Source organism: Pistacia vera, unplaced genomic scaffold, assembly GCF_008641045.1.
Source record: "Pistacia vera cultivar Batoury unplaced genomic scaffold, PisVer_v2 Contig101, whole genome shotgun sequence".
In the NCBI taxonomy this organism is placed as follows: domain Eukaryota; kingdom Viridiplantae; phylum Streptophyta; class Magnoliopsida; order Sapindales; family Anacardiaceae; genus Pistacia; species Pistacia vera.
Genome location: NW_022195039.1, coordinates 448620 through 520708, shown reverse-complemented (window position 1 = coordinate 520708; position 72089 = coordinate 448620). Strand labels below are relative to the sequence as shown.

The following is a 72089-nucleotide window of genomic DNA, read 5'->3' as shown; positions in this document are numbered from 1 at the left end:
AAGAATTTGACCAGATAGTTATAATTATATTTTCATTCACTTGTTCTAAAGTTTGACCAAATTATAAGCCCGCCCCATGGTTCAGAAAATAGGCATGAACAAATAAATTTTATGAAACTCAGGAGAGGTATTAGATGAAGTTCAAAGGACATTTATGACAGATTTAAACCTCACTGGGGATTTCTTTAACTGGAAGGGATTTCCGCCTAACCTGTTCTAGTTCTGTCAAGTTTTGTGGTTACTTATGATGTACAAATTGAAATAGTTTTTTGGGATTTTCATGTATAGACACTTAGGGTAATGATCGCTGTTGGGTTTCTGTCCACTCTGGTCTCTCTCTTTACGCCCATTAATATACTTACCTTCAATTTCATTTTTCAAAAACCAAGGGAAATTGCCAGTGATTAGGTAAATTATTACAGGTGGTCAATACAATTTTCCAACACTATTAATGATAATAACAATAATATATAAGAACCTGAGAACAAGGATCACAATCATGACAAAATAAAAAATGTATAATTACATAAAAACGAAATCAGATGATTCATATACAAGATTTTGTTCTAAGCAAATTACAGAGCAAACAAAGACAGAGATAACCACTAAGGCAGAGTTCAATATTGCCTTCAATGTTTTTGTTTCTAAAAAATAAATTTGAACATAAAAATAAGAAGTTTGTTTTCATGTCCTCAAAAATTGAAAATGCATTCGCAATCATTTTCTAATAATAGTATCTGAAAAAGGAAACAGTAAAAACACATCTGTTATCATTTATGCATGACAAATATGAAAAATAGAGAATGTAAATATAGAAAACTCTTTTTACGTTTTGCGTGTTTTCAATTTTTTCTGACAAATTCAATTCTCTGTTATTCTTATTTTTTGTTTTAAAAAATGGAAATGGTATGTGAACAAATATTACAAATTTTCCAAGATCAAATAAAAAGAAAAACAAGAAAAAAAAATTAAAATTAAAACGTTAGACAACTGACCCAAAGCATCTACCAAAACCGTAAAAACTTAAGCAAATTAAAGCGTAGACAAACAGGGAGTCAGACCCCAAAGATGTTAAACACTACAATAAATAAAGTTTGAACTAAAACTAGCATTCTGAGCATTCACTAAAGAAAAGTCTTATACAAACTTTGTGCTAACTGAAAAACCTTTACTAACAGAAAAAAGTTAATTGCATACTTCTTAAAATACAAAATTATAAAGAAAAAATGACAGAAGGGGTTCATAATGTACAATTCTAAAAGTTCAAAATATATGTGTGCATATAAGATCAAATTGCTAGAATTTATCTTCAACCCTATCTCCCACTTTTTTTTCTTTTTTCAAGAAAACAAGGATTGTAGAGACAAATAGTAATATTTATCTTAATTGGTAGAGGGTTTTGGACTAACTTTGTATAGTTTGCTTATTTAGGGAAAGGGAAGAGCAGATTATGATTAACAAATTTTTCTCACTATCTAGCAAAGAATTGTTCCACTTTTCAGATTCTTTTATCTGTGTGGATTTCTAGTCCACTACTATCCAGTATCCATACCTCAATCTCTTCTTTAATATAGTTAAACATTTACTGATAAAGTGTTATATATATATATATATAGCCATCAATGCACAATCTCCCTACATAAACCATATTTAATATTATCTATCCATTAAATATTCTGTAAAATCTTTTGACCATCTTTCAAATTAAATTTTCATTATAGATCCATTTTATTCATTAACATCTAGTTTCCTTTTCATTTATCTATTCTTTATCAAATAGTTTTATTTGTTTCATCACAATAAATTCACTGCCAATGATATATAGGATGATGTAACTACCTTATTAGAATGATTGTTTCATGCTATTTTTCTTTTGGTTGTGATCATGTGGAGATATCAGTGAAATATAGCACTTCAAAGTGTTATTCACATGTTATATTAAAAACATTACCGAGGCAAGGACACGAATTGTTCTATATTCAGACTTACTTGTTCAATCTATTAATCAATAATGACTTTCAACACCAGAATGCTTTGAAAAATGTTACCGATTTCTTCACAGTTGAAATAATATAGATCTCATACAACGAACAGTCAATATTCTTTTTACCATAAAACAATTTGTCTGTACTGAGTTGAAAAACATATCAGATATACCGTCATCACCCAGTGGATGAAAATTTTCATGTTTTCCCGTTTTAACAAAGACCATGACAGCAGTACCCCGCATAACCCTAAACCCTAAACCGAATCTGAAAAGTTATATATATATTATAGCTATCAATGCACAATCTCCTACATAAACCATATTAATATGATTATCCATTAAATATTCTGTAAAATCTTTGACCATCTTTCCATTAAATTTTCATTATAGAACCATTTTATTCATTAACATCTAGTTTCCTTTTCATTTATCTATTCTTTATCAAATAGTTTTATTTGTTTCATCACAATAAATTCACTGCCAATGATATATAGGATGATGTAACTACCTTATTAGAATGATTGTTTCATGCTATTTTTCTTTTGGTTGTGATCATGTGGAGATATTCAGTGAAATATAGCACTTCAAAGTGTTATTCACATGTTTATATTAAAAACATTACCTGAGGCAAGGACACGAATTGTTCTATATTCAGACTTATCTTGTTCTCAATCTATTAATCAATAATGATCTTTCAACACCTAGAATAGCTTTGAAAAATGTTACCGATTTCTTCACAGTTGAAATAATATAGATCTACCATACGAACAGTCACTATTTCTTTTACCATAAAACAATTTGTCTGTGTTGTCTGTACTGAGTTGAAAAACATATTCAGATATACCGTCATCACCCAGTGGATGAAAATTTTCATGTTTTCCCGTTTTAACAATAGACCATGACAGCAGTACCCCAGCATAACAAGTTACCAAGGTACAAACATGATTGCTATACCATTACATTTAACAAATTTGTATCATACTACAAAACTTCTATCACATGTATTAAAAAAGCAATCTTTATAGGACAATAAAGAAAATGAGAATTGATAGATGATGCAAAGGAAGGATATAGATACTACCAAGCGTTCTCTTTCAGAAGGTCTCCCCGCAAAGCAGCTGGCTTTGATTCTTTTTATTGCTACATCAGAACCCTTCCACTTGCCATGGAAAACAGCTCCATAGGTTCCTGAACCTAATTCGCGTATCTCCTCAAGATCATCATTTCTTATTGTCTGAAAAAAGAATAAGCATAATGTCATGACCAAAAAGCATAAAATACCCAAGCCTTGGCAAAACAAGTCAAGATTTAGATAAGATGATGCAAATAAAAGAATTCACAAAGATAAGCTAGAACTATATTAATGACAAGAATGAAAGCGAATCCGAACCTGTAACCCCCTGGCAATAGCTTCAGCCTCTGCCTTAGTTGGCTCAATTTTGGAGTTTACATTGTCAGTATCAGAATCCATCTCCAATTCCCCATGAACGTTCTGTTCGACAAACCAAGATATAAAAAGGAGAACGATTAAATAACATATTTCTGGCAAGGAATTCACTAAACACTCACTGTTAATTCTGATTCATTTGTACGCACTTCTTTTGGCACTGAATCGGGCTTTCTAGAATCAGCATCTTCGTCAACTTTAGCTTTTACCTCCTCTGCCCCTTCTAGTGCTGCTCTTTTTACAGAAGCAATCAAATCAGGCAAGAAACTCAAACGGTTAGCTGAGAGCTGTGAATCTTCTGGAGGACCGTTTTCGCCTTGCTTCACAACATTACCACTCACTTCCCCAGTCCCCAAGCTATTCAGACCACTAGATTTATCAGCAATTGGGTTCTGTTCAGGAGAAGATATGCTTAGCGCATCAGTGTTTTCAACCTTTTTTATGTGATTTGTTTCATTTTCTTGTCCAAGGTTAGCTTTGTCCTCCATCTGAACTACTTCAACCACATTTTTATTTCTCAATCCCATATTGGAAATTGAAGATATGGACGACACCAATTTATCATGAACCAAAACTGAAGAATCTGATTGCTGCACAGGGTCTGAAGATTGGTGTTCATGATTATGGTTTTGTGGATTCAACTTTAGAGCTGGGCCGTAATAATATTCTGTAGGAGTGCCTGTCCCATCAAAACCCTGCACTTTTGGTGAGGACTCAACCCAAGAGTTTTGATTATCCAACCCAACACCAAGCCTTGGATTGCCATCCACTGTACCCCTAAGAAATGTAGGATTAACGGAACCATTAACAATTGGAGTAGATGCTTCATAAGAGGGAGCACTGTGCACTGGGTTCTGAACATTTCTCCACAAAGTTTGCGTCTGCACATGTCCATGAGATGCTGGGTGAAGATTATCTGCACCATAAGGAAAATTACCATACCGCACACGTTCTTCAGGTGGAGGAACATGCATGTGGGGCGCTGCAGCCACAGCTTGATCATGAAACATTTCATTCCCCATTTCAGGTCCTCGATGGTGAACGTGATTTGGGGACATATGATGACCCTCTGCCAGATTTCCATGCACATGAGGAAAATTTATGCCCGGACTATCCACCATGTAGGGATCACTCAATCTTCCAGCTCCAGAGATATGTGTTCTTACTTCGTCAACCCGAGGATTCAACTGATGCGGCAGAACCCATCCTCTTTCATGACTCTGACTCTCATTATACAAAGGTCGAGTATCATTCTGATCTTTAGGATACAAACCATGTGGCAACTTTGCTTCGGCATTCAAAAGAAAATTGTCCCTGTTTGGACGACATTCAGCTAATGGATTTGATCCCTGGGGAAATCCATTACCCATACTGGGCTGCTCCAAGTGCAGATGATTTCTGTGAATGGTAGGCCGGCAGAGCTCACAGACTCCATTCGCATCATAAACATGATGGCCATGAAGTAAATTACCAGGGAAACCAGTCTTATCTCCAGATATAGCTACTGGCGGCATCCTTACTAGATTCTCGGAAATTTGTGGCTGGGGTTCATACGTGGGATGATGATTTACATGTTGCCGAGCATATTCATCAGGCATTCTATCCTCGCCAAATGGCATTCGGTACCAGGCAGAAGAAGGCGAAGACGGGAACTCAGGTAATGGTCTTGGATCATGATGTCCATACTGCCTAGGAGAATAATATGCAGGACTCCATGGACCTTCCATTTCATTATACCTCTGAGTAACAGGCTGCTGAAGTTGCCCCGATCCCATATGAGGAATCGTTAGGTGATGCATATTAAACTGTGGCTGATTATGTAAACCACCCTCAAGACTCATAGTGTTAAAAAACCTATCCGCCAAATGAATATCATCAACCGCACCAAGCACTGGAGAATCCGGTTGCATCTTCCTAAAATCATTACCCTCATTCATGTTATTTAACGCGTCCACGTACCTCCTCTCAGTCTCCCTATCATCCCCATCAACATAATGCCCCGAACCATCCTGGTCCGGGTACGAAAACAGAAAAATCCTCAATCTTGTAAACCCATCACCAGAACCCAACTTCTCATACTCCTCCATCATGTTAGTGACATCATCATCATTAACAACCGATACCAAAGCATCAAGATCCTCATCCGGTTGTTGATACTTCAACATCACAGCTCCCTCATAAAGCTCTCTCATCCTATTCATCAACTCCTCATAACTCACATCCCTCGGCAAGCTCACAATCCGAGTCTCCCCACCTACATATCTCAATTTCCCATCTTGGGGCCTCGGCAAAATGCTACCTAAGAAACTACACAAGAATTTTACACGTGGGGTTTCGTCATTTGAACCCGGAGTTGAACCGGTGGCAGAAGGTGAATCCATGGAAAACACTGCTTCTTGATTATCAGAGTGAACTAATAATTTGTTCAAGGATTCAATTTCTTGATAACACATGGGGGAGTCATAAAAACTCACACCGTGTAGCTCATAACTCAAAGGTCACCACTCACCACTATCTATATCTTCAAGAAAGCTAATTAATAAACCCATAAAAATAAAAAAAAAAATTAAAAAAAAAAACCCTAAAGCAAAACCAGCCTTAAAATCAAGATTCAATTTTTATAAAAGGGGAGAAAAAAAAAAAAGTACCTGAATGAGACAAACCCAATTCAATAAATCGCACACACTCTCTCTCTTTCTATACATTCTTGGGATTAAGATTGAGAAGGTGATCTAATAAGAGGGTGGTTAAAAAAATTAAAAAAAAAAGGTTAAATAATTAAAAAAAAATGGTTAAAAAAAAAAAAATGAAGAAGAAGAAGAAGGGAGGGAGTGTTTTGTGAAGGAGAGAACTGTGGATTGCAAGGGAAAGAGAGAAGCGATGGTTGAACGCCAGGTAGTGACACACGTGGCACTACCTGGTTTCTCCGTTCTCCTTAGCATCTTCCTATTTATCAACTTCGTTTTCGAATATGCCTTCCTATTCCATTACGCGTGTGCCTCACTCACTTTGCTACCGACTTTTTTTTAATTTTAATTTTAATAATAATTTTTACTTAAAAAATAAATACATCTTTAAATAAAAAATAATTATTATATTTTTAAAGATGACTCTTTCCAAAAAATAAACGAGGACAATCATAGAAAGACATTACATGTTCTCTATTAAAATCAATTAATTATCAAATTTTATAAATATTTGATTCGTCGAATATTATTAATTTTTTTGGTTTCAAGTTTTAAGATCTTTTTTTTTTTTTAATTGAAGTACATAAATAATAAGAAATTGACTACTGACAATGGATCTTATAGGCCAAAAGAAAATATACAAAATGTGTCCATAAAAGAAAAAAAAATCAATAAGCTACAATAGAAAATAGGGTAAGAACTAATGAAATTAAGTGGTTTTTTTAAGTAATTTTTTTAATATAAGATATTGTTTTAAAAACTACTATACAATGTTTCTATTAAATGTTCTTCAAATATTATATATATATTTAATGATATTTTCAAATGAATTATGGAAAAAAAAATTATGGTGATTTTTAGAATGTTTTTGAAGGTTTAAGCGTAGTTACGAAATGAATATAGTCTATTTATTAATATATGCCATTTAGGTAAATTAATTTTGATAAATACTTTATTAATATGTTTATATGGATGAATATATTCTATTTCTATCTGCCGTTAATTTTTGTTTTAAAGTTTATAATATGATACTAAAATATTTAAATAATTCAAGGAAATGAAAAGAATATATTGACCTAGTGTGAATAGTCATAGAAATATTCCTTTGATTTAATAGCTAATGTGTTTTGTCAAACTAAATTTGATTTGAAATTGATCCTATGACTTTTTCTTTAAATAAAGTTAAGTGATAATATTGATTGAATTATTTATACGGTAATTATCATTCAGTTGACATTTTTGATTAATTAACATATACTTATCTGAAAAATATATTAAAAAAATATAATTGTTAATGACAAAGTGTTATAAAATACTTTTGATTAATCAAATGTAATTTATAACATTTTTTCTTTTTTTTAAAAAAAAAAATAGTGTCATATGAAAGATAATGTCATTAGTTTCAACAAAAGAAAAAAAAGATAATGTCAAATACTTATCAACTAAATTTAAATATTGTTTTCAAAAGTAATTTATACGTGAAAACTATAAAAAATTATCTAAAATAAATTGTATTGTATTGTAAACCATCTTAATATATATTTTATATTCATAATTTTCTCCATTTTGAGTTTGCTTCAAGTTCAAGATGAAGATACCCAAATTGAAATTAAATAAAAATATATATATTGGACTATTAATTTGAAAGCGGATATTTGTGGTATATTTTTATCACGTGTAAATAGCGCGTGGATTATACTTGTCATTCAAGCAAACTGGACTGATTCTGTATAAAATTGAGACTGCGGTCTATTACGAGCCCCACGCTCAGATTTGTCTCTCGCGAGAGTTCTTTTCTCGTGAAAAATCACGTGGGCCAGGAGAATGTTCGACCAATAATGGATTGCCAAATGGCACGAGATCCAAGACGATCACTTATGATCCGAACGGTGTGTGTGCTGCCACAGAAACATTCCGATTTACTTGTCTATTGGTTGCATAATGCTATGTCTTTTTTTGGGGTTTTTTAATTTAATTTTCTTTATTTTTTATCTTTAGTCAATTGTATTAGTTGTCTTGTACGATTTAACACAAGGCAGCTAACATGGGATAGTGGGGGCTGCGCTTACCAGGCTTAGATATTTATTGGCCTAAACAATCTTTTTTATTAATGGAAGCGCCATGTTCGCGCCCAAGGTTAAGCGAGATACCAAGTTTCCACTTCTGGTTTCATAAATTATATATTTTCATCCTTAAATTAATAGAAAAATATTTAATAAAATAGTATAAGGGTAAAATAATCCTTTAACCCACACCATTCCAAACCACAACACAGTCTTCCACCCCCCTCCCTCCCTCATTTCTCTCCCAGATCCAATTAACCACCTAACATCACCCTACCACTGTTGCCTCTCCTTCTTCCTCTTCTTCTCCTTTTTTCCTCCTCTCCTTCTTCTTCTTCTCTTCCTCCTACTTTCTTTCTTCTTCCCTCTTCTTCACTCTTCTCACTTCTCGAAATAGGCTCCGTAACGACTAGATTTGGGCTTCTCAAGGCCATCACGCTGTGGTCAAATCTGGCCACAGCGTGACGGCCTTACGACAGCCAAAATCCAACAGTCTCCACTTATTACCGAGATACTTCGTCGCTGACCTTTGCCCTTTTGGCCACAGCTTGATGGCCTTATGGTAGCCAAAATCCAACAGCTCCACCTATTACCGAGATACTCCATCACTGACCTTTGCCCTTTCGGCCATTTTGCTTCACCGCAACTGACCATTTCCACAATTGCCATCGCCGTAGCTATGTTTTGAAAAATTGTTGGTTGTTGGATTTTTGTAGGAGATTGAGGACGGATTTTGATTTCTGGTTGATTTGTTGGGGTATTTGATTGTTTTTGTTGCATATTATTGGTTTTTTTTAGGTTGATTGATGGATTGAAGTGGGTATTTTTGAAGTTCCTCCAACTGTTCGAGAAAAGTCTGAGGGATTTGCCTTTTCTTTTTGAGGTGGCTGGTGAGGGAGAAGGGCTACTACGAGATTGGGTTTCACAGATGCAGTTAGCTAGTGCGAATGGATAAGAGTGGTGGTGCGACGTTGGGTGGTAATGGTGATTGCGGTTGAGTTTTGGGTAGCTTTGTGGCTGGATATTGATGGTGGTGAAAGGTGGTGATGGCTGGGTGGCTATGAAATCAAAAGTCAAGGGCAGTATAGTAATAGCACACTCTTAATTGTTTCAAATGTCAAAATTCATTAACAGTGTTAATTTAAGGGTAAGAATCCGGAATTTATGAAACCATGGGTGAGAACTTTACATTTCGCTTAACCTTGGGTGGGAACATGTCGTTTACTCTTTTTATTAATGCCAACAACTATCAGACTTTCTATTACTGAGTATTATTTTGATCTTACATCGGTTTGAGGTTTATAAAAATTCAATTAGAATATCACAACAACAAAAATGGCCTACGGTAACATGCAAAAAGTGTTACCGTAGGTAACTCGTAGCATTTGTGAGGATGTTATGACAGCCCATGTTACTAAAAAGCAGACATTCGTAACACTTTTTGCATGTTACTAATCATTTCAGTAACTGACATAAAATGTTGTTGTTAAGTATATTGTAGCACTTATTCATAGTTACGAATGATTTTTGGTAACACTGCATAAATGCTATAAATAAGTTTTTTGTAACATTCTTAACCTGTTACAGTTTAGTTTTCTGTAACATTCTCAAAATGCTATAAATAAGTTTTCTATAACATTCTTAACCTGTTACAGTTTAGTTTTCTGTAACATTCTCAAAATGCTATAAATAAGTTTTCTGTAACTTTCTTAACTGTTATAGTTTAGTTTTTGTAACATTCAAATATATAAATAAGGTTTTTGTAACATTCTTAACCAGTTACTATTTAGTTTCTGTAAAATTGTTAAAATGCTACAGAAGAGTTTTTAATAACATGTTAAAAGTGCTACCAAAGTATCATTCATGCATTTAGTAAATGTTACAAAATTATTTTCATAACATTTTGAAAGTGTTATCAATGTGTCTGTTATAACATATATAAATTGTTATAGTGTTATTTAAATATACAAATTATAAAAAACGATACACTAATTCCAAAGAACATTTCATTGATGGTGACCTTCTATACAAAAAGTTTACATATATGCCTAATAAATAGGCACCCAAAATCCTTTACATCCATAAAATCTAATATGCTTCATATATTAATCACATTTTGTAACATATAAACCTTTCTACAAAAAGTTTTTTATATGCCTAACAAATATGCACCTATCATTTTTACATATAATACCTAGATGATTGGAAAATTAACAACCAATAGTGAATACCTTCCAATCATTCAAAAAATTCTAACAGCAAAAACCATCATGCAAACCATCTCCATTCCAAATTGTGCTTTAACAAAAAAGACTCTTCCATTCCAATTTTGCATACTGTAGTTTTGCATACTGTAGTTTGCAATTTTGCATACTGCAGTTTGCAAACTGCCTTGTTAATGAAGTTGTTAACATAGGCACAAAAAATGGTCATGAGAATACATATTTTACTGTAAAAACAAGAAACAAACCTACAAAACCATTAATACAAAAAAATCTTCAAATCCCAGTATATTCTCAAAGATGACAACACATATATATTGTGAATTCAAGAACAAATCAAGACAAAAGCACCAAATATTTAATGCAAACAAAGAGGAAAAGAACATGCTTAAATCTCTAACTTCACAAGATACTATGAAAACAGAAAATACTAGATAACAGTTCTAACAGAAAAACCTAAAGCCTTGTTAATGAAATTGTCCACATAGGCACAAAAAATGGTCATGAGAAATACATATTTTACAGTAATAACAAGAAACAACCTAAAGCTAATCACGTTTCTCACCAGCAAAGTCTCATTTATCAAACCCAAGGTCATAGGCTGATCAAACTTTTGTTCTAAAGAATAAGTTATCACAAAATCATTCCTAACCAATGAAAACGTATAAAGCAAAGCTTTTCCATCTTTGGAAACCGTGGTTACTTAACTACATAGTGCAATACGACCAAAGTTGAAACCATACAAGGAAACATAAGGATTATTGTGGCAAGAAAATTGCAGACTGCAGTATGCAAAATCACAGACTGGAGTATGCAATTTTGCATAATGCAGTTTGCAAACTGCAGTCTGCAAAATTGCAAACTGCAGACTGCAAATGCAGTCTGCTATATGCAGTCTGCAATTTGCAGATTGTAGTTTGCAATCTACCTGTTATTAAGTATTGTCAACATAGGCACAAAAATGGTCATGAGAAAATACATATTTTACTGTAAACAAGAAACAAACCTAAAGCATCGTTAATGATATATGTCATCATTGGTACAAACAATGGTACAAATTACAAAGTAATCAGTTTCTCACCAGCAAAGTCTCATTTATCAAACCCCAGGTTCACAGGCTCATCAAATTTTAGTTCTAAAGAACAATTTATCACAAAATAATTCCTAACCAATGAAGAGTATAAAGCAAAAAGCTTTTCCATCTTTGGAAACTGTGGTTACTTCATACATAGTGCAAGACGACCAAAGTTAGAACCATACAAGGAAACATAAGGATTATGTGGCAAGAAAATTGCAGACTGCAGTATGCAATTTGCAGACTGCAATTTGAAACTGCAGTTTGTAATTTTGCATACTGCAGTATGTAAAATTACTGACTACAGTTTGCAAACTGAGTATGTAAAATTACAGACTACAGTTTGTAACTGTAGTCTAACCTTGCCCAGAAATTTCCTGCATGAAGAGTAATGACATGTAGTCTAAACTGTAGTCATACCTCACCAGACGCTACACTAATGACATGAAGAGTATAACCTTGCTAGAATTCCTGCATCCAAATTAAAGAGCAACAGTAAGTTTCTAAGTTATACCTCAACGTCAATAGGAAATAATGAAGTAAAATGTATTTGGACTATACAGCATATAAACAAAATACACCATTTTAGATGGGCAAAGTAATGATATTGCAATACTATAATGCAGAGTAAAAGAAAAAAACACAAAACAAAATATTCTCGGAAGTGCAACAATAAGTATTTGATCACACGGTTAGTCAAACATTAATAGAGAGGATTTGAATTATTTTCTCCCAGTAAATGAAGAAAAAGAAAAAAGAAGTCTCACTTGCAAAATGAATTATAAAAATCCCAAAAGACTGCATTGTGGCCTTGTTAATAAGGCTTGCAAAACTGCAGACTGTAGCTTGCAAAACTACAGCAAACTGCAGTTTGCAAACTTACTTCAAAAATGAATGCACCCTTCTCTTTTCTTTTTTTACCAAGAAACCATTATCAACATTACGACCTCAACCTGTATACAATTCAACCAATTCTTACTATCTCAACAGCAACATTTTATTCATATAGCATGAACACATATAAATTCTATATACCAAACTTCATCAAAACATTTAAAATAAAATCACAAGTTAACATGCAAACATGGATTTAAGGATTTGGAAGAAGATTTGGTTTAATCACTCACCAAATCAAGCTATAATTCAATGGGGCATTCAAGACAAATATGTTGATCCAGTAAATTTTCAAGTCATTTCAGAATCAATAACTATTAAAAACACATTTTCTTTCAACTCATTAAATCTGCCAACTGTTTCCAGAATTGAGGTTACTAACTTGTAAAATTCATAACAATTCAGCACTTAATCTAAACCTCATGAACTCTCCAGAATTAAACTGACACATATAGGATCACCAGAATTTAAAATCACTCAATTTGGTAAGTATAGTGCATTATTTCAGTTCTGAAAATGCATGCTTACAGAACATGAAATTCCAGAAGTTCATAGCAGAATTCAAAATTCATTAAAAAATCCAATACTTTGAATTTTGGGGTGAAATCAATTTTCAACCAATTCTAATAAGTCTAAAACAAAATATCTGAAATTTAGCTTCATTACAAACTGAAACATATATAAAATTTTCAGAAGTTTAGGCTGTCAGAATTTCACAGCAAACTTTTTATAACCAAAAACATACTTTAATAACTCTTGGTTCTTCAGGATCAACATATATGCTCTACCCTATAAAACTATTGCATTAAATCTCCAATTTCAGTTAACCACAATAGTTAGCCACCATATCCAACATACAATTTCCATAATTTCTTTTCTATTCACAAACATTATGTATATGCATAAAATGCACACATGCATGCAAGTTCAGCATTTCTAATTCTGCCCATTTTATAACCTTCTCCATCTACTCTTCTAACCAACAACATCACACATCATCTCATGGCAAACAATATTCCAAATAATCAATAAACATAACTTTTAAATGCCTGAAACAAAAACGTCAAGTAACTTGCAGTTTTTTAACTGCAGTCTCCAGTTTTGCAAGTGCAGTTTGCAAACTGCAGACCCTGAACATTATAGTAAGATATATATATATATATATATATATTAATATATATATATATATATATATATTTATTATATATAATATCTCTTTTTACCGTACCTTCAATGCTTTCCACAGGTTTGCTGGAATTTCTCTACTGTCCCACAAAAGAGTGAAAATAAATGAATTATAAAATCCGAAAAGATCTGCATTATGGCCTTGTTAATAATGGCTTGCAAACTGCAGTCTGCAGTTTTGCAAGCTGTAGTTTGCAAACTGCAGTCTGCAGTTTTGCAAGCTTATAAATCTAAGATTTTGTGTTAAACAGTAGGATTTCCCAAAGCACAGAGCAAAAAGCTTGCCTTCCCAACACTTACTTTCCAAAACAGAAGGCGAAAAGAGCACCACAAAGATCATAGCACTAGTTTAATGTTAAGTAAAACAACTTTCAGCACACAAAAAGAATAAATCAATCTTATTAAGCACCACAATGATTCATCTTATTAAAATCACACTAATAATTTACTCCTTGAGCAAGCTGTCTTTATTCTTACTCAAAAATGCAGAGACAAAATGTAAGAAAATGATTCACCTGAACCAAAGCTTTACTGATTTGCTTCTTAAAGGATGTGGGCTTCCATTTAGGGTTCAATAGGTTGTGGGTATTGGAGATTTTAAGCTAAAAATTTGATAAAACCTATGATTTTCACTAGATTTTTCTGAATGAAGATGATTAAGAGTAGGGTATTTTGTTTGAATGAGTAGGTTGGATGAGTTGAAAATGCTTTAGGTGTAGGGTGGCTTCATTTACATAACGAAAATTTTGTTAGAAAGAAGCTTGGAGCTGAAATTTTAGTCAAGAAGCAAAATTGAAAAGTGGCGTGAATTGGAGAAGATGAGTGAAGAGGTGGCGTGAATTGGAGAAGATGAGTGAAGAGTTGGCATGAATTGGAGAAGATGTGTGAAGAGGTGGCGTGAATTGGAGAAGATGAGCGAATAAGGTAGGGGGGCGGGGAAATTTGTTTGGTGGGTAGACAAATTTTTTCCCGGTTAAAGTTTAGGAAAATAAAATTTGTTATTATATTTTGATTTAGTAACACTTTTAAGTGTTACAATATTTTAATTTAGTGAAATCAATATAATTTCAATACATGCAAATTGCCTACGGGTCGGGACGCACTACCCCCTGCACCCCTACCCATTGACCAAGCAACGAGACTCCGAATGCATATGTGTGACATCTTATTGTTGAAGTGGTGGACAACTACAACACTTGGGAGACGAAACGACACCAAAAAGTGACGAAATCACACCAAAGATTAAGGTGAAGAGTCAAGACAGTGAAATGGCTTTTTCAAGCGAGATTTCGAGTCAACCAAGCTTATGGAAGGTGGATCTAACTTTAGGGAGTATGGACCAGCCCCTAGGATGTCTAGAAGTTGCCAAAAAACTAAGAAATTAAAGTCATCAAGAAGATGAATGTGTTATTGTAACATTTTAAAAATGCTACTGTAGATATATTTTCCATAACCCTTAAGAAGAAAAGTTACCATTGATAAAAAATGTGTTACAAAAAGTTAAAGTGTTACATATAAAAATTGTTATCTTAACATTTTAACATCAAGTGTTACTATAGATAGTCTACGGTAACACTTTAAGGAAAAATGTTACTGTCCAGTGTTACCATGGGCCATTTTTGTTGTAGTGTGTGTTGATGCAAAATTTACACTAACTAGTGTGATCTGATTGATCTTGGTGGAACCAAAACAGGTGTGCACGTGATTACTGATAACAGCAAAGTATGAATATAAAAGCAGCAAAGTAAATGACACAAAAGGTTTTTAAAGCGGTTCGACAAGTTTTTATCTTGAGCCTACAGCCATTGTATTTCTTATTTGCTTTGAGAGCTTACAAGAATATAGTGTAATTCTTAGAACAAATTGCTAACCCCTTCTCCACTGTTGGAGGGGGTTTATATACAAGTTATGTACAAAGAAAAGAGCGAAATTACAGGAATTACAATTAAGATTGAGGTGCAACTCCAATATTCTCGTAGTTGAACGTTGAGATTGCGTCATTATTGCTGTCAATCTGATCCCTTCTGAAATATTTGGGATATGAGTTTATCTATTGATCTACTTGAACAACTGTCGAGATTGGTTACAACTAGCTTATGCTGGATCGAGCTATATCTCAACAAGCTTATGCTAGGTCAAAAAATCATTTGGGCTGAATTGATTATCGGTTGGACTATAACCTCGCAGAACTCTGACTTCTCCGAGCTTGATGAAAAAATCACACACAACATCTATCCCCTAGCGTTCGGTGCTCGTTTCGAGCTTCGAAGACTAATTGCTTAATATGATGTCAAGCTTAGACTTTGTCGAGCTTCTTGAATCAGGCTTGATCTCGGTCAATATGACCCACACTTAGCCTTTTTTCTACTATGACTCTCGATAAACTTGGAATTTGAAATGAAGGGCATGTAAGTAATTTTCATGCGGTCATGTCGCATTAAATGCAGCTGACTTTTGCAGTTACTTTTCATCGCATGTGGGTGACTACAACTATCCATGCGCGAAGTTGAGGCGACGTGCGACGATGGTTATGATTGCAGCAGTTTGACGGTTGATCATCTCTCACGGATGATCAACATGGGTCACGTCAAATGAACACGATTGCTTGACGAATGGAGGGTTGAGATTTTCTATAGATCGACGGCTACAATCGAATCCTGACTCTTCATCTCCCATGCTCACCATTATAAAAGCAGGCATTCTCCATTAGAATACACACTTGCAATATTTTCATAGCTTTACTTACTGCCCTTACTTTATCATTGCTCTCTCATTTTCACGACGATGTTCCAATGAATTTCCATTACCTTTACACTTCGGTAAGGCTCCTTTCTTCTCTTTTACTCATTTTAAACCTTTCTTGATGTTAAGGGTGGCCATTGTTGGGGCCACATTAGTATTTTCTAAGGTTTTTGAGTATTCTTGTCGGCTTTGGGTTTTAGAAGAGTTTAAGAAGGTGGTTGCCAGAATCCTGGTAGTTTGCTTATATTTATTGGTCAATGCGAGTTATCCTGGGTGCCTGAACTGAAAGCAGAGTGTGGATAAGTCGCTGAATTTTTAAGCTTTGACACTTGGTCGCTTCTGTTTCAGGTATCTAGAGTGAGCTCCCACCATGTCTTCGTCTAGCAGTCATAGCATAGACTGCATGTTTGATTCCCCGACGACCTCGGTTGTTCGCGGGGAAATAGTCCCAGAGATTTTCGAGGACTTTGTCATGCGAAGCTCGAACCCCGATGCTACGTGCTCCTTTGATCACGCTTCTACAAAGACTCTTCCACTGAGGAAGTCTTCGATTCAGAGGCCCTAGAAGGAACCAAGTTCCTCGATTGGGGCCAAGGATATTGAGTTCATAGAGGATGTTTATATGACTCAACTTCCCTTTATAGCTCTAGGAGACTTATCCCGAAAGAATCCCTCCATAGGTTTGGTGGCGATTTCAGACACCATCTGGAGGTGCAGGATGTTTGTTCTCCCTCATTTTTTGATCGCCAACGTCCTGAATAGGTTTGGCATTGCTCCCCTTCAATTGACGAGGAACTCATATATAATAATAGTAGGCATGTATATAGTGTATATGGTAGCTGAGCTGGGTGAGCTATCTGTAGAGGAGCTTGTCCACTTGTACAGACTGAAGAAAAGTTAAGATCAAACATACTACCTCTCAAAAGTGAGGAAAATACATTTTAAAGGTTTGACCGAAGTGCCAAAGAAGATTTTGCACTAAGACTCACAATATTTTTTCTACAAGTTTGGGGTGACCGGTACTTTCACCTTGGAAGCTAATAAGACTTCGAACTTCGTGCGACCTAGAGAATATTTCCTAGTTCGGCAAGCAAACTAACTTTACATTCTTTTTTGTAGTAAACATCGAGAAAACTTCCTCCCTGAAGCGAGCTTAAAGCAGCTTTAGTGTTTCAGCGATCTACCTGACCGCGAGCATGACATTACCCAGCTCATTCTCGATTGATAGTGTATCGCTTCTACATCATTGAAATCAAGTTTTACACCATTTTTTAGAAAGGTAAGTGATTGACAACACGCTGTTTTTGATCTTGCTTTGTTAGGTCACTAACAACTTGCTTTTCCTTTGTAGACATGTGGGTCGAAAAACCCAAGGGCCTGAAAAAGAAGGCACCAGCCCGCAGGGCTGCTAATAAGCCACTGATTGTTCTGACAAAGAAGCAACCTGCGGACCCTACTGGGGCAGCTGGGCAAGGTACCTCATGTCTGGTCTTCAAGCACGACAGTGGTGAACTTGGGGAAGGCCCAAGTGCCAAGGAGCTCGCAACTGCATCCAAAGCAGTTGGGGAGGAAGGTGTTCCTAAACCCCCAAAGGGCTTGATGAAGAAAACCTCCAAGCAAGTTGGAGGCTTGGGGAAGAAGCAAGTGCCTGAGCAACAAGATGGCTCAGGCAAGAAAAAGATGCCTCAACAGTAGGAAGGCTTCGACGAGAAAAAATTAACCAAGCAATAGGGAGGCTTGAGAAAGCAGAAAGTTATCAAGCAGCAGGAAGACTCGGGCAAGTAGGTTGTTGGGTAAGCTGATGGCTCGAAGAATGCTACAGTCAAGTGCTTGGCCAAAAAGAAGCCTATTCCCATGGGTGAAGTGGTCATCCCCGTGGGAAGTAGACCAAGGTCGCCTTTACGAGGAGGCAGAAGAAAGGTGGACGAGACAGCTCATGCCACGTTCAATGCACTGATTGATGGGCTCCTAGAGCACATAGGTGTTGGAACCTCGGCGACCAAGGAGGCTATCTCGTCGTGGACCTATGTGATGCTTAAGGATGCCTCTCCTTATGAGCAGCTCGCTCACGCCTGCAGTTACGTCACCAAGGTATTGGTAGTTCGCCCTTCTTTCTTTCTCAAAGACTTATATCCTTTATTTCTTGCTAATTGCTTCTTCCTTTTCAAGCTTGTGTGGTGACCAAGCCCCTTCTCGATGAGAGTTATCCCACGTTGAAGGGTACCCATGTAGGTTGGCAAGAAGTAGAGAAACTGAAAGAAGACACCTTGGTTAAGGTCGAGGTGTTGAAAAAGGAGAAAGACTCACTGTAGGCTAAGCTTGAGAGGTCGAAGTCAATTGAGACTGAGAAGAATTTGGCACAATAGCGTGGTGTCAATAACAAGCTAAATTTCGAGCTTACCACGGCTCAAAAAGCTACCTCGGACCAGGAGGCCAAATATGAGAGAGTTTTATGTGACCTCTCCAGTGAGGTGGAAAACCGCAAAGAGGTCGAGTCTGAGGTTGCCCGACTCAATATTGACATCAAAGAGCTGAGGTTGACAGCCATGAGTTAGTCTACCTTATTTCACAGCTGTGGGAAGCCCATCCCTCACTTGACTTCTCCTTCCTTTCTATGGCCTACTAGAAGGAGATCGATAGGATGAAAACTAAGGCATAAGGCATGGAGTATGTTTATTTAGACAACTCTGAGTCTAACAACGAGGATGAGGGAGAGATCGAGGAAGATGAGGAAAAAGTCGAGGCCAAACAAGAGGTTGAAGACCCAACTCCTCTGGCCTCGCTTCCAACCATTGTTGGTGATCTTTCCTTGGCTAAGCCTCCGAAAGATGCCTCGGCTCCTACTCCCGAAGATGCTACTTGGACTCTTGCTGCCGACAATGCTCCTGCTCATACTGGCGATGATGCCCCCTATGCCTGCTATTTAGACTTTTTCCTATCTGTGTTTTTATTTTTTATTTTTTATTTTTATTTTTTTAAGTTTAGATTGTAGCTAAACTATATCGATCAATGGAAATTTTGTTTTCTCATTTTTTGTCGAGTAACATTTTCGTTTCTATAGAGTCATTTTTATTTGCTCTGACCAAACTTAACATAAAAAAAAAATTCGAATTTGCTCCAAGTTATGCGTAGTCCACTTCTTTAGGATCTTTTCGAATAAATAAGAAAATCATTCGCGTAACAACTTCGAGTTTGGACTAGTTGTCCGTCTTGAGTTTTGGCCGTCGATTTATGGTTAATTTTCTTCAACGTGTTTTACTCGATCATTTCCCGAGTTTTAACTTCGTCGATTCGAGGAATTTCTTCCTTAATGAGTTGAATTTTGGCGTGGCTTATAAAGTTAAGCTGCCTTTTTTTGAACTCTTGACTTTGAGTTTTTGGATGTGATCGCTTAGGTTGCGATTTTGAACCAACAGATAAATAATAACAAACAAAACAAAGGTTATAAATAGTACCTCTTCATTAATGAATGAGATTTGGCTGCAAGAGACCTTACATTAAATAGGAAAAAGAAGATAAAGCATGATTAAAACCCGAGCTACTTATTGGTAATACCTTCGCAAATGCTCGGCATTCCATGCTTTTAGTACAATTTCACCATTGAGGTGTTCCATGTGAAAAGTTTCTGGTGAAAGCTTCTCTGAGATCCTAAAAGGACCTTCCCACTTAGGCCCAAGTGCCCACAAGCTCGGGTTTTGTGTACCTAGGACACTCTTTCTGAGAACTAGGTCGCCCACCCCGAAGTCTCTGTTCTTAAACTTAAAGTTGAAGTATCTTTTGGCTCGCTGTTGGTATGAAGCAAGCCTTAGCTGAGACTTGGCCCGATGTTCTTCAATTAGATCCAACCTCAGGTGGAGAAGATCTTTGTTTGTTTCTTCATTAAAGACTTCTCTCCAAAACGAACTAATCTCTACTTCTATTAGGGGCATTGCTTCACATCCATATGAAGGCGAGAATGGGGTTTCTCATGTCGAACTTCTAGCGATTATTTTGTAAGACCGTAGGGCTACAGGCAGTTCATCGGCCCATTTTCCTTTGAGGGAATCGAATTTTTTTTTATGGTGTGCTTGATTACTTTGTTCACAGCTTCGACTTGACCATTGGCTTGAGGTCGATAGACAGTAAAGAAGTTTTTCTTGATCCCGAGCCTTTCACAAAATGATTGAAAATCTTCGTAATCAAACTATTTCCCATTGTCCGTTATGATGGTATGGGGGATTCCGAATCTACAAATGATGTTCTCGTAGATAAAATCATTTAGCTTCTTCGAAATGGTGGTAGCTAAAGGCTTGACTTTTACCCACTTGGTGAAGTAATCAACTACAACCATTGTGAACTTAGCACCCACTTTTCCTTGAGGCAAAGAGAATATCAGATCGATCCCCCAGATCGCAAATGGTCGTGGACTTGTCAGAGTTGTCAATTCTTAAGGTGGAGCTCGCGGAATATTTATAGACCTCTGACATTTGTCGCAATTGCGTACGAAATCTACCACATCATCAAAGATTGTCGACCAATAATAACCCTGGCAGAGTACTTTGTACGCTAGAGAGCTGCCCCCAACATGATTCCCAAGATGCCTTCGTGGATTTCCTCCAAGACATATTTTGCATCTTCATGGTCAATACATTGCAAGGTGAAGAGTTATACCTTTGCTTATGCAGCTTGTCATTGATAAGTGTGTATAGGGCTGACTTTGCTCGAAGGGTCTTGGCTTCATTTCTTCCTTCAGGCACTATCCCATCTCTCAGGTATGTGGTTATTACATCCACCCAACTGTATCTCCGTCCTGTTATTAAGACTGATTCTTATGAAGCAAGGATGCTGGGACTTGGAAGAAACTTGACAAGAATGAAATCAGTCGCTTCTTGGCTCATTGCTGAAGCTAGGCGAGCTAGAGCATTAGTCACTGAATTCTTCTCTCTTAGAATCTGAAGAACAATGAAAGTTTTGAACTACTCAAGCTCAGATCTTACCTACAGAAGATAGGATGCCATCCCTTCCTCCTTTGCCTGATATTTTCTGGAAATCTGGTGTACCATGAGCTGAGAGTCACTATGACTTCATTTAGTTCATATATTCCAATAAAGTTAACACAAAATTTGTGTTTGGTTCACCTATTTTCAAAATATAATTCTAAATTATTCAATTTCTTTTAAACCCCCTAAATTTGTTAATTTAACTAAACAACCCAAAAAAAATTTTAAAAATTCATAAAAACACCCCAACAACCCAAATTTACCAGATTCCAGCCACTACCATCGGAAGCTGGTGTAATGACGCACTACCGGCTGGATCTGACCGGAAAAGGCCAAATCTTTGGCCGTAGATAGTTGTCAACGACGGCCAAGATATGGTCGTCGTTGACCATCAACAACGATCATATCTTTGGCCATCGTTGATGACCAAATACGGCCAGATCTGGCCATCGTTGACAACCAAATGCGCCCAGATCTAGCCGTAGATCTGGCATTTTCCAGCCATATCCACATTGGATTTGACCGGAGTCATCGTATCGACGCACGATCGACAAGATCTTGCCAGTCGTGCCGATATGACGACTCCAGCCACCCTCCGATGGTGGTGGCCGGCTGACCATATTTAATAAGTAGGTTGGGGGTGTTTTTGTTAACTTTAAATATTTTATTATAGGGGTGTTTAGTAAATAAATATACATAGGGGGTATTTTTGTTAATTTTCAAAATTCTACATTGTAATACCCACCCAATTTAACTTTTTTCAAAATATTATTCTAAAAACTACCCAATAATGAATCAAACGGAGCCTATAAATCTTTATTGACTTTGCTCCCATTTCTTTGGCGAGGCGAATCCCCGCGAGCATAACTTTATGCTCTGCCTCATTGTTCGAGGCGGTAAAACCAAATCTGACTGCAACTTGGATTGGGCTTCCTTCAGGACTTTGAGCATGAGCCCAACTCTTGCCCCCTTTTCATTTGAAGACCCATCTACATATAAGGTCCACTGCCATAGATTGTCGATCTTTGGCTTCACAGGCTTGTTTTCTTCTGAGGTGCTTGCTTCTGGTGAGTTTACTTCCCACTCAGGCTGATAGGAGAACTCTGAAATGAAATTAGCCAAAACTTGCCCCTTAATCGCAGCTCTTGGGATGTACTCAATGTTGTGCTGGCTAGTCTCCATAGTCCACTGAATTAATCTACCTGATCTCTTAGGCTTCTGCATTATCTTTCGTAATAGAAAGTTTGTTAGGACATGTATGGAGTGTGCCTGGAAATAGGGTTACAATTTCCTAGCAACTATGACAAGTGCATAGACAAGCTTCTCCATCTCGGGATATTTTGTCTCAGCATCAAGCAACCGCTTGCTCACATAGTACATTAGCCACTACACTTCCCCTTCTTCGCGTACCAAAGCCACGCTGATCGCGGACTTAGATACCAATAAATACAATAGTAAGGGCTCACCCTAGATGGGCTTCGACGGTAAAAGAGGCTGCCCTAAGTGTTTCTTCAACTCTTGGAAAGCTTTCTCACACTACTCTGTCCACTTGAAACCCTTGTTCCCTTTCAAAGTTCAGAAGAAATGTAGGCATCTATTTGTAGCTCGAGAGACGAATCTACTTAGTGCGACCACTCGCCCTGTTAAACTCTAAACCTGCTTTATGCTAGCCAAACTCTTCATGTTCAGGAGAGCTTGAATCTTGTCTAGGTTGGCTTCGACACCTCGTTGATTTACAAGGACACCTAGAAACCTCCCTGAGCTTACTCCGAAAGCACACTTCAGAGGATTAAGTCTCATTTGGTATTTTATAAGGATGCCGAACATTTCCCCCAAGTGCTCAATGTGGCTTTCGGTGACCTTTGACTTGACGAACATGTTTTCAATACACACCTTTATTGTTTTGCTAATTTTTTCGGCGAACATTTGATTTACTAGACGCTGATAAGTCGCTCCAACGTTCTTTAGGCCAAAATGGCATTGTCTTGTAACAATAAATACATGGGTTAGTAATAAAGGAGGTGTGTTCTTCATCAGGCTGATACATCGAGATTTGGTTGTATCCCGAGTATGCATCCATGAAGCTTAGTAGAGCATTCTCAACTTTCATCTACTAGTTGATCGATCCGGGGTAGCAAAAAGCTATCTTTGGGACAAGCCTTATTTAGATTAGTGAAGTCAACGCAAGTCCGTCACTTGTCGTTTGACTTTTTCACCAAGATCGAGTTAGCGAGCCAGTCTAGATACTTTACTTCCTAGATGAAGTTGATGTTTATGAGCTTATCAACTTCGTCATTAAGCACTCTAGATTGCTCAACATCTATAGATCTTCTCTTATGTCTTATTGGTCGAGCCCTAGGGTTGACGTTCAGTTTGTGGCACATTACCTCAGGGCTGATCTCCACCATGTCCACATGCACCCAAGCAAACACTTTGAGCCCTATTTAGCCTTACCTCGAGCAGTTCAGCTTGGAGATCATTCGCTTGTGAGCCTACTCTATCGTGCGCATTGATGCGCGAGGTGGAGTCATGATGGCTAGAATAGTAAGTGCTATCATGTTCCTCTGTACATTGCTCGCGACGTCGGTTAAAACCGGAACGTCAGTTGTTGCCAGATTGGCGTGCATGGCTAACCTCGCAAGTTTGCGAGGCTTGAGCTCATCCCTGGCATGGTTTAAAACCGGCACACTACCATTAGGGATATCGTCGAGCTGGTCGAGTATCTCTTGGGTGACCATTGCCTTCATTCTCCCCCATGGGCTACTTGCCCGGTCGCTTCCTAGGGTTGGTTTGCCCGTAGGACTCACGTTTCTAACTAGAGGGGGCCTGACGATGTTAGCGGTTTCGGTCATTCCTTGATGCCGACAAACCTGATTGGTCACCAACAGAATCGTTCCCTCCCAGGGGGTAACTTCCTAGGAGCATGGCTGATCAAGATTTTGGTTGGCCGGCTGCTCGTTTTTCTTCTTAGCCACGTTCTGTTACACCGTCTGTGCAACCATCGCCCTTATCATCCCTATCAATTGGCCATTCTCGGGATTAGAAGTCCCTGCCCCCAATTGATTTACAAGCTACTATGTCGATGGTATTGGTGGTGGATGCTTAACGGCGTCTTGGTGCACCTCCTAGTGGGTGGCTTCCACGTTGTCATGGTTTTCGGTGGTGGTTTTTGATTTTGTACGGACCATTATAGGCTTCGAGTGATCGGGTCACTGAGGTTGTTTGTTGGAAATTCTAAAAGTAGGCGGGGCCCTCCTTCAGCGCCAAAATGTTAATGCAAAATTTACACCAACTAGTGTGATCTAATTGACCTTGGTGGAATCGGAATGGGTGTGTATGTGATTACTGATAACTAGCATAGTATGAATATAAAAGCAACAAAGTAAATGGCACAAAATGTTTTTAAAGTGGTTCGACAAGTTTTTATCTTGAGCTTACGTCAATTGTATTTCTTATTTGCTTTGAGAGCTTACAAGAATATAGTATAATTCCTAGAACAAATTGCTAGCCCCTTCTCTGTCGTTGGAGGGGGTTTATATACAAGTTATATGCAAAGGAAAGAGCAAAATTACAGGAATTACAATTAAGATTCAGGTGCAACTCTGATATTCTCGAGTTGAGCGTTAAGATTGTGCCATTATTGTTGTCAATCTGATCCCTTTCAAAATATCCGAGATATAAGTTTATTTGTGATCTGCTTGAACACCTGTCAAGATTGGTCACGACTAGCTTATGCTCGGTCGAGTTATATCTCAACGAGCTTATGTTGGGTCGGACAATCGCTTGAGCATAACTGATTTTGGGTCAGACTATAACCTCGCAGAACTCTGACTTTTTTGAGCTTGGTGGAAAAATCACACACAACACACTGTTACAATTTACAAATATAACAACCAAAATTGGCATATTTTAATTGATAAAATATTATTATAACAGATTTCAACAATTTTTTATTATGTGTAAGCGTAATGTAGTACGGCCTTATAATTATATTTACTAAATGAAACATATATTTCTCTTTAACAAGTCTATATTTATTTTATTAATTTAAATTTAAATTTTCTTTTATAATACTATCTTAATTTCAATAATAATAATTATTAAATATTTCTACTAATAATTACATTATTTATATAATTAATTAATTATAATAAAGTTGAATGAGAAATATATTAGTTATTAAAAATTAATTTTAATTCATGATTTTTAATTATATTTTCCATATGTGAGGATCCCACTAGAGGGCCCTTTGACTTTTAATATGCCGTGAATCATATCAAAATCATTGTTAAGGAGTTAGAAGAAGTGATCTCGTTTCTTACATTGGATTTAGGTAGAAATCAAAGGTCTTGAGCAATCAATCCAGTAGAATAACTCAAAAGATAAAAGAAGTATCACTAATTTCTTTATGTAAATATATATAAAGGGTCAACTTCGGGCTCAGTTTTAATATTTGGTAACTATCGAGTCTCAATGGGCTAGGCACTATTAGATATTAATAAAGATAGACTAACAAACAAATCTCACAAATCCAATCTGGTAGTTGATAATTGATTTTTTATGAATTCAGTATGCAAGAAAATTCATCAGAAACTAATTATCAACTGTCACGTTGGGTTTATGAGAGAAAATTTTTTAGATTCGTTTGTTAGCGTAGTATTGTCTATTGTATATTTATCTTGTCTTAGTGGAATTGTCATCCCTATCGCATAATTAAGAATAATAAACAAAATTTTGTTCATTTTTCATAAATTTTTTTTTCCTTTTACATTGGTAGGTTAAAAAAATAAAAATAAATAAATAAACATCTTCAAAAATATTCAGAAGTTTTGTAAAGCTTAGGGGTGTGCAAAATTAATATCCAATCCAGTTTTGCTTTCTTCTAATCCCATACAAAAATTCAGATCAAGATGAAAGCTAATCTAAACCCGATCCAAATTTCATCTCATCTGGTTTTGATCTGAATTTCATAGAAAATATCAATTTGCCCCCTAAAATTTTGCATTATATATTTTGACCACAAAGTTGTTATCATTTGAATAGTCCACATACTTTACCACTTTTCACCTAGGACCCCAAAATAACTTCTTAAAACTTGTAGTTACGGACAAAACTGGATTAGATCCAGATATTCGATTCTTTAAAGAGCTGATATGAAAATCTGGATCTTCCAAAAATTGATATCCAAATTCAATCTGAATTTTTGGATATCCAATTTTTTCGGATCGGATATTAGACTTTTTTGCACACCCTTAATAAAGCTCTGTTGAGATTCTTCATCAACCACATTTTATATTTCATAAAAATTATTTAAAACATTCATATACAATTAAGTTCCATTTAACAAAAAAAAAAAAAAAAAAAAAAAAGGAGTGAATTGGGGACCTCCCTTGGGTTAAGAGAAATTACGAAAACATCTAAGGCTTCGTTTGTTTTGTTATTCCTATCCATATTCCCAAAATACTTGTTTGTTTTATTATTTGAGAGATACTATTCTATTTTTTAATTACTTTTAAACCCCTTAAGTTTATTAATTTAATTAAACACCCCCTAAAAAAAGTTTAAAAATTAACAAAAACACCCATATCCACCCATAGTTGCCAGATTCCGACAACCACCATCGGTGGTTGTCGGAATCTGTCACAACGGCGTAGAAACGACAGGAAATGGCTAATAATTCACCGATCTGGCCTTTTCCGATCAGATCCACACTAGATATGGTCGGAAAAGGCTAGATCTAGCAGTCAACGACGGCCAAATCTGGCCTTTTGCGATCGTCGAAGGCTAGATCTGGCCGTAGATCTGACCTTTTTTGGCCAGATCAGTGGTGGATCTAGTCGAAAAATGTCATATCGACGCACGACCGGCCAGATCCGACCGGTCTGCGTGATAACGCCATTTTCTGGCCAGATTCCGGCAGTGGTGGCCGGAATCTGGTACTGTGGGTGGGTGGGAGTGTTTTTGTGATTTTACAATTTTTTTATATATTGGGGTGTTTAGTTAAATTAGCAAACTTAAAGGGTTTTTTTGTGAATTTTTAAATTTTACTTCATAATACTCACCCTATTCAACTATCTAATATTATTCTCAAAATCTTATCCAAAATAACAAAACAAACGGACCCTAAAATTTTAAAAGGGCTACTTAAAAAATCTCCGAAACTTCTACAATATTTTTTACACGTTTATATATAGTAAACCCATGTGTTTGCCCTTTTTGTGTGAGTGCGCGTTGGCTTTGAAAATATATTCTAACCCTTATGGCATTTTGTACGAGAAGTCTTACTGGCAAACACTTGTTGGTTTCGAAAATGCGACCTTAGACTTGTGTGTTTCGCCCATTTTTTTTTTTTTTTTGTATAAGGACCTGCTGATTTAAAAAATGTTACTAATTCAATATTCAAGTTTATCAATAATTTCATCAATTTAGCCTCTAATAAATATATTAATCTCTCAATGTTGTTAACAAATTTTGGATGTTAGATTGATTGAATTGGGTGAATAGTAAAAATATAATTTCCTTACAAAATTAAATAGAATGACATAATGATCCCCACAAAATGGAGGTTATAGTCGCATTTCTAAAACTAGCGACTACTCACTATCAAAAAGACCAAACACAAGGGGTTGTACGATAAAAAAAACCCTTATACACCGCCTGATTTTTGAAATTGGACCCTTAACCCAGTTATATTTATTTAATATGTAAACTTTAATAGAAAGTGATTTTGATGTTTTCTGGTTTGCAAAGGGCATGCCACCGGAGCCTTAGCCAAAGCGAGTCTTCACAGCTATTTATATCACATCCTATATCTTTAGTGAATAATTTAATAATTCGCTAATCAATTTATTTTAATATTGGGTGAAGTACGCGTGCCTGAAGCCGAAAAGCAAATTTCGTGCTAACTAGTCTCAAAGAAGATAATATATTACGAGTAATGCTAGCTTTACTCACTTTCTCTTACTCACTTTTGGAAATATAGCATAGTACAGGTACCATACGCATAGTACGGGTACTATATGTCATTTTAACAAAAATGAGTAAGAGAAAGTGAATAAGAGAAGTGAGGAAGGATAGCATTTTCCATATATTATATATATTTGTTGACTTCATATAAACATCATCGAAAACACGTATTGTTAAGCAGACATTGCTAAAAGGACCCTCATTTGCTAGCGATATAGGATGTAATTGTTAAAATTTGTATAAAATCTTCCATCTTCATAACCATCCTACTTTGTTTATTCAATGCAATCTTCAAATCAACAGTCAAAATCATAATCTTTAGATCCCATCATCTTTTCTCAAGCATAAAACTTAGAAAATATTATCCTTACTCACTTCTCTTACTCACCTTTGTTAAAATGACATATGGTACCCGTATTATGCGTATAGTATCCGTACTATGCTATATTTACAAAGGTGAGTAAGAGAAGTGAGTAAGGCTAACATTACTCTAAAACTTACATTGCATAGTTTATGTATCTTAAATTTGCTCCAAATGTGTTATATATGCATTTATTTAATAATAATGAAGTGTATGGGTGAAATGAGGGCTGTAGTAAAAACTTCCCCACTTACAGGGGCTTTAAATATTTCACAGAAAGATAGGGCCTTTCTGTAATTATTCATAAACAAAATTCATTATATCTCAATATCACGGTTCCTTTCTTCACGCCCAAACAATCTTCTGTTCTATCGTCTTCATCTAAACTAACGCAAAGGTTTTGTCAAACACCTTCCAGGCACTCAAATCTCACTCTCTCTGAACCCCAAAACCCAACCAAACCAATGGGACAAGGCCCCTCAGGCGGTCTAAACCGGCCGGGCGGTGACCGGAAGGACCCCTCAAACAATAAGAAGGATAAGAAATTCGAGCCGGCAGCTCCGCCGGCTCGCGTGGGCCGCAAACAGCGGAAACAGAAGGGCTCAGAAGCCGCCTCGCGACTCCCCACAGTGACCCCGCTGACGAAATGTAAGCTTCGATTCCTGAAGCTGGAGCGCATCAAAGACTATCTGTTGATGGAGGAGGAGTTTGTGGCGAATCAGGAGCGGTTGAAGCCACAGGAGGAGAAGAATGAGGAGGATCGATCGAAGGTTGATGATCTGCGTGGGACGCCCATGAGCGTGGGAAATTTGGAGGAGTTGATTGATGAGAATCACGCGATTGTGTCGTCGTCTGTGGGGCCCGAGTATTATGTGGGGATTTTGTCGTTCGTTGATAAGGATCAGCTAGAGCCTGGATGTGCTATTCTTATGCATAATAAGGTTTGTTTATTATTATTATTACTATTTGTTTGTTTTGTTGGAAAATTTGGGAATTTGGGTTTGATTTGTGATGTGGAAATTGACATTTGGAGGTTGGAGTTGTGATTATGTTAACTTTGAAATAGAATATGAATTTTATGATGCTTGTGAGGTGGGTTTCGACGTTTGATGCAATTGCAAATGTTAAGTGGGATTTAAGGTTTGTTTGATGAAACCCCTTTTGAATTTAGGTTTGATTTGTAATGTAGGGCTTGAAAGTTTAAGGTGGAAGTTTTCTATGGTGTTAATTGTCTTGGAATGTAGGTGATAAAATTTGTATTACTGTTCAAGCGGGTAAAACTTTTAGTGGTGTGATTTTTGAAGTTGGTGATAAAATTTGTAATATTTGTTTACTAGCAACACTTATTGGTATATTAGAATGAAAGTGTTGTTTAAGTGGGATTAAGGTTTGATTTAATTGCTTAAGTGGAATTAATGTGTTTTTCAAGTTTTGAGGTTTTTTTTCTTTTTTCTTTGTTTTTTTTTTTCTGGATGATGTCACTTTGTAGCCCTTTTTGTATGGGTCTTTGTAAGGATAACATTTTTCTTAATGGTTATCATCAATAGAATTGAATGAGATGGGAACTTCAACCTTTTCTAGCATAGCAAATTTGGTATAATATTAATTGCTAATGATAGGGCGGTGNAAACCCAAATTTAGGACTAGCTTAAGAGAAACAATTTTTTTTTTTTTTTTTTTTTTTAGTGTTGTTTACGTGGAGATGAATCAGATTGATGTGTAGAGTGATGTACGGAGAGGGGTGAAGTTACTTTGATAAGATATTCAATGAAAGCAGGCAGAGATACTTGGAAGATATTTATGACACCGTTAATTGGAATGCCAAATATTTTTGATGTGTTGACTTATGGAAATTCTGAATGGTGTTTTGTTTTTGCTATCTGTTCAGGTCCTTTCTGTTGTTGGGCTTCTTCAAGATGATGTTGATCCCATGGTGTCTGTGATGAAGGTTGAGAAGGCTCCACTGGAATCATATGCTGACATTGGTGGATTGGATGCCCAGATACAGGAAATTAAAGAAGCTGTAGAGCTTCCACTTACTCATCCTGAATTGTATGAAGATATTGGCATCAAACCTCCTAAAGGAGTCATACTCTATGGGGAGCCTGGAACTGGAAAAACTTTGCTTGCTAAGGTGCATATATGTTTCTTTGTTTCTATGCTTCTATTATTGTATATTAGTGTAGGCATAAAGATCTATAATATACAACTGTTTAACAAGAATGTTAAAGCTCTATGAAGAGAAGGTTGCAAATCTAATTAGAATTTGAAAATCTACAATGTGTAGTTGTGCCGCTTATTATTTCTATCTTCATGTTATAAGTGTATAGTATTCCAGTAAATTTTGTGATTGTTGGTTTGATTTGTCTTGTTTTTGGGTCTAGCACTAGGGTGTGAGGTGTAAAAGCTAGGGATCCTCTTTTAATCAACTTCTCTTTCACTCTTTCTCTTTAATCATATATATTTTATATTTCTATTATGATGTTCAATAAGCTAGGTTTCTTTATATTTTTTAGTAAACCTTAAGATACTGTGCATATCTTATTGTAGTAAAACATTCTTGGTAGTGCTGGCAGAATCAAATCAGTTTTGCAGTTGCTATGGAGATCAGGATACATAAATGTTGTGTTTGAAGGCTTTAATTGAATGGAATGTAATATTTGTCAAATCAAGGAAGAAACCAGAATCTTTGCATCAAAAACATGGATATGGATATCACAACTTCATGTTAATTTGTGGTATATTTGGCATGACTACTTACATTTCACACTCTAATATGGTCTTATATTTTACTTCAGGCAGTGGCAAACTCAACATCAGCAACTTTCTTGCGTGTTGTTGGAAGTGAATTGATTCAGAAATATCTGGGAGATGGCCCAAAATTGGTCAGGGAACTTTTTAGAGTTGCAGATGATCTTTCACCATCAATTGTCTTCATTGATGAAATTGATGCAGTTGGCACAAAAAGGTTCTTTCTTTAATATGAATGGTTGGAACATAAAGCATTGTTAATTGTTACTGTCAAGCAGTGATTTTGATCTTCTCTGTTGTGATTCTATTTCCCAGATATGATGCACATTCAGGTGGTGAGCGTGAAATTCAGAGGACAATGTTGGAGTTGCTGAATCAATTAGATGGTTTTGATTCAAGAGGAGATGTCAAAGTGATTCTTGCGACAAATAGAATTGAGAGTCTGGATCCTGCTTTGCTGCGTCCTGGAAGAATAGACAGGAAGATTGAATTTCCTCTTCCTGACATTAAAACTAGGAGGCGAATTTTTCAGGTACTTTGGTACATTATCTGCAAAATTGTTCAATTAGTCAATTTTTTTTTTTTTTTAATCTGGGGTTTGTTTTTGTGTTTTTGCGATGAAAATTTTTCTCATTTTTGTGATTGAAATTGCAGATACATACTTCAAGGATGACATTGGCTGATGATGTCAACTTGGAAGAGTTTGTGATGACTAAAGATGAGTTATCTGGAGCTGATATAAAGGCTATATGTACTGAAGCTGGTTTGCTTGCTTTAAGAGAGCGCCGCATGAAGGTGAGTATTGTGATTGAAAAACCAGTTGAACTATGCACGTTTCTCTCTTTCCACCTGATGCTCTTATATTTTAATCACAAGCACTATGTGCATGACTTGACCTGATTATTTTCCATTCACTAACATGCATGATCGGGTGGCCTGCACACGAGTGTTTGCATTTGAGGGCATAAATTTCTCATTTAGCAGATGTATATATTGCCCAGTTCACATGCCTGTTTGGGTCCAACTTACAACATTCATGGCATTTGGTTGGGGCTTATAAGCATCCTTTGACAATAACCTTCTCATGTTTGGGCTGGTGGGTCTGCACATGAACACCTTGGATGTTTGAGGGTTTGTATGTGGAAGGCACAAGTTTCTTGTTTAACAGATGTATATATTGCTCGGTTTACATGCTTGTTTGGGTCAGACCTACAACATCCATGGCATGTCAATGGGGCTTATAAGCACCCATGGACAATAACCTTCTCATGTTTTGGTGGGTGGGCCTGCACATCAACACCGCCTTCGATGTTTGAGGGTTTGTATGTGTGAGGGGCGTGAGTTTCTCATTTAACAGATGCATATATTGCCCAGTTCACATGCTTGTTTGGGTCTGGTCTACAAAATTCATGGCATTTGAATGGAGGCTTATAAGCACCCGTTGACAATAATCTTCTCATGTTTGGGCGGGTGGGCCTGCACATGAATGCCACCTTGGATGTTTGAGGGTTTGCATGTGAGAGGCATAAGTCTTTCGGTTAACAGATGTATATATTGTTCAGTTCATGTGCCTGTTTGGGTCCGACACAACTTCTGTGGCATGTCAATGGGGATTAGGAGCACCCATTTACAATAACATGCTCATGTCTGAGGTTCTGTCACAACGAAGTTCCATCTTTATTAACTGCATTACTCTTGGATTTTTGTAGGTCTATGTTTCTAAATGCTTGATATTTCTTCTAAAAAGCTTATTAGTTGAATAATCAATACCCATGATTATCTGGTTAAACACCTTTTGCATTGTGCTTCAGGTGACACATACAGACTTCAAGAAAGCGAAGGAGAAGGTGATGTTTAAGAAGAAAGAAGGGGTACCGGAAGGACTTTATATGTAATCGAGCTATTTCTGAGGCTGCCAACCACTCTATTTCCATGACTTTGTTTTCTAAGTTACCAAGGAGGTATTTGAGGGAAAAGTACATCCCCGGAACAGTACAATATCTGCAGTTTGCATCTTTGTATATTGAATTTGGAACAATTTTTGTTTGCAACTCCTTAAGAGGGAAATGCCTTATTGTTCTCAGCCTCCTCTCTTACTCTTTAAATGCTGGAGCTGCTTGTCTCATGTGGAACAAAGTCACAAATCTAGAGATTGGAGATGGTTACTATGTTAAAAATGGAGTAAAGTCTTCCATACAACATACGTACCATTCTTGAATAAGTTAATGTCACACGCAATGATTGATATCTCATGTTTGGTTGGTTGTATGAACATTGGAGAAGTTTTTATTTGGGCACAAGAGTTATTCAAGCAAACAGCATGCTTTACCCAATGTCTCACAGATTCAAACTTGAGCAAAATGATGAATATTGGGAAAATCGGAGCATCTATTTCTATTTGTGACCGGTCAGATGATTTTGGGTTTGGGTTTGCTTTTTCTAGTGGACTTCTGGTCTGGTCTGTTTCATTGAGGTTGAACAAATAGAAAAACAATTTGGAAGTGGTACTTCCAATCATTCTCTTTTTAACGGATTATGAATCTGTAAAATTATAAATTTTATATATAGACTCATGTAGTAAGAAATAATACTCGGTAAAATAAGCAAGATTAATATGTTGCATTAATTTTACTTGTAAACATGGTTAGGCTTCTGACTAGATCATCAAAGGTTCCTTACGATTTTGCAAATTTTCTTTCATTTTTCATTTTTGTATAGATATTTGACGCTGGAGAATTTTGTTTTTGCAGAGTGTTTTAATAATAGTCTCGATCCATTCTAAAAAGCTAGCTGCCGTATGCAATGATTTAATTCAAATGCAAAACAATTTGGAAATTAGATATATATATATATTTTTTTTTTTGACAGGAGATTATAATGAAACTTAAAAAAAAAAGGGACAATTTCATTTTATAAAAAAAATTAAATTCTTGGATAAGTTATTAGCTAATTTTCAAGTTCTCAAAAATTGGAGAATTTGATTTAATTAACTCTGTTTAAAGTATAAAATAATACAAACTCTTTATCACAATTTAACTCATATGAACTATGGCAACATAATATCCTTAAATAAACTATCTAAATTGAAGTAGATGAATTAATGCATGCAAGTTATATGAAACCATTCTGCAACAAAATATATATACGAAACATTTTGTATATACAGCACGGTTCTGCTTTAATAAGCCTCAAATTATTTTGGAGAGAAAATAGAAATCTAGATACCGTTAACTTAAAGTGTTTGAATGACTATCACGAGTAATTGTTACACTACATTCCAATTCTTTGAGATTTAGGTCACTTTTGGTCGGCTTATAAATGAAACGAGAAAGAAGAAAAGTAATAAACCATTAATTATGAACACAGGCACTAGAAAATCTATGCCAACGCTTGAGCCATTAAAGATCGTTGAGATACCTGCTGCTGGTAAAGCTCACGGAAGATATGGTATTTGGCATCATGATACTTCTTCACCTTTGGATCTTCTGATGGATGAATGACCTGCAGAAATTCAAGCAAATGCACATCCTAAATAGAAATAAAACTGGTGCCCATTTCTCCGCAACAATAGAGAGCCAAAGAAAATTATTCGGATAATCTTATGCTAAAAGTCCATGTCTTTTATGTTACATGCATTTGCTACAGATTTGGAACTCCCCCAGCGACGACTATTTTTGATGTTAAGAAAACATACCAGCGCTCACATAGGATTAGAAAAATTTAGGTACATGAATTGAGTTAATCAGGACAAGTAGTCACCACGCATTTCCTAGACAAAATTTAAACCCTTGGCCTTGACCTATTGGGTCCTATCTGAGGCCATGCTAAAGCCATTTTAAGCCTGATAAGCACTTACCTTAGCCCACTAATTGTTGAACACAAGAGCTTATTATTGCAACATATGACATGACAACTAACCCAGCAGAGAAAAGGTTTCGGTAATTAGGTTGAAAATGCCATATACACTTGTTTATCTAAAGTAAAGCAAAAAGAGTACCGGAGAGATAAATTCACAAATAAACACTGATAAGCATACTTTCCCTCTGAATTTTCCTATATTTCTCTCTCTCCTCTTCTACCTATTTTTCCTTTGAACTCAAGACAAAAATTTTGCCTCAGTTTGCTTTATACAGCACACTTGAAACAGAAGCTTTGGGGAAAATTAAATAAATAGATTATCATGCATACCTGACCCGCTGCATTCAGTGCCTTCATGGCCTCAATCAGACTAGAATACCTCTTTGCAGCAACAGCACCGAGAATAGCAGCACCCAGGAGCACAGACTCATTTTCTCGTGGAAGTATAATAGGGCAACCTGCAGCAATTAGTAACAAGAGATCCACAAAGTTCATCGCTTCATGTCCAAGAATGCCTCAAAGACTTGAATCCAACATCCTTTAAAGTGTAGAAGACCTTTCCATTTCTTGATGCTATAAGTGTGTTTGTGAGTGTGGAAATAAATATACACTACATGACACACAAAATTGGAGACTCAGAGAGGAAGACAAGAGATACCAATTATATCTGCATGTTGTTGAAGGAACAAAGGATTCTTCGCGAGGCCACCACAAGCAAGTAGTGTGTCAATCTACAAAAGATAAAGAAATACATGAAAGGATGGTAGTATTTGATAAGTTAATGATTGAATGACCTAACACCTTCTGTAATAACAGCACAACTTACAAAAACATATATACACAACAATTAATTATTACTGATCTTTGCTTCCAAACCAATCTATCAGGACCTTATTAATCGAGGATTTACATGACAAATTTCAGTTGATTGTCCACATCAGACATTTTTTTCATTCAAGATCACGTCACTATGTTTAAAAATAATAGCTTGCTGATCAATAGAGTGATTCACATGTTCCTTCTAGAAGAGATAAGTGAAATAAAAGCTTTCTTTGACCTCTAGTTCAGCTTAGAAGTGATCAGAGCATTACTACTACTTTATGCTCAGACTTCCGCAGGTAAGTTTGGATACATGGAGGGGTGGGTGGTTTTGACTTGATACCAGAGGATACATTTGCCTCAAGGTGTACTGAGGACTGGAGTGAGTTTGGATTTGCTTCTTGCTGGTTCTTCCCACTACTTTACCTTCTCCTCCTCTCATTGACCACCTCTGAGCTCAACTAGCTTTGTGAACATGTGCTACATCATGAATGTAGCTATCAGTGCTTAACTTGTCTAAATAATTCAGCATCAAGATAAGTTGAAAGATTATAGTGTTTGTTGTAGTTATTTTTTACAACAGTTCCAAAGTAGAGTTTGTGGCCTCTCCTAAGGATTGCAAAGCAACTGCTTTCTACTTATCAAAGTCACTCTAAAACGACTCACTATTCAAAGGGCTGCAGTATCCATACATCCACACAGAATGGAAAGTGAGAGGCCTCCAGCAATGCAATAGTGCAGATAAAAATGCATCTAAAATATAAGTTTCAGTCAAATCTATAGGTTCAGAAACATAACAGATCAGTTGCTAAACAAGGTGGACTGTGTTTCCGCTAAGGCAAAGCATGGCCTCTCCACCCTTTGAACTTGTTCAGATTTTTATCATCAAATGATTCTATTCAGTAAACTCAAATCTTTTGGCTTAGGGCACAAACAGAAAGAAGATTATTTATATGGTTCTTGTTAGTTATAGAGACAAAGACAAGAGAAGGGTCTCCTGTGGGCTGTGAGCCGTTGTGCTTATAGCCACAATAAGCAATTTAATAGCAGAAAATCAACTTGGAAAATTATTGGGAAGCTTTATGAATCTGTATTCTGGCATCATGAAAGTACTTCTGGCACTTTCAAAATGAAAATCTACTTCTGTTTCTACTGCTAAAAATGTCAATAACTAATTTTAACAAAAAAATAGTAATAAAAACCGAATGAAAAGACATGAGCATATAAAGAAGGGAAGCTTAATCAAGATTATTTGCAATGGTGAATACAGCAAAATGTATATACTGATTATTAGGCATGTATTGTTACCTTATGACCATGAGCATTACAATGCTCCATTATATGACGTGTACCATAGGCAATACCCTGTACTGTGGCAAGGTATAAAAGAGCCAACTGTTTCTCACTTGTATCAAGTGTCAAACCACATATCATTCCTTTAGCTCTTGGATCTGCAAGGGGAGACCTGTGCCATTGCAAACTTGGAATGAAACACATATTTGGGTACTGTAACCTGAGAAAACATATGCCAATCTCTTAACCATTTACCTGTTTCCATGGAAGTCAGGAAGGACGTGCAAATCTTCGGTAAGAGCAGCAAGAAAAGGAGACTTCATCTCATGCATCATGGATTCTAAAGCACTGTTCAGTAGTTCAAAGAGGGATACATCTGGAAGACAGAGAAAAGAAATATATAGAATAAAGCTAAAACTAGATGTGTTTTAGAACAGCAGCAACAATTTTTAAATTAATATTAAATTAACTGCAAACTAAGTTAAGATAAAAATTGTTATCTGGGAAAAAGTAGTATTTTAGAAGTTAGGAACATAGATCTTACTTCGAGAAGCAGCTCGATTTGCAAGGCGTGGAGAAGCAACATGATTTTCAATTATGTATTCTAACAATGCACCCGTAGCACTCTGTCCACCTTCTGTTAGCCAAAATTCAGGTACCATTGCTGACAACAGAAACAAATGGGCCATTGGCATAAATATTCACTCTCTCTGCACTTGTTCGTGACAAAACTTACATTTAGAGCAACATACTATATTCATCACTTAAAATAAGTAATTCTATCTCTGGACAGTACACATAAATTTCCACATTCAAAATCCTCACACTGCCTTATTACCAAACACTGATTGACAAAATTTTTAAAGTGTACCTGACCAAAATGGTCCCCAGACACCTGGAATAAATAGCTTGTTCCGTGACACAGCCATATGGCAAGTAGAAGTGCCACAGACTAACACCATTCGGCGGCATATAGCTTCCTCATCATTCTCTGAACCCATAATTTTTGGAAAGTAAAAACATAGTGCTGATAAATTAGCAACCGAAGAGAAAAAGAGGGAGGGGGGGTGCGGAAGGGAATTTTAATTTATCAAATCACCAATAACCTTTGGCTTCGGAAGCCAGCACAGGGACACTTTCCATTACCCCCACACCTCCAGCATGAGCATCAATCAATGAAGTCCCCACAGGAGTTCCTTCTACCAAACCAAGTTCCTGAAAATAAAGGTCATTTTATAAAAGAATGAAACTGACTAATTACAAATGCGTAAGAAAATAAACAGCCCAACCCTCAAAAACCCACATAAAGAGTAAGTGCTTGCATCCTATCTAATCAAATGTTTTTGCTTTTTTAATGGACCTCAAGGGAGCGCCACTTGAAATCAATGTGAAATCTTCAATTCAAAATTTCTTGCCTGCGCAGCAGCAGGAGTAAGACCGGAACCCAAACGATGGCCAGGAAAAGCTACACTTCGTCCTGTTGATATTATATGATGCAAAATTTAAATATTACAATAAAAAATCACAAAAATTGGTAAATGTAAAGACCTTAAATAGTTCCATAAAGAAGAAGCCACAGTATTTTGTAAAGACCTTGAATTTTGTTGTGTTCCAAGTATGCGACTTACATCTACATAAAGACAAGGAAATAAGTGAACAAAAAAACTTACAACCATACCAATCTTAGCATGATGCCCGTCTATAAGATCATCTAAGCCAATCTCCTCCCAAAATTCATCATCCCATCCACAAGCTTCCATGTTTCGAGAATCTTTTTCTTTCATCTGTTGCATGTGTGCATGACCAAGATATGTCCATTTACACACTGTGGTGCAGAGACTACGGGTGTCATCTCCTGTTGCTCTGGAATGCATAAAAGAAGAATAATAAATAATTTGACTTTGTGAAAGCTAACGATGTCTGAACATTAAGGAGAAGAAAATAAAGAACATGCAGATTCAAAGTACCTATATGACAACCAATCACTCAAGTCCATCCACCTAAATACCATCGACCAAGATTCTTGCAGATTTTCTTTCACCCATAAAAGCTGCAAAAGTTTTTTTCATTAAACATGACAGACAGAGCACAAAGAACCATGGAGATCATAATTCCGTTTCAGAGTTTGCACACGGTGAAATAACATATTAACAGCATTATCCTTACAGAAACTAAGCACTTTGCTCAGAGGTCTCATAATTGTACAACTACAGCATGATATAAAATTAGTTTTCAACTAAGTTCCTATTTTGGAATAATACTAGTCAACGTCTCAATTTCATATCAGTAACTTCACAACTTAAATTAAGGCTCAAGTAAACTCGATAGCCAGGATAGAGATTTAAAGCATTTGTCAGAACCTAATCTTTTTCTCACAACAAATGACAATGCATTGCCCTAGCAATTACCCATTCCCATCAAAACTCAAATCAATTCAGGCCCAAAACAGCTGAAGCAGTAAATAAGGTGGGTAACAAGACCGTTAATCTGAACGACTTGTGGCTTGACATATATTGCCAAACAAATTCCATTGCATCCTGCAAACAATTTCCCAAGTCTAACAGGGTTTTATATAATCAAGTTTTAGATATTCACTTTATTTCACCAAGTTTCCAATTATCCAAGTTTAGTTCACCAAAAGACACCACAATATGGTGAATGGTTAAATGATACATTAACAGAACAAATTCCTTATAATTCTTTAAGAATCAAATACTTAATCAAATGCCTAAAATGAGTGTAAACTGTCCAAGGAAATTCATTCTCATAACAAGTTGAGGAGCCACCTAAAAAGCATAATTTGCTCACCAGAACTCCAACAATTGAAGGCCCTTGCCAAGAGGAAACAAAAAAGAAGGCTGCCAAGGCAATTATTAATTTTGTCTATAAGGCATCTATTCAGTTAACTCTAGGCTGTGATATTTCATATGCCATATAATGTGAACTCAGCATATATTCAGAAATTGATATCAGATATACATGAAGAACAGCTGTTGGATAGCTGGAGTGCTGCGGAGATACCTTTGGAGGCTGCATCTCAGGGGAAACAGCTCCACCACAGTATTGCAGCACTGGTGAATTACAGGAATTGATCTTCTCGGCTTGCTTTACAGCTCTATGGTCCATCCATACAATAATATTTCTCCTTGAATCACCACTCCAAGAAACTGAAACAGGAGAGCCATCAGCATCCACTGCAACTGCAAAATGATGAAACAATTTTATGTAAATTATACAATTATAGTAGGCAACATTTTCCACAATACCAACAACTTAAAGCATTCTTTAGATAACAATATTCTAAAAGATTTGTAACAAACCAAGTGAACAAGTAGCTGCAAAACCCAAACCCTTCACTTCTTCTCCAGAAACATCTGCAAGGGAGCATGCTGATTTCACTGCTGCACAGATTGCGAGCCAAATATCCGTCGAAGATTGCTGTTTCCAGTTAGGGAATAATAAAATATAATAAAAGTTTTAAATCAGTAAAAGCATTACAATAATTACTGTTCAGTTACTAAAATTGAGTAGTTATGTACATGTAACACATCAATAATTTTGTGGACTTCCTGAGGATCCCATAAAGATAATTAATGCAGCCTAATTCCCAGGCATCTATAAGTAATCAACACAAACAAATTACCTCAATACAGTCACCCTCTTTCCATATTTGAATTGGGCAACTGGCTGACCCCAGAAGTTTTCCACTTTCATCAAATAAACCTGCAGTGATAGGCATGGAATGAATTATTGCAACATCTATGAAGTCTAATATATTATTAATCTGTTTACAAGATGATGATAAAAAAAATGTGCAATAAAAATAAGTACACTAAGGTATATTTGAGAGTGCTTGTGAGTAGAAGCTTTCTACAGAAAGGCACCTATTAAGTGCCTTTCCAAAAAGCAATTTAAGAGCTTTTCTTATCCAAAAAGTCCTTTCTGGAAAAACACCAATAAGTGTTTTGTTGTAAAATCACACATACAAACCTACCAAATCTAATAGATCAAGCAACCACAGAAAGAATCAACACCACAATCTTTACCGTGGTTCACCTTTCCAAGAATGGGAAGGCTACGTCCATGTTGAGCTCCGGAAACAGGAGAAGCTCACTGCGCTATTAAGAACTAGTTTATAGATTATAAACTTCGAATCAATCAATCCAAGAAAGAAACCCCAAAATCAACCAATCTTGTAACAATCAACCTAGAGAAACAACACCAAGATTCCCTAGCCCTCTGAGAGACAATACCCCCTCACAGAATGACTAACACAATCACTCAAACCAGTTACAAAGATCACAATTTCAGAACCGAACGAAAAACCCTAAGAGAGCAATTCCTTTTTACACAATATCGACCTCTCAAAAATGAATGAAGACTGAAGGCTCATCTGCTTAAATACCGTTGACCAGGCTTGGACTAACTGCAGCCGTTGGATCTCAAGATAACTGATGGTCCAAATTGATTCTTCGATTATCCTGAAACGACACGTATTACTTAGTCAAGTGATACGGCATCGTTTCAGTCTTCACACTTACATGATTCTTATAATTAAAGAAGCTGTCCAATTTCAACAGAACACTTCAAAATATATACATGAGTACTTTTAGCCATATGGAAGAGCTTTTGGCAATACTACAATCCGTCCCTGACGCTCTATGAAGCTATTCATAAATTTTGATTTTGTGTATAAACCAAAGGTAGTTACTCTCAAAAACTATGTTTTTTTAGTAAAATAAAGTTCAAAATTCTGTCCAGCAGTACACAACTAAGATTTTCTAAACAGTTCTACAACGGTTTCGGACATATCAGTTAAAACGATGAACTAGACTGTATAGTTCAGCATTTCACTGTTCCATTCTCATTTTTCAAAAGCAATTTTGAAAATTTTGCTTTTAGCTATTATGCAATTGCCTAATTTTACAACTATTCATGTTCAACTTTGGAGAATAGCACTTAGATTTCAGAAAGTAAGTTTTTCCCTGCAAAAAACAGTACTTATCCAAATGTGCAACTAAAACTACTTTTGGTCTTTCACTTCTCTTGCTTTAACTCTTAACCATCAATAAATCAAACTTATGGAATTCGAAAAGATAAACAAATTACCATCACCATTTGCCAAACAGACAAAACAAAGTTTGAATTCACCAGATTGAAAAATTAAACAAAAAATAGCTACAAACACTTCAGTACTTCAAACATTCAACATCAAAAACCCAACGATCATATTAACTTCATCATACTTGTAATGCGCAATTTCAACTTCTATTCGAGTGTCAGGCGGCTTAATTTTCATATTTTCATATTATTGTTGTTGTTGTTGTTAATTAAGCATAAAAATAAATAGAGAGAGAGGGCGAGTGCGCGTGATGAAATGTACCGGCGCGTGCGCTGCCGGTGCCGACATCAACACCGAGAAAGACTGTCCGGGAAGGGACGGAGGTGGCGGCGGCCATCTCAAGAAAGACGGCGGAGGAACTCTGGCTGCGGATGTTATCGGAGGAGGTTAAGCGGGAGCGTTGAAGATTAAGAAGTGGCGCCCTATCAGACCAGCCTCTTCTAATACCAGACATTTCTCCTTTTTATCCAAACTTTTTTTCAAATATCCAAAAATTATTTTCAGTAATTTCTGTGAATTCTGGTATTTTCTGGAAATTGATTTCGATTGATTGTTTGGAGTTTTTCTTGTAATTGCTGTTGAGTTTAGCTGTTTGGGTTATTTTATTTAACAGAGAAAATGATGACTAATTAACGGATTAGAATTAGATTACTTAATTTTCCTAATTCGTTATGTATTTTAATTTAGTTGACAATTAAGTATTAATAAATAATTAAAGATTTTATCTTTTTCTTTTTGTCTCTCAAATATTCCTATTAATTCACTGATATAAATAAGTGTTAAATCAACTGTTGACCACGTTTGACTAACGTAACGATATAATAATTTGAATTGCTTTTTATTTTATATTTTTGTTTTTAATTATCTGATTTTTATACTTTTAGAAAATTTTAATGAAACTCCCTACAAAGCTGAAGTGTGTTTTGCAAACCTTTTTTTTTTTTTTTTTTTTCATTAAATCAAACTATCCAAACTAACTTACACAGATCTTGATTAATCTCGAAAGAGACGTGTCTTATAAATACATCTAAATCTAAAAAATCAAATTGAATATTTTATTAATCGATTGGATCTAAAAAATCTTGATCTGATTATATATATAAATGGACGAATCACAAGTAAATTCGAAATTTTGTTTAAAAGAGTCCTCTTTTACGTAGAAAAAAGTCATATTTAATGTGTTAGTATATACACTTTAAACAAATTTTACAAAAGAATTATATAGGAAGCAATAGTACATATAACAAAATAAGTATTACATGTTTATTTTTTTATTATATTCTTAAGTTATTAAAATAATTTTCTCTTTGAATTTATTTATCTTACAGATTAAATTTAATAATAAACTTGAAAATATTATATACAAAACCGATTAATCGAATCCAACCAATCTGGTTTTAATTTGGTTGTGGTTCGGATCCAAGCCAAACAACGCACAATGCTAATTTCAACATCCAAGAGCCGCGGAAAGGGTGTAAATTGTAGTTTCAGAAAAGCGTGGCGTCTGAAAAAAACAAACCCCAGGGGCGTTCAGAAGTAACCCGAAAAGTTTTATCAGCATCGACCCGACCCGATAAACCGTTGAAAGTTAGGCTGATTTTCACTCTTAATTCGTTCACGTTTATCAACGTCCTTTCCCTCCGTTTACAAATTGCCACTTGCCACATAATCATTAAACTCATATAAAAAGTAAAAACCCAACGACGCCCAACCTGGCTCAAAACGACACCTCGACAGCCGCTCAACCAACCAAAAACGCCGCTCTCATTTTCAAATTTCGTACACTTACAAGTTACAACTCGAGCCGTCGGCGCTCGCTTTGGCTCTCACAATGCTCCCGCTCTTCTTCCGCCGCCTACTCCACCGCCGATACAGCCACCACTACTCTACCTCGCAACCGCTTCATCTCCCGCTCGTTCATCCAATTTTTCAAATCTGGTCCGCGAACACCTCTCTCGGCAAAACCCTAGTTTCCGCTGGCCTTTCCTCTTCATTTCTCCTCTCTTCGTCCTCCAATAAGAAGTTTCTCTATCTCAAGCCTGTACAGACCGGCTTTCCTGCCGATTCCGACTCTCGCTTCCTCTTCACGAAACTCTCCGCGCTCTCTCTCCGCCGCAACTTCCCTTTCAATCTCTTACTCTCCGATACCGTACTCAAGTCCTCTCCCTCCGCCGCAAAGTCTGTGCTTTCTGAGAAATTTGAGGTCCATGGGGAGAAATGTAGGCCAGGAATGTGTGATTTGAATTTTAGCGCACAGAGTAAGATAATGAGTGATAAGAATGGTAAAGATGTGATTTGTGAATTGGATTGTAAGACGCTGTTTGCGTGGAAGGAGGCGGTTTCGCCGCATTTGGCGGCGGAGAGGGAGAGTGGAGTGGTGGGGGATAATGAAGTGGTTGAACTGCTGGGGAAGTGTTTGAGAGAAGGATTGGAGAGTGATAGAAGAGAAAGAATGGAGGCTTTGTGTGTGGTGGAAACTGCTGGCGGGGTTGCTAGCCCCGGGCCGTCGGGGTCTCTACAATGTGACTTGTATAGGCAAGTGATTGTTAGTATTGTTTATGCTCTATTTTTTAACTAAATTTGAATAGGGTTGGTGTAATTATAGATAGGACTTACCGGTTTGGAATTTGGAACTTGCCTGAGAAGAAGACTTGATGAATCATAAAGGAGGTTTATGTTAATTTTCAAAATGTTTTGGTAAAGTTCTGGAAGAAGTACGAAACTTGTGGGTTGACTTTTGTTTTAGTCTAATATCAAGGGTGAGCAAACGTTCCCTTAATTTTAAGGACTTAGTAGTAATGGGTATGTGCACCAATTGACTATTTTTTTTTTTTTTTTTTTTGATGGATATTAAGTAAATTTTTTATTTATGTGTTAAAAGTTCTAGGCTGTTTTGATAACGAGTTAATTGTTGGTATCTTTTTGTTGCTCTCTCAACTGAATGCATTGATCAATGAGCAAAAACTTGAAGGCATATGGCGTCGCCCTGGTTTTCAGATATCATTGACATACCTTGAATTATGTAATTATACGTGTAGGGTTTGCTTTTGGTATATGTTTGAAAAGTTTTGTTGATAATTAAAGCAATTGAGTGAAAGAAACTACAGATTCTCAATAACAGTGAATAGAGTGTTCAGGTAACACGATGATGGAGTCCATGTCAATCATGAAAGTACTATGAATGATTGCTTTGCAGTGGTTGTTGTTCCTTATCAGGGTCTGCTCATTCAAGTCTTTTTTCTGCGAAACTGAGTTTACTATTTTTGGTACTTCATATTCTGTTTATTGTAGAAGATGATCAGAAGTAATTCAGAAATTGACATTTTGTGCTGAAAGATTGGTGTGATCACAGGTGCCTCTCTGGCAATCCAATAAACCACAATAGAAATGTCTCAACATGAGTGGCTAGATCAGGCCCATAATTCTGAGGAAAAAGAGATTGCAAGATGTTCACTGATGCCTGTTGTTGGTTTCTCATAGTCAATACTTATATAGCATCAGTTGTATATATGGCTAGTACTATTTTGGTATTCTTTCCTTGGATTTATTTCTTCTTGTGCATGTTCACAGGCCTTTCCGTTTACCTGGTATTCTTGTTGGCGATGGGCGGCTAGGTGGTATTTCTGGAACCATTTCCGCCTATGAGAGTTTGAAGCTTCGTGGTTATGATGTTGTTGCTATTGTCTTTGAAGATCATGGCCTCATTAACGAGGTGCCACTGATATCATATTTGCGAAATAGGTAAATTAGGTTACTTTTCTTCTCTTGGACCTGTATCCTATTCCTTCTTGTTCTTGGTAATTAGTTAGCATCATCATGAAGCAATAATTTCCTTCTTGTTAATTGCAATAAGTATGAATTGGTATGGAGCAACAATTTGCTTGAGTTGGTACTGATATACTTTAGGTTATGAGTGTTCTCTCTCTATGTGTTTATCTTTCACTTGAGAAGCTTTCAGTATATGTTCTTTTATTTGTTCTTACCTAACATCATATTACTTTAATATTTTTCTTCATTTATATGTTATTTTCATTTTTTTTTCTTTTCAGGGTGCCTGTGCTTGTGCTGCCTCCTATTCCAACTGATGCGTCAAATGACCTGATGGAATGGTTTGATGAATCTCATGATGTCTTTAATTCTTTGAAGGACATAATGTTATCAGCTTATTCAGAAAGAATATGTCGATTGAATGAATCTGCAAAGCGAGCAGGGGAGGTTTTCTGGTGGCCATTTACGCAACACAATCTGGTACCAGAAGAAACTGTTACAGTAATTGACTCACGTTGTGGAGAAAACTTTTCAGTCCACAAGGTTCATTTTCAAAGCTGATGCCATATCACTGCTCACCTTTCATCTCTTTCTTTACTTGTTTGCTTAAATTCCTTTCACATTTCCCTGCAAGTTTATTCTGTTTTTATACTATCTGATTATATGTTTATTGTTTTTATTAGCTAATTATACAATATGGCTTATTTACTGTCCTCTGCTGAATCAGACAGCGTATTAAGTTCTCAATTTTCATGTTGCACTTTGAGATGTAAAATGTTGAATAATCTATTATCTCTTGAAAATTTGTTTTCAATCTCCTTTTTTAGGTTCGTGATAATGAATTCATTACTCAACAATTTGATGCATGTGCTAGTTGGTGGACTCAAGGACCAGATGCTATCTTACAGGTCATCCTCATGCATATGACTAATTTTATCTTCATTTTTTTTTTAAATTTTTATAACCACATGTGAATTGTGCTTTATGAATGAATTTGGAAAACATCTTGTAACCATGATGATCTTTTCATTTTAATTTAGTTTTTCTGCTGCTTTGGATGTTTTTATCCCTTTGCCCATGATTGAACTTATTAATGTAGGGAGGTCAGCACCTATCTAATTGAAGTTCAGTGCAAGAGAGAGAGTGAAAATAAGATCACCTTGGAATCATGTTGGTAAGAAAAGAGAGAGATAAAGAAGATAAGAGAGACAAGAGAGAGAAAAAAAGGGGAAAAAAACTAAAAAGAAGGAACAGAAGTAATAGAGAGATGGGATAGAGAAACAATCTGGAAATTTTGTTATTTTAATAATCAATTTTTGCTCCCAAGGACATAACATGAAGTTTATTTTGAGTGGATTTCTTTTTTAGTTCTGTTCATGGAATGTAGACTTTAGGGTCAGCATTCTAGTGTCGTTGTTCTTCTGCCTTAGGCTGAAACCTCATCCTCAGCATAAAGCCCAAATTGTTTAATCGCTTCATATTGATCATGTATCTGAAATTCCTAAATGTGGTAATTCGTTTAGGTGGTTTCAGACTGAGCTTGCAAGAGATATGGGTTATACTGCTGCCAGATTTGGGCATGTAATGTTCCCTGAGAATGTTTATGAGCCAGCCTTAGAATGTGCAGAACTTTTGCTTCAAGGTGTGGGAAAAGGTTAGTTGTTCTTGATCCACCATCAAAGTTGTGAATCATTTTCTCTCATATTCTTTTCCCAAAGATATTGTCAGATTGTCAGTGCATTCGTATGTACTTAATGAATCCTGATTCACTCACTTTGAATTACTAATTTCTTCATCTTTAGGATTAGTCAAAGATATCATCAGTGATCAGGGTGTATTTTTAGAAAGCTTGGTCTCATTTCTATTGTTTACTTATATTACCATGGTCTCCTTATGATCAAAGTTTTGCCTTAGTAACAATAAATGGAAACTGGAAACGGTTGCTTAAAATGATGCAAGCATTCCGACTTCTTCTATATTAAAGAAAACTTTTGTTTCTTATCAAAAAATAAATAAATAAAAGAAAAGAAAAGAAAAAAAAGAAAAAAAAAAAAAGAATTGTGCAAGCATTCTCTATTGTTTGCCTTTACTTTTGTTTCTCACTTGTTTGCCTTTACTTTTGTTCTGTTAATTAAATTTAACGAAGCCTCCTTTTCTTTCTAAAAGAAAGAGAAAACGAAAAGGTTATCTTTAGTGGTATTCCTTATAAATTAAGTTACAATATTCCCTGTCACATTTTTCAGTTTAGACTGCATTTCTGTTTCTATATGCTTGAAAAGGACTACAACTGCTTTTTGTGCAGGCTGGGCTTCTCGGACATTCTTTTCAGATAATGGATCTACAGCAATTGAGATTGCTCTCAAGATGGCATTTCGGAAGTTTTCTTCTGATCATGGAATTCTTCTAGATTTTTTCAAGAATAACAGGGCTGAAAAATCTGTTGAGCTCAAGGTGGAACACTAACATATTTGACTACTTATTTCTTGTATCTGGTGCTTTGTAGAGCAATAAAAATTTTTACTTAGTTGATGAATTCACTATGCTTCAATTACTCTTCTTTCAGGTTCTTGCGCTTAAAGGATCTTATCATGGTGATACTTTGGGTGCCATGGAAGCACAAGCACCGTCTCCTTATACAGGGTTTCTCCAGCAACCATGGTATAAGTCTTTTGACCAAATATTATACCTGAGAAAAATTATAATTTGCATATTCGTGAAGTCTTTACTTTGGGAACTGGTATTCAATATTCACCAATCGTGCTTCAATATGTCCTGTTTTCATAATTGTCAAATTGTATTTGTACATACTTGAAATGGCATGGTCTTTAGGTAATCACAGAAAATTGTCTTAAGACACAGTTACTTTCTTTACACTTTAATATTAATATTTATCAAATGCTCTCATGTTTTTGAAACTGGGCATGTTTAAGTGCATAATTTATTGAAGGAGTAAACTGATTCTCTCAGATTCAGCTTTAAAGTGCAAACTCTTGTCAAGTAGTGATTTAAATATAGTTTACCGAACACTTACGTTGAGACTTAATTGTCCTGAATCACTTTTGGACTTTCCAACAGCAATTTTAAATGGAATCATAATCAATTTGACAGCTACTGTAACTGGAAATGAATCGTTTCCATTGTTATAACTTTCGGTTGATCTCTATACTTGATGAAAGTTTCTTATACAGGAGACAACATTGTAATTAGATGTTCATGCTGTTTGTATAAATTTTCTGCAAGCAATTAGGTTTCTCATTATTGTCCTTAAATAGAGGATAACAATAAAGTACAAACAAGTGATGATGAAACCATTTTAATTATTGATATATGAATTACCCAGGTATGTGGGAAGAGGCCTTTTTCTAGACCCTCCTACAGTTTTCATGTGCAACAGCATATGGAATCTTTCCTCACCTGAATGGTTGCATGCTGAAACTGTAGAACTTGACAATACGAGTAAGTGGACTTGTCTTCTCTCTCTTTCTCTCTCTCTCTCTCTCCCTCCTTACCGGCCCGCCCCCCGCCCCCTGGTCACTTCATCTTTTGTTTCTCTGGTTCACTATCATCCTGTGTTGTGCTTTTAGGTATAGTTTCTAACAAACATTGCAATTTATTTGAAATTTTACAGCCTTCAGTTCTCGTGATGATATTTTCAATAAGCACAGGGATAAATCAGACCTTGCTGGAATTTATTCTTCTTACATATCACACAAATTATCTCAAAATCCAGGATTAAAAGGATTTGACCATATTGGAGCTTTGATTATTGAACCAGGTAAGTATATTCTTTTTCATTGCTTCTGGTGAAGTTTTATTTTATTTGTCATATGGTCATACTGATAGAAATAAGGGCTTGCTTTTTATAAAATTCATGGTTTACAAGGCCAACAGATGATTTACTTATCCAATGTTTAACATGAATTATTGATATGGAGATCTCCATGTATGTTTCCTAGTCTACCATGGATGAATAGCAGTATGCAACACCAAACACTACATCTTCATTAAGTTTAGCTAACCTGAAAATTGTGTGTAATATTCAATAGTCTTTGACATTCGTTATTAAAGAAATTTCTTCCCATAATTTTTTATTTTTTGTTAAATTTTCCAAAAAATACCTGTAAAAGATTTCATGAACTGTCCCCACCCTCAATAGTAGTTATTGACAATAAGAGGGAACATGTCATTTATTCGTCATTGGTTTGCTGACTGGCTGCAATTAGGAATTGTCAATATGGCTTATTTTCATTTATTTGAAATCACTTTATTTTCTAATTCAGTGGTTTGGACATGTTCAACAGTTATCCATGCGGCTGGAGGAATGCATATGGTTGATCCACTGTTTCAGAGGGTACTTGTCAATGAATGTCGAAATCATAAAATTCCAGTTATCTTTGATGAAGTTTGTTGTGGGTTCTGGCGATTAGGAGTAGAGGTATGTTGCTCTTGTTTGTATGTCATTCACATCCTTTCTGTTTTTTTTCTTTAAAACCCAATCAATTTACACTGAATTTGTTGGATGTTTATCATTCTTTTGACAGACTACCACAAATCTACTTGGTTGTGTACCAGATATTGCCTGTTTTGCTAAGCTATTGACAGGTGGTGTCATACCTTTGGCAGTTACACTGGCCTCGAAGGATGTTTTTGATTCATTTGTTGGGGACTCAAAGGTAGTGTAATATGGTAATAGACTTGATGTGAAATATGATGATTTGTTGGATTATGCTCTTTGCTTTCATATGGATTGCAATTGATTTTCTAGATTACGTTTCACTATGACAGAAATATGAATAAAGATATTGACAAACTGCTTGATAGCTGTATTAAAGTAGTTAAGGGGGACTAGTATTGGAGATGCTTTTTCTTGTTTGTTTCTAATTGGAAGTTTTGGTAGGAATTCTTGCCGAAATAGAAGAATATTCATAATATCTAGTCATTGGAGTCCTCTTAATGCTTATAAAGCTTAATGATTTGAGAGACCTTTTGATGAGGAAGAGGTTTGAAAGGCTACTAATATTGTTCACTGGCTGTAGAGCCTATTTCAACTTTCAAGTGGTACTGCAGTTGTGAGACCTCAAGCTCAAATGCTCAATCAAGTTGTTACATTTCCAGCAATGCTAATTGGATATGATTAATATTAAACTTTTTTGAATCTCCCTTAGTTTTTATAGATTTTGCTCTTTTTAAAAGGGGATACATTAGTTTTTTTTACATTGTCAGCATTAACTTTTTTTGCCCTGTAAAATTCCTTTAGTTAGTGAAATGATAATACCAAATAATGATTTGTATGCAAATCAATTAGAAATCTTTTTTCTTCTTTTTTTCTATTTGTGTAACTTGTATAGTTATATTGTCCTAGATTTTCCTGTTGAAGTGTAGAAAAGTGGAAGGCAAACATTAATCGGTCTCTCTATCATGTAATCTGAATTTTTAATTTTACTGTTGTCTTGTATGCTTGACCAATCTTACTTGCATCTACTTGGTTGTGATTGTAGCTGAAGGCCCTTTTGCATGGGCACTCATATTCTGCACATGCCATGGGATGCGCAGCAGCTGCTAAAGCCATTAAATGGTTTAAAGATCCTCAAACAAACCCTAACATCATTTCTGAAGGAAGGTTACTTAAAGAAGTATGTAGAACTATTTATTTTTCTTCTATTTTTATATCTTTTACTTGTATCACCAGTTTACCAGCTTTCACAATTGTTAACTAATACTATCGGGGCGTTTGGTTGGGGTTTATGTGGGATTACTGGGGTTATGTCATCTTATATTACTTGATTACCATGTTTGGTTGTTAAATAATATAAGATTTCGGTAATCTTCAAATACCAATTGTAGTTACTATTGGTAATATTGGAGGTAATCTGATTACCTCCATTTTCTTAGGTATTGTAAGATTACCAAGGTAATCTTTTTTTAGTTACAATTCTATCCCTTATTAATAAAATTTTAGAACAATAATACCCTCATTTTTAAATTAATTTACATGACCCCAATTAATTAACTTTTCGAACAAAATTACCCTTGAATTCAAAACAAATTGCCGCCCACCCAAGCCACCACCGCCACCCACCTGCTATCGCCAGCTGCTGACAACCACCGTCGATGACTAGCCGCTATCGCTGCCACCCCACCGCCGCTGGAACAATGCACAGAAGGCCAGAAATGGCCGTCGTGCGTCGATATGGCCATTCCGGTCAGAGATCTGGCCGGAAATGGACATATGGTGCAAGGAGGCCATTTCCTGCCTTCCATGCACCGTTAGGTTGTCGGCAGTCGGCAATAGCTGGGTTGGTGGGGATGCATTGTTGATTTTCCAAACTTTTATTATGAGGTTATTTTTGCTAAGTTTTTAAATGTAGGGGGGTTATAAATAATCCAAATAATAATCTAAATAACAATATAATAATAATATTTAATTAGAGGACAATTTAGTAATTTAAATAACATACCTACCAATTTATTCCTCCCAACCAAATATATTAATAAAACATACCCATCAGTTTATTTCAACTAATCAAACACATTTTCTTAAAGATTTCCAGTATTCTTCAAGGTAATCTAACTTTCCAGTAATTTAACATTTCCAGTAATCCAACATTCCCTGAACCAAACGCACCCTATGGGTTATTTGCATATTTCTATTGTGTATTGATAACCTTGACTTTGATAATTATAGAGTTATGTTGAGAGAAAATAAAATGTCTCCATAGTAGCGATTGATTGTTATCTCCAACGAGGTTAGGTGTGAGAGCCAAGAAAGATCTTTGGGAGGGGAGAGTTTATGTTATTGGCTTCAACTTTGGTCTTTGTTTTAGTAGAAGCCAGTACACCTTCATGCTCGTCAAATCCAATGTGTCAACACTTGTGCAAGTTAATTTTCAGTTTTCAAACATAGTAGCTTTTTTGAATCAATTGACACGGGATTTTTTTTACTTCTAGTTGATGCCTCTTGCTTCCCAGCAGTCGCTTTTTTGACCAATAACATCTCAAGAGTCTTGGGTCCATAGAACCCACCCCTCCTTGTATGGAGTTGGTCATATTTGAGAGGACTTGGTTCTCATATTAATTTGCCACACCCCAAACCTGCTGGAGGCACAACTAAGTAATAATAATGTAAAGGAAAAGAAGCAACCGTATCTTTTTTTGTAATTGTAAAGAAAGTATAAATCTAGTACCTACCTAACTCATTTATTCACGTAGGATAGGAATTGTACCGGAATTTTATTAAAGTATTGTCTACCTTGTTGACATACCCCAAATTCTCATTTTTCGAGTTTAATATTGTTTGGTTTTTTACCGATAAGCTAAAACTCTTGGAATTGGCTGTGTTTCAGCACAGTTCTAGAGACAGGTTGACTAAGAGATTTTATGTTTCAATTTCCTTCTTCTATTAATTAAATTATCTCATATAGTAAATCTGGACTTGTATTTGGATCATGTTTTTAGACTTTTTTGATCATGCACTAGAGGGGGCATTGTTACAATGTAAATGGTATTGTTGAGTCTTTTCAAAGGCCAGTGTTACACCCTTTTATAGGTATTTGTCAAGCCAGGCCATTGGGGTTGGTGTACGTGGAATTTTGGGATTACATATTTTTTTAGGTAATTAAAACGGAATGATTTTATGAAAAGCTTGTATCGCTTGGCAAACTGTGATTCTGGGTTGAAAAAAGTCTCTGGTTCCCAATTATAAGAACACGCTGGAGGATCTGCTTCTTGGCGGCAAACATGGTTTTTTTTTTTTAGGAAATGCTATATATCGCTGGAAAGGAGTTCACCTGTTACTTTTCACTGATGGGTGGGATTTAGAAGGTGATATGACACATTACCATTTACCATAAACATTATAATTGATTGCTAAAAGTAGATATCAATTATCAAGTATTGCATGCTTTACTCAGAGTGCAAAGCATGGTCTATTCCATGTTACTTTAATGTCAATGCAGCGACCCTGATCTGATGATTCTCATGTAGTATTTGCATTGAAATGCTTGCAGCTATGGGATCCGGAGCTGGTACAAAAAATCTCATCACATTCTGCTGTCCGAAGAGTGGTTACATTAGGGACTATTTTTGCCCTGGAGCTAGAAGCAGAAGGCTCTAATGCTGGGTATTGTCTCACTCACATATTTTTGTTTAATTTTCTTTTTACTGGAAGTATTGTCATGATTAATCAGCCTGCACTCTGTTTAACATTCCCTTGTGTTGAGGTGAATGAAAACATTAAAGATTGCTAGTGCAAGTTGGAAGGTTACTGCAAAAAAATTTTACCTTGAAAGAAACTTATTTCATGCACACTTTACATGTTACAAGCCCATTTTATGGAGTATATTGATTGACTTTTTCTGACACAATGTATCTGGTTGATGATATGGTACCATCATGTATCGTAAGTAGTTCCTATAACATAGATGGCTGTATTCATTGTTGAGGCAGGGCTGGCAGCGATTTGAGCTTTGCACATACTGGGCAATTAGTAATTTCAACTCCCAATATTTGGGAATCATGGGTCATGTTGTTTGTAGTCAGTCCCTTGGTAAAAGCATTGTGTTTTCTTACTACTTTTCTGGCAAAACGCTTGAGTCGATTTTTGTTATCTCTAAGTTTTCTCCAATTGAATCACACTTAAATTTAACAGGACCCCGCATGATTTATGAAGCAATATTCACATCTTGTGTTTAATGTCTCCTATGGTAAACATTTATCTTTCTGCAGGTATGGATCGCTATATGCAAGTTCTCTTATTCAAAAGCTCCGTCAAGATGGCGTTTACATGAGGCCTCTTGGTAATGTTATCTATCTCATGTGTGGTCCCTGCACATCTCCTGAGGTCTGCAGGCAACTCCTCATCAAGCTACACCGAAGACTCAGAGACTTCAACAAAGTTGAGGAGAAACTGGTATCATGTTAATTATAAAAGTTTCATAAGTTTATTTCTATTAAATTACGATAACAATGATTATGTTCGTTAATACTTCACAATCTTCCTATTCTTGAGTAGTTCAATTGTATGACTCTTTAGATATCAATAGTCACTCCTAGGTCTTTTGCATCTTCTACGATCTATCAAGATTTTCAGTATCAGTGATTCCTGATGTTAACACCTTCAAGTCAGATAACATAATTTGGAAGTTTAGATGAGTCTGAAAGCAACTTTTCACTAGATACTTTGTCGTTTTCCGAAAACATTTCAGTTTCAATAAAAGTTCTCTCAATTATGGTAATGATTGGAAACATATCCTGTAGATAAAATCATCATTTCCTTATGATCAGGAGAAGTCCAAATTCATGGGAAAATGCTATTTCACTGAGTTTGAACTTTGAGAGTGAGCTAGATTTTCTTTTAACCTTTGGATTAGTTGACTTGCAGCATTTTCTTATCTTAATGGGCAAATATGATAGTGCCAATAAAAGCTTGTGTTAATAATAAATAATTGAGGTCGAAAATATCAAAAATCTTTTAGTTTTACTAATATGACTAGAACGTAGAAGAGTTAAACATGTTGGTCAGCCCACCGTTTTTTCTTGTCCAATCATGCAATAGAGAGCTGCCTACAGTTTCCATTTTAATTAAAAACTCCAACTTCACTTTTGGTGGGTCGGTAGGTCTGATTGTAATAATATGGTTTGTTTTTGTTTTTAATTTTTTGACTTCTCTAATCTTTGATCAGTCTGGGAAAATAAACGAAAGTAGTCCATTGTAATGGAATATAAACTTTGATGTCTCCAATTATAAGCTATTTTACAATTACTATAATTTTTTAGTTAAGACGTTTTAATATTATTTCTCTGCTTTTTATTAACGGTAGTGGGATTTATCTTATTATTATATCTATAGGAGAATTTTTGTTATTTAATTATATTTAAGCTTGTTCTGACAGAACTAATACGATGATATTTTGATTATATGAATAAGGGTTCTCTTGTCATAGAAGCATCAAAATTAGATGGAGTAAAAAGAGTTTATGGTTGAAATGATGAAACCCATATTTGAGTGGGGTCAAACCTATATTACTATAAGTTGGAATTTTATTTTGGCCGGCTCATTCTATATGAAGTAGATAAGATTGTGATTGTGTGACCAATAATAAGACTGAAAATAGAAATACCTTTTTTAATTTGCTCTTCTAAAATCATAATAACGTGGCTTAAAAGTTATGAGATACCAAAAGGTTCTAGAAGTTCTTAATAACAAAATTCCATATTGTCAACCTGGAAAGGCCCTTTTGACTCGATAACCTGCATCAATTATAATACAATAATTCTACCCTTAGGATGCATGATATAAATTTATTTAATTATAAGATGCCGTGATATAAATTTACTTAATCATTTATTCATACATATATACTATAGATTTGGGTTGTAATGTATGTATCAACGTGGATATATACGGTTTTGGTCAAATTTTTATCAGAATGTTCTGACTAGAGAGTTACTACACCACATATGCATATACACACACACTTATCAACATATATGTTTCATTATTCTAAGCGGTTTTTTTATCCAGGGTAAGGAGGAACTTATTACTTAAATCTTGGGTTCAAGAATTTTCTTATAATTTAAGGGACACAATAACCTAGTTAGTAAAAACGCGTATTATACGCGAATTATACGGACAGCCGTATAATTCGGCGTATAAAACGCACGTATCCGAATTTTATAAAATCTGTCGTAATTCGCGTATAATAAGGTGTACCGTATAATTGCGTATAATTCGCGAATATTCGCGATTTTTGAAAAAAAAAAAAAACATATCTCACACCCCAAAACGACGTCGTTGGTGGGTTTATACAAAAAATTAAAATAGATCTGGTTCACTGGTTCAGTCGTTCTTCTTCAATTCTTCGGCAGTTCAGCAGCAATTCTTCTTCTTCCTCAGTTCTTCTTCAGCTTTTCTTCCTCACAAATTCACAAGCAATCAATCAACTCCACAAAAACACACAACAATCAACTCCAGCAAATAATCAATTTCCACAACCTTCGTCTCTTTTGTATAGACATAAGTTTATACTTTATACAAGAGAGCCGAAGTTTAACTTTTAAGAAGAAAGTGAAGACTGAAGAGAAGGTGGAACAAAGAAAGAGAAAGAAGAGAAGAAACTTACAGAAGAAAGAGAGAAGAAAGTTTTGCAAAGAACGAGAAAATGAAAGAGAAGAGAAAGGAGAGAGAAAATTTAATAAAATATATACTTTTAAGTTTTAACTTTTACTTGATACATTTGTAATTTTTGTAAACTGACTGTAGGGTGTATTTGTAATTTTTATAAATAATTGGTTTTATTATGATTGTGTTTGAGTCTGGAGACTATAATTTGAATATCAGTTATATTTATATATTGTGTATTTGTGTTATTGGTTAATTGAATACTTTGCATTTGAAATGTTATATTGATTTTAACCAGGTAGTCCATAAAAATGTTAAAACTAAGATTGATATTGCCGTATTTTTCAAAACTTATTATTGACAATACACCGTATTAAACCCGTATATACCCGTACCGTATTTTTTCCGTATCCGAATTTTATGGCCGAATTTTTATGAACGTATTTTTCACCGTTTGCCGTATTATACCCGTAAAATTCCCGTACCGTTTTTTTGCCGTACCCGTATTTACTAACTAGGCACAATAAAAGTGTTTTCAATTCTCTTAGTAATTGATTTGTGTATTGGATTCCATTTGACAGCACCGTTTGGACTAATGATTGGTTATGTCTACCAATGTTCTGAAAACCGGATCGGACAATGACCCGTTCAAGGGTCCGATTTTCGGTTTGACCGATTGGATCGGTTGGTCAGACCGTAATTTGTAAAACTATGTTAGTCCCTGAAGGTTTGAAATTCATCAAAAACACCCCTATAATTCACCCTTAAGGTTTGAAATCTATCTAAAACACCCCTATCGTGTGGAGATTCTGGTGAGTGGTGACGACAGCGACGATCGACGGCCAATCGAAGCTAGAATCTTGGGGCTTTTGATGTGTAGGTGCCAGCGATTCTGATGGTGGTGCTAGAGAGTTCCATCGTCGTCGAAACTCGTCGGAATCAACAAAAGAAATCCGACGTCACGTGAACTTTAGGTGGATGGCGATCGATGTAGGCTGGACGACGGCGACTAAAAATGGATGGTTTTGGTCGTGGAGATGTCGTCCGTCGAATGGGGGTGTTTTCTCCGTCGAAAGATGCCGAAATTCGACGGGGTTTAGCTGCGATTGGACCTCAATTCGGCACTATTCTGACGGTCCATCTGCTGTCCAATCCGGTTTAAATCAAAATGACGGTTTTTTATATATACCGGACCGGATTTGCCATCGGTTGTCGATCAAACTGGTCCGATTGGGCGGTTTGGTCCGGTTTTCAGAACATTGATGTCTACAACGATTTTGATTTGCTCATAATGATCAAATTATATCGGGTCTTGTTTCCACTTTTCTAGCTATTTTAGATACAATTTTGAAATATTGGATTTTTTTTGTTTTATATATACGTACAAAAGAGAGAGGTACATACATACAAATATATATGGGGAGGGATCAAGCCCTCTTTTTTTACACAAGTTTGTGTCTTTTGGTCTTTGGATTAAAGTAAACTGACCGGTCAAAATGAGAATGAGATGAAAATTACATATTTATAAAATTAATTTATATATTTTNCTAAAAAAATTATTATTATTTTTTTCTGAACTACAAAATTAAATTTAATCTTCAGGACTCATGCATCTATGCGCTTCAAGTATACTTGAACTCCATACTTAGGTTTTATTGTTAACACAATGACTGGAGCATGGCGGTAATTATCAGAAATGTTGAAGCTGAACTTGGAAATCAACATGGCTAATATCAGTTTTGCCTCCATTATCGCAAACGACTGCCCAACACAGTTTCGCGGGCCTGCTGCAAAAGGAATGAAATGGCGGCCTGGTGTTCTTGTAGCAAACCTCTCTGGTTTGAATTCATTTGCGTCTTTTCCCCATAACTCTTCACTGTGATGAATTGCTAGCACCGGAATCCATATCGATAAACCCTTCGGGATCAAGAGATCTCCAAGTTTTATATCTTCAAAAGCCATTCTTGGTAAAACTGTTGCTGGTGGATAAAGCCTCAGTGACTCGTTAATTACCATGTTCAACTAAAAAAAAAAAAAGATATTATAAGTTATTTGCAGCCAAATAAAAAAAAAAAAATATCCAGGCTGCCAAAAGATTTAATCATTTGGGGATGTTTAGTTTATTTTGATCTTTTGACTTGTAATTAGATTATTACAAGAACTTTATCAGGAAGTGGGGATCCATGAACTAAATGTGCAGTAAATTTAATTGCATAGTTATCTTAAAGGAGCTGGAATGTGCTTTAGAAATGAGTCATTATATTGATTATCATAATCAAAAAGGAAAAAAAACTGCGCACGAGCACAAAGGGGCAGAAAAAAAATTAAGATTACGAATTGCAACTTGCTTATAAAAAAAGTGTGTTAAATATTGTTTTAGTGTTCAATTCAAGACTGAATATGCTTTGAGAATTGAACTAAAGGACACAGTTATTGCCTAACAGTGTTGGGCCAAATAAAATCACCTAAAAAACCAAAAACAGAGCAAAAAGAAAAAGAAAAAGAAAAGAAAAGAATTTTTTGAATTTTGCTTAGCTTACCAAAGTGAGTTTGGGGAGGTGATCGACACAGGGAGTTTCTCCATTACAGACTTGTTTAACTTCTGCACGAATTTTTTCTTGCCAGGAAGGGTTACTGGCGAGTAACATAACAGTCCATGTGAGTAAAAGAGCAGTTGTTTCATGTCCCGCAAAGAAGAAAGTTTTGCATTCATCCATAATCAATTGCAGGTTCAAAGAAAATCCATTTCCCGATCTCTTGTTTTGCATCTCATTAAGCAACATACCCAACAGATCATTTCCATAAGAACTACTCCTACCGATTTCTACACAATCTTTTCGGCTCTGAATTATCTCCATTAGAAGCCTCTCCACCTCCATCTTCTTAGACTTTATTTCCCTGTTGTACTCACTCGGAAAAAACCTGTAAAAAAAATAGAAAATGAATCTCTGTTAAGAGAAAACTATACCTGGAAAAGGAATCGGCACTACAAATAATGAAGCTTACAGTAAAAGATGGAATCTTATAAAGGAAACACAGAAATGAAAGCCTCTTTTTCATCATACAAGTAGAACAAAAAACTTTACAAAAAAAGGGAAAGAAAAAATCTCATCAAAGCTCAATATGAAAATTAATATAGCGTGAAAAAATCACCTGCTTCCTGGAAAGCATAGGTGACGGCTAGCTTGAGAACACAGGTGTTGAAGACCTGTTAGAAGATGGAATATTTGTTTTCCTTTCTCATAACTGCTGTCGAATTCGGTTCTTGAAATTATGTCAGCTGTGAGTTTCGTCATGTACTCTCCAATTTCGAACTCGGTTTGGCCTGATTCGACTGCATTTTGCAGTGATTGGAGCATCTGGTCAGTGCATTCCACCATGTGCCCGGCATAGCTCTACACATTAAATTAAAAATTCTAAATCCAAACCAATCAAGGAAACTGAAATAAAAGGTTGATCAAAAGTGAATGCAGAGGCAACAATATATTTTTATATACCTTGAGTCTATCTCCCATGAATGCAGGCGCAACAATATGGCGTTGATGGTGCCAATCATCGCCGTTCGCCATTAACAAACCTCGCCCAATAAAATGTTTTGATCCTTGTTGTTGCAGCCATGATTTTCCGGCTTTCATGCTGTACTTCGACAGAAGTTCTTTGATCAACTCGGTTTCTGATAGACACATCCTTGGCTCGATTCCATTCCAAAATATGAATCTTTTCCCTGCAAACAACAACAGAAATTAATTATAAGTTTGAATATTTATATGATTTTGAGATTAAGATTGTGAAGAGATGTGCTTACCGTATTGTTGAGACCAAGTAACGTAATGCGGCAAGAGACGGCCGACGATGTCATGGTCGATATGATTCATGTCTTTGGCGGTGGATTTGGAGACCAAGGATGTCATTTCCATTATATTTCCGGTTAAAGGGCGGGGTTTCGGGCCACGCACGCCTTGCTTTTCCATGACTTTCTTGATGCGTCTCGGCGTTAACCAGTAACATGAGATTGTATCGTATGCAACTCTAAACAATAAAGAAATAAATACAACCAACAGAGTTGCCAACACCACCATCGCCATGGTGGTGATCAAATATCAAAACGAAACTTAGAAGAAAAATTCTGCAAACACTTATTGAAATATACAGAGCAAAAGAGTGTTGAGTTTTATAAAATTGGTGATTACTGAACCTGAGGTTGTCAGTTATTTATAAGTGACAAAAAATGTTTTTATTTTTTATTTTTTATTTTTTATTTTATTTTATTTTATTTTTTTATATTATGGTTCAATAACAGGGTAAATACACTCAACTCACCAGACGGTAATTAATAAATGGAAGATTTTATTTTAGAGATTCCTTATTCAAATATATGAAAAATAAAATTAGTGGGAATTGAATTTAACGGCTCCGAGTAGAGAACGTGTATAAGCTTTAGTGGGTTCTGCATTTATAGGAAAATTAACCTGAGTTTACCATTTATTATATAATATCTATATGTGGCAATTCAATTTAAGAGAATCCTAACAAGGAAAATACCAGATATTTTGGGTGGAGTTTACTTTTAAATTATAATAATTTCGGAATTAATTCGATTGATGTTAATCCCATACTATTTAAAGTTTTAATTACTTTTTAATATTATGGAAATTACATTTTGAAAAACCTTCAATCCTGGAATGGTTTTGGAGTTGAATATTCATTTCCGTTTTGTCTAAACTTGGTAAATATAAATGGGGCATTTAATGTTTTGATATAAATGCACTAATTAAAATATTATTTCTGGTTTTGATCCCGAGAAGAAGAAAAATTTAGAAGGCTCTTTTTGTTTTATAAAACAAGAACGTAAACAACTCTCTCTGGAGAATAGAATCCTGCCGTCTTTGCAGCCAATGAATGTTATCTCTCTCCATCGATCCTCCCATATCTGCCTGGCTTCTGTTCTTCTCTAGCTGGACTGCCAGACCTTTGTTGCTTCCATTCATCATTCAAATAATAATAGAGAATTCTAAGTGTATAAACTTTTCTTATAATTTATGTATTGAACATTTTTAGGAGCGGATGTATTTAAATTTTTTAATGTACGGACTAATAACGAGTTCTCAGTTCTCAGTTACTAGTTTTTGTTTTTAGGGTTGAAGTTAGCAATACAAAGCTCACCTTTGATTTGTACGTTAAAAATCGATTCTGTAAACGATAAGATCAATAAATGAAAATTCACTTAATTTCAATCTTTGTGAGATCGTCAATACAGTACCAAAGATATTTTTAGAATACAACGAATTAGTATAGTTATCATTTTTTTGACATAGCAACGAAACCTCAATCAGTATCGAAATGCGGGGCTAGATATTTGTTTTCTTCATTTCTTCTTGCTGGTCAATGTATAATTGTGTACCATTCAATAGAAAATTTTATCCCCACTAAAGATTGAGTAAGATCGTTTAATTATCAATTTAATTCAATATGTATATGTTTATCTGTTTAGTATTTTTCGTTCCTTCAATCATAAATGTTACATCATATTTTGTATAATAATATTTGTATCTATAATATTATTGATCAATGATTTGTTTCTTCATTTTTCAGTTTCTTATGTATAATATTATTCATCAATGATTTGTTCATTCGCTTGTCAGGTTGTATTCATAATATTATTTATCGATGATTTGTTCATTTCAGTTGTCAGTTTGATGAGTTTGTGTTTTGAACAATAAAAAGTTGGAAGAGACTGGCCTGATCAGTTACCACCACTGAAAGAATACAATTCGAACATGATTTAGTCATAGATTTTCATATTGACCCAGAAATAATCACTGTCAAATAAAAAAACAAAAACTTTCCATATGAATTTAATTTTGACTACCCTGAAAGGATATGAAATCATAAAAAATACATTGAATTATCCTGAATTTTTCTAAAAATGGAATGGCTATCATTACCAAATGATTTTGAAGGCATTTTTGTTGGTTTCCTAATTATTTAGGTGACTGCAGAAGTTTTCTGCTCCATGCAATAATCTAAACTCTGCATAAATGGTTCCAAGTGTTGATCAATATATCAGAGTTGTTGCCTTCACTCGCATGCTTCCAATTTACTTATGAATTTTGGTCCCACTGAACATTCTTGATTGAATTTTGTTTTTTGTTTCAATCAATTTGTGGAAGGAATTTTCTGAAGTTTGAAGATCAGATTTTTTAAAATTTTCAGTAAGCTTTGTTTAAGCATATAACATATTGTAAATCATCCCTTATAAATCATTAAATATGAAATATATCATTGGATGCGGTTTGGATAATTTCTAAAAATGATTCATTCTTAGAATCATAAGATGGTCATTTTTCAGAGGGTAATACATTTGCTTCAGAAACCCAAATTAAGAAATTATATTATATATATCATTTATGTAGAATCTAAGATCTTAATCAATAATGACATGGTTATTCTATTAGACATTGTTTATCATTTACTTTATCTTCACTTTATTTTACTTATACAGTAAATCTCTCTATAGTAATACTTTATATAAAAATAATCTTCACGTAGTTATAAAAAAATCTAGTCCGAACTTAGACCATTATAAATAAGAATAATTCTATATTGTAATAAGTTATAATTTTTTTAGGTCTCATCTTAAGAAATTTGTCTTCACATGGTACTAATTATCTGTATATTGCAAAAAATATATTATATGTTATATTAAGAGTTTAAAATGAGATAAAATATTTATCTAAAGTTGTTTGGGATAATGATTTATGCTTTAGGGTTGTTATCATATTTTTAAAATTGCGGATACGTAATAACTCGCTAGACCTTTTTGTTAAAGCCAAAATATTTCTAAGTTCTTAAGCATGTTTAGATCTTCTTAGCATGAAACTATGTCTATCACTTTTATCAATGTCTATGGCTTCATTTGGTTCACTATTTTGGGAGTTTTTATAATAGTCTTTTCGAAAAAGTTGAGTTGAGTAGTATTGTGTGAATTTTTTTGTACATTTTATAATAGCATTTTCTGAAAATATTTAGATTATTTTTAATCCCCTAAGTTTGTTAATTTAACTAAATACCCCTAACAAAAAAAAGTTTAGAAATTGACAAAAACACCCCCACCCACCCACATTTGCCAGATTTCAGCCACCACCACCGTAAAGTGGTAGGAATCTGGCGTAATGGGGCACTATCGGTTGGATCTGGCCGGTAGTGAGCTGATCTAACCTTTTTCGGTCAGATCCACGGTGGATCTGGCTGAAAAATGTCAGATCTGGCCAAATCTTTTGGCCATCAACGACGGCCAAACAACAACCAAGATATGGTCGTCGTCAACGGCCAGATCTGGCTGTCTTAGATCTGGGGCAGATCAATGCACTACTGGCCATGTCCAATCGGTAGTGCGCCATTATGATAGATTTTGGTCATCTTCTGGCAATGGTGGCCATAATTTGGCAAATGTGGGTGGGTGGAGGTATTTTTGTCAATTTAAACTTTTATTGTTAGGGGTGTTTAGTTAAATTAATAAATCTAGGGGGTTAAAAAAATATAAATATTAGAATAGTATTGTATTTTTTAGATAATCTTGAATATTGAAACAAATATGTATTTGGATAGGATAGGGAAAAAAAGTGAACCAAAGGGGTCCTATATCTTGGATTTGACATACGCCATTAATTAATTATTAATGTAGTGTATATTTTACTTCCATACCATGTACATTAAGGATAACTAAGTCAAAACAATAATTTTTGTAACTATACTTCTATTAGGTTATAACCTCTTCATAATAATAAAATTAATCTAGTCACATTATTATGACTATAGAGAGGATCTACTGTATATGTATATATAAACTCTTGTATATAAACTGATCGTAGTATAATGAATAAATAGGTGTAATCCAAAAACTTTAACTTAATAAATACTTAATAAATATTATGAATGATATAAGATATGTGTATCCAATAGTTTGTATATTTAATTTATATTGTAACGTTTTTGTATCAAACTATCACTCCGGCCCATTAAATTGTAGAGAAATTTTCTTTTTTTAATAACCGAGATGTTTAAGCCAGTTTGCACATGTATCGACTAATCCTCTAGGACTCTAAAGTTAATGATCGGATAAATCTTTCAATGACTATCTCTATTAGCAACTGAGGGGAATCAAACTTAAGACACCCAAGAGCGCTTATCATTCCACCCGACCACCCAAGGGTGGTTAATTGTAGAGAAATTCTTTGTTTGGCCTTAAGGGCAATTGCATTCTTCGAACTTCAAAGGGTCAATTACTTGACAAGGCAATATGCCTTTGACTTTCTTGAGATAATCGCTGCTAATGACTATACTTTGTTTAGTCAAAACCTCCATAGTTATTACCACTTACTAATTGATTAGAGAGAATCTAAATCAATTAATGCTTGCTTATAAATAATAAATAATTATATTGGAAATGCAATTTGCATATTAATGGGAGACAATATCTGATGTTTCAATATATTTTTGTCTGTGTATTTATATTTATATTTGTATTTCTGTAATTGTATAAATAAAGATACATGAACTTCTTTCAAAATTCATGCCATTACATTAGTTTATCATATCACCACCTTTCCCATTCTTTCTTGTCTCCTTCTTTCTTTATTTGCCCATGCATGCTACCACCACCTCTGTACGGAAACATCACCTATTTTCTTTATTTTTTTTCAAAAATCTTTTGACTACTATATCTCATTTATTGATAGAAGTTAAGTCAGCACTAAGGAATTGAAAGATATGATACCAAACCCATTATAAACTATTAATGCGATCCAATATCATACAAGAAAAGATTTATTATAATCTGCATAATTTATATACCTTGAAAATAATACAATTTATATGCAATACTAATTATTCAAATACATTAATATAACAAGGGGTTTAAAAATTGTGTAAAAAAAAGTGGGACTCTTATATATATAATATATATATATATATATATAATAAATTATATATTATATATATATATATATATTAGAGAGAGAGAGAGAGAGAGAGAGAGAGAGAGAGAAGGAGAGAGAGAGAGAGAGAGAGATAATTACTGTAATAGAGTTTAGAAACTCATAAAACCTCATTTTACTCTTTACCATCAGGTTATCTACTGGTGGTTTATCATCGGAATATTGGTATATGCTATTATTTATAATCTTCTTCTTTATTTCATAAAAGCTTTCTCCATTTTTTTTTTTTTAAATTTACCATAGCATTACAATTCTAAAAGGTCAAGTTCTTCTGTGAACCTCGATTTTAATTGTCAAATTGCTCAAGTTTAGAAAATTTTACTTTTACAGAAAGAAAGTGAGAAGCTTCTACGAAAATTCCAGGGATTAGCGGCATTCCACAGCTTAATACTGTAATAGAGTTTAGGACTCATAAAACCTCATTTTACTCTTTTATCATCAAGTCATCTACTGGTGGTATCATCGGAATATTGGTATATGCTATTTATTTATTCTTCTTTATTTCATAAAAGCTTTCTCCATTTTTTTTTTTAAATTTACCATAGCTATTACAATTCTAAAAGTCAAGCTCTCTGTGAACCTCGATTTTAATTGTCAAATTGCTCAAGCTTAGAGAATATGTTTTACTTTTACCGAAAGAAAGTGAGAAGCTTCTACGAAAATTCTAGGGATTTAGCGCATTCCACGGCTTAATACTGTAATAGAGTTTAAGAAATCATAAAATCTCATTTTACTCTTTTACCATCAAGTCATCTACTGGTGGTTTATCATCGGAATATTGGTATATGCTATATTTTATTAATTCTTTTATTTCATAAAAGGTTCTCCATTTTTTTTTTAATTTACTATGGCTATTACAATTCTAAAAGTCAAGTCTCTCTCGTGAACCTCGATTTTAATTGTCAAATTGCTCAAGCTTAGAGAATATGTTTTACTTTTACCGAAAGAAAGTGAGAAGCTTCTACGAAAATTCTAGGAATTTAGCGGCATTCCACGGCTTAATACTGTAATAGAGTTTAAGAACTCATAAAACCTCATTTTACTCTTTTACCATCAAATCATCTATTGGTGGTTTATCATCGGAATATTGGTATATGCTATTATTTTATTAATTCTTCTTTATTTTCATAAAAGTTTTCTCCATTTTTTTTTTAATTTACCTATAGCTGTTACAATTCTAAAAGTCAAGTCTCTCTTGTGAAATTGTCAAATTGCTCAAGCTTAGAGAATATGTTTTACTTTTACCGAAAGAAAGTGAGAAGCTTCTACGAAAATTCCAGGGATTTAGCGGCATTCCACGGCTTAATATAAAGACTCTAGAGACAGAATTCTTTAGGAATTAAGCAACAACGGTTATGCTTTCAGACAAAGTTTGAACACAAAAAATTTCACTTCCAATTGCTTTTTATTAACTTGACAACCAAAAGTTCAGATAAAGGTCAGATTTACCGAATAATTGAGATGCCAAAAACGAAGGTACATGCATTCAAAATCAAAGTTCAACGAATTCCCCATAAATATTAGCATTAACTCTAGTGCATGAATTGAATTTTGGAGATGAATTATTGAGACCATGAATTACAATTTTAAGTAATAAATCCGATAATTTCACTATCTTAATTAATATTTATTTTCCTTTTTCTCTTCGTTTTTGCCTAACTATATATATTTATATATATGGGCATGACAATTACTAATTTATAATAATAGGCAGAAAATCCTGGATATATACTTCCATAAGATTCATAAGTTTCGAATAATAAAGAAAGTAATCTTGACCCCCGACTTAATTTGCAAGTATCACATGTTATAGACTCATAATTAAGTATGTTAATAATTTAATTTCCCAAATGTTATATTTTACTGTAATAATTCAAACATATACATTTTTAGAGCAACATATTGTTGGGGCCAAAAATATCCTCGGCCCAAATAGGCCCAAAGACGAAGACTCCTTCAACAAAGCTCAGAGCTGCGACCCAATTCCGATTGGGCTCGCAACAGAGTTCACACATCAGGCCTGCCCATTACACCTGCCATGTTGCTCACCGCTCGAGCCCAATCAATAAAAGGTCCCGATTTGTTTGGACCTCATCATCAGCTTGCCTGGGTCCGGGCCCATTGATCCTAGACCACCTACTAGACTTAGGGTCTACTTGGAGCCCAGGGTTGCCTACTCATTCCAACGCTATCCGAACTCTATCGAAGAGATCCATTGTTATCCTAATTCGTCTAAGATCCGTATCTTAGACCCACTAGGACTCCCTTTCCCACTAAGGTAAGGGAGTCAAAAGCTCTCATTTTTTACAAAACCTCAATTCCTAAGGATTCACAGTCCTACTAGGATTGGAAGATCCTACAACTCCTATTTAAACAAGAGGCCAGCCCTCCCACTGAAAAAAAAAAAAAAAAAAAAACATTACACCTTCTAACCCCGTAGCTCTCACTCTTGAGAACTTGGCATCATAGCCATAATTATAGTCTTTGACTAGACTTTGGTAACTTTCTCTTTCCCTACCCTCACTAAATTAGCCTCATTCAGCTTGCTGACCTGAGCGTTAGAGTGCCTATGACAAACACCATCCTGATGTTTTTCGTTCGTTTCACGCTTGTTTTCTTACGTGTGCAGGTACAGCGGATTATTGGTGGCCTTAACCTCACGGGATCAGACACTATTTCCATAACGGTAGATTTTTTGCATCTACAGTTTGGCACCCACCGTGGTGCCTCTGGCAATCATTCGTCTTTCAAACCCTACTTCACAAGGAAACTCCCTATGGCTGAAAATTCTGATAACACCAATCCTGGTCTCAAGGCCAGACTCGAAGCCTTGGCTACCCTTATGCAACAGCACTTAGACAATGTGGCAACACTAGAAGCCGAGAACACCACCATCTGGACCAAAAACGCTTTCATTTGGGCCGAAAACTAGTCCCTGAAAGAAAAGGTGAGTCAATTTTATGACCTCGAGTTTCAGCCTTATCAGGTACAACCCAATCATTTCTGTGCATCGGTTCCATCCATGCAGCCTCTCCAAACCCCATATCACAGACTTACCACCACAGATACTGGATCGCATCGACTCTATTCAACGCTAGTGGACGATTTCGCCCAGAATCTAATTGAGCGAGGACTGCCAACAGAGCCACTTTTGGTCGACCCACTCCAAGCGCTAGATCAAGACATCTAAATAACAGAAAGCCCACCGCGACAAGAGCCACCCATCCTTGCCATTCTGCCTCATCTCCAATCAATCATTCCTACCCAAACCCCACTCGACTCAACTCACCCTCGCTGGTCGAGCGGGCTCCCTCACCTTCAATCCACCCCGCTCGAGTCCATCCATCCCCACGGACCGAGTGACTCCTAAATTAATAACCCCTCTCACGATCCATGCAGACCAAAACACCCGATCACCGATCAATCATAGTGGGAACCACCCAACCCGAAGGAATGACTAGAGATCTAAATTACCAAGCGGCACACAATGGGACGATTTGCCAAACTACCCCACGTGACTTGACCCAATGAAACATGCCAAGTGCGAGTCATATGACGAATCGAGCCAACCAAGCCGAATTAGTGGCCTCCGCCTAGCCTATGGAGCAAATATTGGCCAAAAGATTAACCGATATAGAGGCAATGATGAGGCGTATACCTAGAGTGTTAATCCCAACCAAAAAGAATCAACCTCATAGCTATGTCGATTCACCCTTTGTGGATGCAGTTGCGCTAGCTGAGACACCACACAAATTCACCATCCCCTACATGAAGCCTTATGATGGCACAACCAACCCGGATGACCACATAGCCTCATACAAGCAACGGATGTTCGCCGCCTCAATACCTGCATTTGTAAAAGCTTCAGCTCCAACCTCTCTGGACCAGCCCTTCAATGGTACACTAACCTTCCAAACAACTCAATCAACTCATTTGCCTAACTCACTAACACCTTTGTTGAACAATTCACCAGTAGCAAGAAACTCAAAAAGCTGTTAGCCGACCTATATAGAGTCTACCAAAAGAGGGGGGAGTCGCTGAGAGAGTACATTAGCAGATTCAATAAAGAAAAACTCTCCATCCCATCCTGTAATCCAGAGACAGTGGTAGATACTTTCAGATAGGGTCTCCTCCCAAATGGAGAACTATACAAAGACCTGACAAAACTTGGCTGCACCACAATGGAAGACTCCCTAGCCAGAGCAGTGATCCAGATCAGATGGGAGGAAGACGAGGTGAACCGAATGAGGCATGCTAGATATGATGACCGTCACCAAAGGTGGGGTGAAAGAAGGCCAGAGTCCAGATCATTTGAGCCCTGTTATCAACCCCTTCCCCGCAATCCAAGCAGAGTTAAAAAACCGTATGATCGTCAGCCAACCAAAGCCACAGATAGGCCATCCGGATCAAACCAACTCAAGATTCCAAAGTACAACCTCAATATTGAACCAGCTCAGGTCGTGGCAATCATGAAAGGGATGAGACTTACCATAAAGTGGCCAGCCAAGCTCAATCCTAATGCAAAGAGGGACATGACCAAGTGGTGCGAATTTCACGGCGATCATGGTCATAACACCGTCGATTGCATCGCCCTAAGATTGGAAGTTGCAACACTATTGAAGAAGGGACATCTTCGGGACCTGTTGATAGATAAAGGGAAGAATACAGTTGGCCAGAGAAACTTGAAAGAAACATCTCCTCCTCCACAGGAACCGACACCGAAGGGTTCTACTCCATTATCTATGGAAGGTTGGGAATCAGTGGGGTGAGTTATTCTTCTGCCAAGCGCTATGCTCGAGCTAGCCATCACCTAGAAGTCTGGTCCATCCATCCATCCTCTCAAGTGCATACCAACCAGATCATTTAGCTTGAAGATGATAAGCTAATCAACTTAGCCGCCTCTCATCACGATGCTCTGGTCATCTCCCTCCAGATCGTCAACATCCTGGTCAAGAAAGTATTCGTAAACGAGGGATCCTCGGTAAACATCATCTTCCTTGAAGCAATGAAAGCCATCGGACTGGATGAATCAAACATCAACAGACGCCCAACCATCCTAGTCGGGTTCAGTTTTGAGCATAAATACACCATCAGTGAAATTTCCTTACCTATCTATGCCAACGGAATCAACAAGTAAACCATCTTCCTAGTCCTTGATTGCCCCTCACCATACAACATCATCTTGGGTCGACCCTAGATCCACGACATGCGAGATGTCCCATCCTTCCACCTTCCATCAAACTATCAAGTTTCCAACAAAGTGGGGAGTAAGAGAAATCAAGGGCGATCCTAAGGCCTTTAGAGACTGCTACAAGAATGCATTCAAAGGCAAAGGTCATGCTTCATAGCAACTACAGTCCCATCCAACCCTTCCGACCGAGCTAGATCAACCATCCATGGAAGAGTTGGATGAAGTGCAGATACATTCGGATTACCCTGATTGAAAGACCTAGATAGGCTCTCGCCTCAAGCCCGAGATAAGAAACGACTTATAGACTTCCTCAAGTGTAATTAGGATTGCTTCGCCTGGTCTCACGCAGACATGACATGTGTCAGTCCCAAGGCAATCGTCCACTATGTTCACGTAGATCTGGATCACCCTCTAGTGAAGTAGAGGCAAAGGAAGTTCGCTCCAAAATGCAACCGAGTCATCAATGAAGAAATTGACAAGCTGCTGAGTAACAGACTGATTAGAGAAGTCTATTATTCTGACTGGCTAGCAAACGTTATGGTTGTGAAGAAAAAGAACAAAAAA

The 72089-nt window shown here is 35.8% G+C and overlaps 5 protein-coding genes across 6 annotated transcripts in view; 2 read left to right on the top strand and 3 right to left on the bottom strand.

Annotated features, from left to right (window-relative positions):
• Nucleotides 1–6039, bottom strand: part of LOC116110240 — a 9509-nt gene extending 3470 nt beyond the window's left edge. The window contains exons 1-3 of one of the 2 annotated variants that reach the window (XM_031396485.1): nt 3557–6039; nt 3378–3479; nt 3069–3221 (exon numbers count right to left, since the gene is read on the bottom strand). In XM_031396485.1, the coding sequence (XP_031252345.1) occupies nt 3069–3221; nt 3378–3479; nt 3557–5887 (2586 nt within the window). In that variant the 5' untranslated portion in view covers nt 5888–6039. The remainder of the gene's footprint in view (nt 1–3068; nt 3222–3377; nt 3480–3556) is intronic. The other variant, XM_031396557.1, reaches the window with a different exon arrangement.
• A 22902-nt stretch (nt 6040–28941) lies between these two features.
• LOC116110895 (26S proteasome regulatory subunit 4 homolog B) lies at nt 28942–33537 on the top strand. Its single transcript, XM_031397147.1, has 6 exons — nt 28942–29549; nt 30497–30742; nt 31407–31576; nt 31675–31891; nt 32014–32154; nt 33171–33537. Exons 1-6 carry the CDS (start codon nt 29073–29075, stop codon nt 33252–33254), a joined length of 1335 nt encoding a protein of 444 aa, XP_031253007.1. The 5' UTR covers nt 28942–29072; the 3' UTR covers nt 33255–33537.
• A 993-nt stretch (nt 33538–34530) lies between these two features.
• LOC116112348 (FGGY carbohydrate kinase domain-containing protein) lies at nt 34531–43016 on the bottom strand. Its single transcript, XM_031398524.1, has 15 exons — nt 42713–43016; nt 40973–41052; nt 40650–40767; nt 40351–40529; nt 39297–39379; nt 39008–39192; nt 38745–38806; nt 38436–38544; nt 38201–38320; nt 37874–37993; nt 37585–37705; nt 37345–37501; nt 35876–35948; nt 35548–35675; nt 34531–34860 (listed from the first exon to the last, which is right to left on the bottom strand). Exons 1-15 carry the CDS (start codon nt 42903–42905, stop codon nt 34738–34740), a joined length of 1851 nt encoding a protein of 616 aa, XP_031254384.1. The 5' UTR covers nt 42906–43016; the 3' UTR covers nt 34531–34737.
• A 1171-nt stretch (nt 43017–44187) lies between these two features.
• On the top strand, nt 44188–55280 carry LOC116111982 (bifunctional dethiobiotin synthetase/7,8-diamino-pelargonic acid aminotransferase, mitochondrial). The gene is made up of 14 exons (XM_031398183.1): nt 44188–44986; nt 46022–46192; nt 46501–46762; nt 47047–47127; nt 47753–47873; nt 48522–48670; nt 48783–48877; nt 49560–49675; nt 49848–49994; nt 50521–50654; nt 50761–50892; nt 51718–51852; nt 54226–54338; nt 54944–55280. Exons 1-14 carry the CDS (start codon nt 44283–44285, stop codon nt 55137–55139), a joined length of 2556 nt encoding a protein of 851 aa, XP_031254043.1. The 5' UTR covers nt 44188–44282; the 3' UTR covers nt 55140–55280.
• Nucleotides 55281–58891: 3611 nt separating this feature from the next.
• LOC116112537 (cytokinin hydroxylase-like) lies at nt 58892–61503 on the bottom strand. The gene is made up of 5 exons (XM_031398693.1): nt 61144–61503; nt 60836–61062; nt 60492–60733; nt 59879–60260; nt 58892–59360 (listed from the first exon to the last, which is right to left on the bottom strand). Exons 1-5 carry the CDS (start codon nt 61421–61423, stop codon nt 58944–58946), a joined length of 1548 nt encoding a protein of 515 aa, XP_031254553.1. The 5' UTR covers nt 61424–61503; the 3' UTR covers nt 58892–58943.
• Nucleotides 61504–72089: the final 10586 nt, after the last annotated feature.

Coding starts and splice junctions, on each gene's coding strand:
- LOC116110895 (XM_031397147.1), top strand. CDS start 29,073: ATGGGACAAGGCCCCTCAGGCGGTCTAAACCGGCCGGGCGGTGACCGG. Junction 29,550..30,496: donor CTATTCTTATGCATAATAAG/GTTTGTTTATTA, acceptor CTATCTGTTCAG/GTCCTTTCTGTTGTTGGGCT. Junction 30,743..31,406: donor GAAAAACTTTGCTTGCTAAG/GTGCATATATGT, acceptor ATTTTACTTCAG/GCAGTGGCAAACTCAACATC.
- LOC116112348 (XM_031398524.1), bottom strand. CDS start 42,905: ATGTCTGGTATTAGAAGAGGCTGGTCTGATAGGGCGCCACTTCTTAAT. Junction 37,502..37,584: donor CCTGACTTCCATGGAAACAG/GTAAATGGTTAA, acceptor GCAATGGCACAG/GTCTCCCCTTGCAGATCCAA. Junction 35,949..37,344: donor GTAATGCTCATGGTCATAAG/GTAACAATACAT, acceptor TATCTTTTGTAG/ATTGACACACTACTTGCTTG.
- LOC116111982 (XM_031398183.1), top strand. CDS start 44,283: ATGCTCCCGCTCTTCTTCCGCCGCCTACTCCACCGCCGATACAGCCAC. Junction 44,987..46,021: donor CTACAATGTGACTTGTATAG/GCAAGTGATTGT, acceptor GCATGTTCACAG/GCCTTTCCGTTTACCTGGTA. Junction 46,193..46,500: donor ATATCATATTTGCGAAATAG/GTAAATTAGGTT, acceptor TTTTCTTTTCAG/GGTGCCTGTGCTTGTGCTGC.
- LOC116112537 (XM_031398693.1), bottom strand. CDS start 61,423: ATGGCGATGGTGGTGTTGGCAACTCTGTTGGTTGTATTTATTTCTTTA. Junction 60,734..60,835: donor TCATGGGAGATAGACTCAAG/GTATATAAAAAT, acceptor TTTAATGTGTAG/AGCTATGCCGGGCACATGGT. Junction 59,361..59,878: donor ACCTCCCCAAACTCACTTTG/GTAAGCTAAGCA, acceptor TTTTTTTTTTAG/TTGAACATGGTAATTAACGA.